This window comes from Neoarius graeffei, chromosome 11 (assembly GCF_027579695.1).
Source record: "Neoarius graeffei isolate fNeoGra1 chromosome 11, fNeoGra1.pri, whole genome shotgun sequence".
In the NCBI taxonomy this organism is placed as follows: Eukaryota; Metazoa; Chordata; class Actinopteri; order Siluriformes; family Ariidae; genus Neoarius; species Neoarius graeffei.
In genome coordinates, this window is record NC_083579.1 from 28,381,230 (window position 1) to 28,453,318 (window position 72,089).

Here is a 72,089-nt window from a genome sequence, read left to right on the forward strand (position 1 = left end):
GCCTTCCCTGTACTTCTCCATTAACATTCTTAAAGCAAAAATTGCATCTGGCGTGCTCTTCCTTGGCATAAACCTGTATTGCTGTTCACAGATTGCTACCTCTCTTCTCAATCTTGCCTCCAATACCCTTTTCCATAACTTCATGGTGTGGCTCATCAATTTTATCCCTCTGTAATTACTGCAGCTCTGTACATCTCCCTTATTCTTGTATATTGGGACTAGCGCACACTTTCTCCATTCATTTGGCATTTTCTCATTCTCTAGGATCTTATTAAACAATCTCGTTAGGAACTCCACAGCCGTCTCACCCAAACATCTCCAAGCCTCAATTGGGATACCATCTGGTCCGACTGCTTTCCCAGTCTTTATTCTTTTCATGGCTGCCCTCACCTCATCCTTACTAACCAAATCTACTTCCTGATTTGCTGTCTCTAATGAATCTGACCTTTTCTCTCTTGGATTCTCCTCATTTAATAAATCCTCAAAGTACTCTTTCCACCTTCTTAATACACTCTCTTTGTTTGTCAGCACATTTACATTTACATCTTTCATGCCGCCTTTCACCTGGGCGGCACGGTGGTGTAGTGGTTAGCACTGTCACCTCACAGCAAGAAGGTCCGGGTTTGAACCCCGTGGCCGGCGAGGGCCTTTCTGTGTGGAGTTTGCATGTTCGGGTGCTCCGGTTTCCCCCACAGTCCAAAGACATGCAGGTTAGGTTAACTGGTGACTCTAAATTGACCGTAGGTGTGAATGGTTGTCTGTGTGTCAGCCCTGTGATGACCTGGCGACTTGTCCAGGGTGTACCCCGCCTTTCACCCATAGTTAGCTGGGATAGGCTCCAGCTTGCCTGCGACCCTGTTGAACAGGATAAAGCGGCTAGAGATAATGAGATGAGATGACGCTTACCTGCTGTACATCCCTCGCTTCCCTGTTTCTCTGCCTAGCTAGTCTGTACAGGTCTTTCTGTCCTTCTTTGGTCTCCAGTCTTTCATACAACTCCTGGTATGCATCTGCTTTTGGCTTTGCTACTGCTCTTTTCGCCTTCTGTCTCATCTCTGTTAGGGTTTTGCTGGGATTCGAACTCGGGTCACTGATGTGATAATCCAGCAAACCCCCACTAGGCCACCAGGGGGATGACTCAAGTGCAGAGGCGTGAGGCGAAAGTAGAGTATAAAAAACAGTTTATTTACAATATGTACAGTCCACAGCAAAAACAAAAGAATAATCCAAAAGCTCAGAGGATAAGAAAAAATAAAAATATCCAAAGGTACAATGTCCAAAAAGAGAAAAGACAAAAAATGCTAATGCCCAGAAGATTCAAAATGTAAAGTGCAAAGTCCAAAAAAACAAAATACCAAAAAACACTAGGAGATAAACAAGGTACACGGGACAGAGGTAACTTAGCCAAGAGCAGCATAGCATAAAGACTCCGTGACAAGAGGACGGACCTGAGGGGGTATAAGTACACAAACTAATTAAGGAACAGGGCGGGGCAGGAAACAGGCAGTCAAGACAAAACACAGAACACAGTGGCGACCTCTAGAGGCCAAAACAAACATGACAAGAAAAAGGGAATAACAGCGGCCTCTAGAGGCCAAAACAGTCCCAGTCTTAACAATCTCTCTGTATAACCGCCTGCTTTCCTCATCTCTCTGATTGTCCCAATTCTTTTTTGCTAGCCTCTTCTCTTTTATAATTTCCTGCACTTCTTTGTTCCACCACCATGTCTCCTTGTCTTCCTTCCCAATGACCACCCTAGCACCTTCCTTGATGCCTCTCTTACTAGTATAGCAGTAGTATCCCAATCTTCTGGCAGACTTCCAGTACCACTCAATGCTCGTCTCATTTCTTCCCTAAACTCCTTCTGATAATCAATCTCTTTTAGTTTCCACCACTTAATCTTCAGCTCCACTGTTTCATGCTTCCTCTTTTTCACTTTCAAGCTTATCCTGCACAAGACCACTTGATGTTGTCTAGCTACACTCTCCCCTGCCATCACTTGACAGTCAGCAATCTCCTTCAGGTTACCCCTTCTGCAGAGTATGTAGTCCACCTGTGTAGATCTTCCTCCACTCTTAAACGTCACCTTGTGCTGCTCTTTCTTCTCAAAGTATGTATTGACTATTGCCAAATTCATCCTCTTTGAAAAATCAACCACCATTTGCCCTTCCACATTTCTCTCTCTTACATTATATCTGCCCATCACATCCTCATCTCCTCTGTTTCCCTCACCAACATGTCCATTGAAATCTGCTCCTATCAGCATGTGCTCCTCCCTCAGTATACTTTCTACCACTTCATCCATCTTTTTCTAGAAAGACTCTTTCTTTTCATTCTCACATCCAACCTGTGGGGCATATGCACACAACATTGATTACCACTCCTTGAATCTCCAACTTCATGCCCATCACTCTGACACCCTCTTCACATCAATCACACTGTTAACCAACTCTCCCCTCAAAACAATACCAACACCATTTCTCTTTCCATCGACTCCATAATAAAACAACTTGCATCCACCTCCAATGTTCTTGGCCTTGCTTCCCTTCCATCTCGTCTCCTGCACACACAAAATGTCCAACTTCCTTCTTTCCATCATACCTGCTAACTCTCTCGCTCTGCCAGTCAATGTTCCCACATTCAGTGTTCCTACCCTTAATTCTAAGCTCCTTCCCTTCCATCTTTTACGCTCTCTCCTAACACGCCTCCCTCCTCTCTTTCTCCTTCTCTGTTTTGGCACAACAGTAGCATACTTTCCACCAGCACTCTGTTGACCAACAGTACCGGAGGCAGTCGTTGTTAACCCGGGCCCCAACCGATCCGGTATGGTATTTCTCTTTTCAATCCACATGTGAGGTTTGGCACAGTTTTATGCCAGATGCCCTTCCTGACGCAACCATCTCCATTTATCCGGGCTTGGGACCAGCACCAAGAGTATGCTTATGCACCCCCAGTGGCTGGATTATGTGAAAAAATTAGTACATCCCACGAATTTTTTTCCCCCAACATTTGAACAAGCAAACATTTCACCCTCTTTAATACAGTACAGATAAAGGTGATATACTCCAAAAAATATCATAAAATTGGCAGTTTGTTCTCATTTTCATAACTGAAATAAACAAAAAATAAATTTGTCACAAGCAAAAAGTAAGTAAACCCTGACATTTATCACACTTTCAAGTCCATAAAATTAGAATCAGCTTTTCCAGATTAGGTACCATTGATTAGAACCTCCTGCAGGTGGATATGCAGGTGGAATCAGTCTCAGTTAAACTTGACATTGAGGGTCTGGTGTTCTCTTTGCTATTGAAGTGTGTGGCGTCATCATGCCAAGATCTAAAGAGCTCTCTAAGGCCTTCAGTGAGAGAGGAGGAAAGAAAAAAAGCTTGTGGATGCCTATGAATCTGGCAAGGGATTTAAAAAGATCTCTAAATGATTAGAAATAAATCACTCCACTGTAAGGAAACTCATCTACAAGTTGCATAAACTTCAAGCAACTGTCCCAGCAAATTCAGCCTGAAAGCAGGCTGTTTGATGCTCAAAGAAGTCGCCAAGAAACCCAAAATTTCATCACACAATCTGCGGTTAACTCTTGCAACTCTTGGTATAAAAGTGTATCCATCTACAATCAGAAAGAGATTGGACAAATTTGACCTGCTAGGGAGGCATGCCAGGAAAAAGCCTTTGCTGTCCAAAAGGAATGTTAAAGCAAGACTACAGTTTGCCAATGAACATCTTGGCAAAAACCAGGCCTTTTGGAATAAGGTGCTCTGGACAGATGAATCAAAGTTAGAATTGGTCAAATTTGTTATTATTTAGTCAAATTTTTATTATTTGTTATTATTTATTAAATTTGAACACCAGATCCTTGATGTCAGGTTTCAATTTGTTGGTCAAGTTTGACCAATGGAGGACTGACTGCCAGCAGACCCCCCCGACCCATCCAACTCAACATCACCCCAGATGTAAAACCACCACCAGGAACGGCTCTGCCCCGCAGACAGTGGGTCACGCTTAACTGTCTGCACACTAGGGTTGGCCAATCCGGTACGAACATGCACCACTGAGGGCTGCGTCCATCCACAGCATGTACTTGTGACAACCCAGAGCAGACTGCCAAGCATATTGTGCATGAGTGTCCCATCCTTCGCTCCCCACCGAGGACACACACATCAACCTGACAAACCCAAATCAGGAGACAATAATTTGGTTACAGCAGCTGCACAGTGTTGCATGATCTATGAAAGAAGAAGAAGAAAGATAGAGTTGTCTGGCCACAGTAACAGGACACATGTGTAGTACAGACCAAAGATGGCTTTTCAGGAGAAGACCCTCATACCAACTGTGAAGCATGGTGGTGGAAATGTTATTTTTTGGGGTTGCGTCACTGCCTTAGGGGCTGGGAAACTTGCATTTGTTGATTCAACTATGAATTCTGAATCATATCAAAAAGTGCTTGAAGGTAATATGAGGCCATCTGTCTGACAGTTCAAGTTGAACTGGAGGTGGATCTTTCAACAGGATAATGATCTTAAGCACACTAGGAAACCCACCAAATAATGGCTTAAAAAAAGAGAAGAATTGAGGGACATGGAATAGCTAACTCAAAGACCTGATTTGAACCCCACTGAAAAGTTGTAGGGGATTTAAAGAAAACCATCAAACATTTTACAACTAAAATAATTTTTCATGGAAGAGTGGTCAAAAAAATTTCAGCAAGCCAATGTCAGATACTGGTGGACAATTATACCAAACCCCAACAAAAAGTTGTTTCTGCTAAAGGGGGGAAATACTAGCTTCTGAGGCCAAGGGTATACTTACTTTCTCCAGAGAAGAATATTACAACCCTGATTCCAAAAAAGTTGGGACAAAGTACAAATTGTAAATAAAAACGGAATGCAATGATGTGGAAGTTTCAAAATTCCATATTTTATTCAGAATAGAACATAGATGACATATCAAATGTTTAAACTGAGAAAATGTACAGTATCATTTAAAGAGAAAAAATAGGTGATTTTAAATTTCATGACAACAACACATCTCAAAAAAGTTGGGACAAGGCCATGTTTACCACTGTGAGACATCCCGTTTTCTCTTTACAACAGTCTGTAAATGTCTGGGGACTGAGGAGACAAGTTGCTCAAGTTTAGGGATAGGAATGTTAACCCATTCTTGTCTAATGTAGGATTCTAGTTGCTCAACTGTCTTAGGTCTTTTTTGTCATATCTTCCGTTTTATGATGCGCCAAATGTTTTCTATGGGTGAAAGATCTGGACTGCAGGCTGGCCAGTTCAGTACCCGGACCCTTCTTCTACGCAGCCATGCTGCTGTAATTGATGCAGTATGTGGTTTGGCATTGTCATGTTGGAAAATGCAAGGTCTTCCCTGAAAGAGACGTCGTCTTGATGGGAGCATATGTTGCTCTAGAACCTGGATATACCTTTCAGCATTGATGGTGTCTTTCCAGATGTGTAAGCTGCCCATGCCACATGCACTAATGCAACCCCATACCATCAGTGATGCAGGCTTCTGAACTGAGCACTGATAATAACTTGGGTCGTCCTTCTCCTCTTTAGTCTGAATGACACGGTGTCCCTGATTTCCATAAAGAACTTCAAATTTTGATTCGTCTGACCACAGAACAGTTTTCCACTTTGCCACAGTCCATTTTAAATGAGCCTTGGCCCAGAGAAGACGTCTGTGCTTCTGGATCATGTTTAGATACGGCTTCTTCTTTGAACTATAGAGTTTTAGCTGGCAACGGCGGCTGGCACAGTGAATTGTGTTCACAGATAATGTTCTCTGGAAATATTCCTGAGCCAATTTTGTGATTTCCAACACAGAAGCATGCCTGCATGTGATGCAGTGCCGTCTAAGGGCCCGAAGATCATGGGCACCCAGTCTGGTTTTCCAGCCTTGACCCTTACGCACAGAGATTCTTCCAGATTCTCTGAATCTTTTGATGATATTATGCACTGTAGATGATATGTTCAAACTCTTTGCAGTTTTACACTGTTGAACTCCTTTCTGATATTGCTCCACTATTTGTCGGTGCAGAATTAGGGGGATTGGTGATCCTCTTCCCATCTTTACTTCTGAGAGCCGCTGCCACTCCAAGATGCTCTTTTTATACCCAGTCATGTTAATGACCTATTACCAATTGACCTAATGAGTTGCAATTTGGTCCTCCAGCTGTTCCTTTTTTGTACCTTTAACTTTTCCAGCCTCTTATTGCCCCTGTCCCAACTTTTTTGAGATGTGTTACTGTCATGAAATTTCAAATGACAGCAATATTTGGCATGAAATTTCAAAATGTCTCACTGTGGCAGTGGGGGCATGGTCAAGCATCGGTCTGTGACCAGAGGGCAGAGTCAGGGAAGGTAAGTGGCAGAATCACTACACCTGATGTGAATTAACCTGTGTTTGTGTGTCTTCCCAGCAACCACGCCCTATATAAGGAGAGAGAGAGCAGAGGAAGAGAGCTCTCCCAAACCAGATGACTTATGTGTGTGTGTATGCGTGTGGCTGGGAGAGCGTATGTTTGTCACTGAAAAGTGCAGAAATAAAGAGTTTTGGAAACTCAGTTCTGGCCTGCCGTACCTCTGTGCTCCACCCACCTGTTCAAAGTTCTACACTCACTTTTGACATTTGATATGTTGTCTATGTTCTATTTTGAATACAATATCAGTTTTTGAGATTTGTAAATTATTGCATTCCGTTTTTATTTACAATTTGTACTTTGTCCCAACTTTTTTGGAATCGGGTTTGTACATCTATTGATATTTTGGTTGAATACATGATCGAAAAAGGTAATTTTCCTTGTGGTTCCGTTCAAGTATATGCCCTTTATCTGTAGGCACTGTATTAAATAGGGTGAAATGTTTGCTTGTTCTAATATGTTGAAACAAATCAGCAATTTCCACGGGATGTACTTATTTTTCTCCATGACCTATATCTGTTTCCAGTTATAATTAATGTTGTGGATGTCCACAAAACAAGTGAGTCCTCTTAGCACATTTAATAACAGCTATAAACTATCCTTCCCCTCTCTCCTGAAGTTAATGCGACCCCAAATCAGAAAAAAAAAGTTGTGATGGTTTTGAAATGCAAATAAAAAAGAGAGCAGTGATTTTCTAAATTTCCTTTGACTTGTATTTCGTTGCAGACAGTACAAACCCAAGATATTTCATGTTTTGTCTGGTCAGTTTCATTTAATTCGTTAATATACTGTCAATAAACAGGTTGAATAGAGGTCAGATGTAAGTGCAGAAGAGTTTATTATAAAAGCAATGATCAGGCATACAGTCCAATATGGCAGTCAGAAATCAAGAACAGTAAACAGGCAAAGGGTCAGGTGAGGCACAAACAGGCTAAACAGGGCTAGCCAATAACAGAATCAAATACCGTACACAGAACAGGAATCAGGAAACCAGGAAAAAAACAAGGCTTGGACATGTCACTCGTAATGCAATACTTTGCAAAGTGAATGAGTCTTCAGTGTCCTTATATGAGTGTGCTGATTATGCCCTAATCTGAGGCAAGTGTGTATCATTAGTGGCGTGTGTGAGTCAGTTTGTTGCATGCACTGATATGTGGCAGGTATGACACATACATGCATTCCTGCATTTCAGGTTTGCAACACATTCCAAAAAAGTTAGGACAGGGCAAATTAGGGTGAGTAATGAGGGAAAATGATTAAATAATTATGTGATTTGAAATAGGTGATATCAGCAGGTGACTGCAATCATAATGTGGTACAAAATCTGTATCCAGGAAAGGCCTCTGAGGAGCAAAGATGGGCTGAGGATCTACAGTTCATCAACAAATGCATGAGATAATTATTGAAATGTTTAAAAACAACAAATATCTTTCCTCAAAGAAAGATATGAAGGGACTTGGATATTTCACCCCTACAGTGCATAATATCATAAAATAATTGAAGGAATCTGGAAGAACTTTGGTGTATAAAGGGCAAGAGCTCAAGCCTAAGCTGAACATCCGTGATCTCCAATTCCTCAGGCGGCACTGCATCAAGAACTGTCATTCATCTATAGCTGATAGAACCACATGGGCTTGGGATTACTTTGGCAAACCTTTGTCAAGCATTACAATACAGAGTTACATCCAAAAACGGCAGTTAAAAAATTACTGTGCAAGAACGAAGTCTGATATTAACTGTGTCCAGAAGTGTTACGTGAGTTAGGCTAACTGGTGGCTCTAAATTGACCATAGGTGTGAATGTAAGTGTGAATGGTTGTTTTTGTCTCTGTGTCAGCTCTGTGATGACCTGGCAACTTGTCCAGGGTGTACCCTGCCTCTCGCCCATAGTCAGCTGGGATAGGCTCCAACTTACCTGCGACCATGTACACAATAAGCAGCTACAGATAATGGATGGATGGATGGATGGATGGATGGATGGATGGATGGATAATGAATGAAGTGTTGAGAACATAGTCCAAATAAGCTCTTGCTTGAGTACTGCTTACTGATCAGTGCCAAGTTTCCCAAAAGCATTGCAGTACAAAGATCATCGTTAAATGGTCGAGCAAGCAGCACAATGAACACTCTCTTTCCTCGTTAAGATGCCCTTAGTGTTAAGAGGCTTTTGGGAAACCCACCCCAGAGCAAGTACACAGAAATTGCCAATATTGAGATTTAAAAACAAAACACTACTTGAACATTAATTTGGCCCTCCATTCCTTCTGGCCTGCAAATTTTTCAATGACTTTCTTTTTAAAGTCAATCATCTTAGGGGAAGCTATGGCCTAATGACTAGAGAAGCACCTTTTGGGACCAAAATGTTGTTGGTTCGCTTCCCTGGACCAGCAAAAATGGCTGAAGTGCCCTTGATCTAACCCCAGGCTGCTCTGGGTATGTTGGGTATGGGCACTCTGGATAAGAGCATCTGCTAAATGCCATTAATGTAATGTAATGTAATCTCAGAAATGAGTCTCTTACCATTGATTGCATGTCAATGCATTCACCCTTTCTCCCATCTAACTGTTCTGCAATGCTAAGCCTGTCAAAGAAACTTAATTTCAAACAGTTGTCAAGATAGCAGTGGCTACTTTCATGCCATTTACACTTTTCAGAAAGGTGTTTAAGGTCCTGTACCCCCATTGTTGTCCACAGCGTTTCAGTGCTGACACTTTGAAAAATAAAGAAACAGGGAAAGCAATAAGACATTACTTATTATTACTTATCGCCAGCGGCACGGTGGTGTAGTGGTTAGCGCTGTCGCCTCACAGCAAGAAGGTCCTGGGTTGGAGCCCCGGGGCTGGTGAGGGCCTTTCTGTGTGGAGTTTGCATGTTCTCCCCGTGTCCGCGTGGGTTTCCTCCGGGTGCTCCGGTTTCCCCCACAGTCCAAAGACATGCAGGTTAGGTTAACTGGTGACTCTAAATTGACCGTAGGTGTGAATGTGAGTGTGAATGGTTGTCAGTGTCTATGTGTCAGCCTGGTGATGACCTGGCGACTTGTCCAGGGTGTACCCCGCCTTTCGCCCATAGTCAGCTGGGATAGGCTCCAGCTTGCCTGCGACCCTGTAGAAGGATAAAGCGGCTAGAGATAATGAGATGAGATGACTTATCGCCAGCTCCATTGGTCATCAGAGTGGGAGAAGCATTGAGTCTAAGCCTGTCCTCAGTAACCTGCTTCTTCATGTTTAAATTGGGCTGGTCTGGTCCAAGCTCCTTTATTCTCTTTTTTCTTCCAGTGTACACCATGTAAAAGAATATTTCTGGAAAAAATAACAGAATTTTCTTTCTCCACAGGTCCACTTGAACTTGTCATCTTGTGAAAGCTCTGGTCTCACGAGCAGCAGTGAGGGACAGCCGCAAATATGAAGGTCCGCAGAAAACTGTCCAATCACATGAAAGGAAAACTGGAAAAACAGTTACAATCATCATTCAGACTATTTTTTATGCCATTTTGATTGGTTGAGTGAAATGCAAATAACTGCTTACAAATAATCGTCTGCTCATTAACAGTTACTACACACTTCTGTATTTTGAGTGCTATGAGATGTAAATAAAACAGTGATTGCATCAGATTTCTTTGCTATCATTTGACTTGTTGCACAAAATTTATAATCAGGATTTTTAAAATATTGAATGATAAAACGATTATTGAACTTGGTTTTCACAAAATATTGTGATTTGTTACTGTATTGCAAGCAATTATTTGCCTCTGCCTTCGGCATTGGCCAATAATTGCTTGCTCAACACTAACAAATCAGGATATTTTGTTCAACCTTGTCCAGTAATTGCTTATTGGCTGCTAATAAAAGGAGTGTCCGGGGTGCACTTTGCTGCCCCCAGGCCAAACTTGAAGCCACCAATTAAAATGCACCCTCAGGTCACCTGCTCTCCAAAAGTCTCTGTAATCACACACTCTCATTTGGCCAGCACCCACATGTTTCTTAAATGAACATTTTGTAAAATGTATCCTGTGCTCATGGAAAAGTTGGAACAGATGAACTAAGGAAATTGCTGAAATGACTAGAATTGGGTTAAGAACTGTCCAATGCATTATTAAAACCTGGAAGGATGTTGATGAACTGTCAACTTCATGAAAAAAAAAAATATGGTCGGAAAAAGATCCTGACTGGGCGTGATCAGAGATCAGTTAAATGCTTGGTGAAACTGAATCATTAAAAAAAAAATCACCAGTAGAACTCATGGCTATGTTTCATAGTGAAATTAAGAGCATTTCCACACTCACAGTGTGATGAGAACTCACAGGATTGGGACTAAACAGATGTGTGTCCATAAGAAAACCATTTGTTTATGAGACTAATCAGGAGAAAAGGCTTCAATTTGCTAGGGAGCATAAAGATTGGACTCTGGAGCAGTGGAAAAAGATCATGTGGTCTGAGGAGTCCAGATTGACCCTATTCCTGAGTGATGGGTGTGTCAGGATAAGAAGGGAAGATCATGAAGCAATGTACCCATCATGCATAGTGGCCACTGTACAAGCCCCCGGAGGCAATGTTATGATCTGGGGTTGTTTTAGTTGGTCAGGTGGAGGCTCAGCAATATTATGGGGAAATAAAATGAAGTCAGCTGATGACCTGAATGTATTGAATGAACAGGTTCACATCAGGGCGGCACGGTGGTGTAGTGGTTAGCGCTGTCGCCTCACAGCAAGAAGGTCCTGGGTTCGAGCCCCAGGGCCGGCGAGGGCCTTTCTGTGTGGAGTTTGCATGTTCTCCCCGTGTCTGCATGGGTTTCCTCCGGGTGCTCCGGTTTCCCCCACAGTCCAAAGACATGCAGGTTAGGCTAATTGGTGACTCTAAATTGACCGTAGGTGTGAATGTGAGTGTGAATGGTTGTCTGTGTATGTGTCAGCCCTGTGATGACCTGGCGACTTGTCCAGGGTGTACCCCGCCTTTCGCCCGTAGTCAGCTGGGATAGGCTCCAGCTTGCCTGCGACCCTGTAGAAGGATAAAGCGGCTAGAGATAATGAGATGAGGTTCACATCAAGGGGCGGCACGGTGGTGTAGTGGTTAGTGCTGTCGCCTCACAGCAAGAAGGTCCGGGTTTGAGCCCTGTGGCCGGCGAGGGCCTTTCTGTGCGGAGTTTGCATGTTCTCCCCGTGTCCGCGTGGGTTTCCTCTGGGTGCTCCGGTTTCCCCCACAGTCCAAAGACATGCAGGTTAGGTTAACTGGTGACTCTAAATTGACCGTAGGTGTGAGTGTGAATGGTTGTCTGTGTCTATGTGTCAGCCCTGTGATTACCTGGCGACTTGTCCAGGGTGTACCCCGCCTTTTGCCCGTAGTCAGCTGGGATAGGCTCCAGCTTGCCTGCGACCCTGTAGAACAGGATAAAGCGGCTAGAGATAATGAGATGACATGAGATGAGGTTCACATCAATGGATTTTTTTCTTCCCTGATGGCACAGGGATAAAATTATGGCTCAGATTGTGAAAGAGGTGTCCAGGCAGCATGAGGAATAATTTTCACACATGAATTGGCCACCACAGAGTCCCAACCTTAACTCCATTGAGAATCTTTGGGATGTTGGAGAAGACTTTACACAGTGGCTCGACTCTCCCATCCTCAACACAAATCTTGGTGAAAAATACAACTCTGGACTGAAATAAATATTGTGACACTGAACAAGTTTATTGAAACAATGCCATGGTGAATGCATGCTGTAATCTAAGCTAAAAACGGGCCAATTAAATATTAGAGTGTTCATGTGACTATAAAACAAATCCCTCATTAAAAAAATGTTTTCAACAAAAACAGGTGCCATAATTATTGGCACCCCTTCATTTAATACTTTTGTATAACCTCACTTTGCTAGTAAAACAGCACCAAGTCTGCTCCTGTAACATTTTATAAGGTTGGAGATACAGAAAATGGCATCTGAGATCATTCCTCTTTACACAATCTCTCCACATCATCCAGGGTCCTTGACCCTTTCTTGTGCTCTCTCCTCTTCAGCTCACCCCAGAGGTTTTCAATGGGGTTCAGGTCAGGGGACTAAGATGGCCATAGCAGAAGCCAGATTCTCTGCTCAGAGAACCATTTTTGTGTTGATTTGGACACATGCTTCAGATCATTGTCCTGCTGGAAGATTCAGTTTTAGTTTCCTGGCAGAGGCAGCCAAATTTTTCTTTAAAATATCCTATTTCATGGAGTCCATGATGCCATGTACCCAAACAAGGTTTCCAGGGCCTTTGTTGGAAAAACAGTCCAAAAATATCACAGAACTTCTACCATATTTTACAGTTGGGATTGGGTTCTTTTCATTATAAGCATTCTTCTTTTTACACTAAACCCACAGTGAGTGTTTATTGCCAAAAAAACCCTCCATTTTTGTTTTATCAGACCATAGAACACAGTTCCAAAGTTATAGTAGCATTTCACAAACTTCAGGCGGTGACATTTATGGTTAACTGCCAGAAAAGGCTTTTTTTTTTCCTGACAACCATCCAAATAATAAACTGGTCTCCTAACAAAATTGACACAGTTTTCTCGATGAGAAGTTTGGGTTCGGGGGAACCCGTTTGTCCTGCCAGAACATTTGCGGCTGGTTACACAATGGACGCGTGGGAGCGGTGGCGGGTCGTGTGCCTGGCGATTCTTCTGTGGAGGATGTTGAAGATATCTACCTATTCGGAACCATGATTACAGGACTTTTGCTGATTGGATTAGGCATTGCCCTGGTATATTGAGGAAATCAGACAATGGTGACAGCTGTTCAAAGCCCCACAAAGCTGCCCGATATGATTGGAGTGGTGGGTAAAGCTGTTGGCACTCAGACTGTGGACATTCAGAACTTTAACCACAAAATGGTTGTTATCTCGGAGCAGCTTTCAGCTTTGCAAAGAATACGTTTTTCGGAGATCAATTTGAATAGAATGGACGGAATGGACAGATATGGATGAGCGGTGTGGATGTGCAAAGACTGTGTCTGGAAAGACCAAACAATTCATATCTTATCGACATTCGGCGCCCTGAGACAGCACCGGCCTTGGTTCAGGCCATTGCTGAGGAAATATTTCCCCCTGAAGGTCACTGCCGGGAGACACTCTCATTCCTCACATTCCTCTCTAACTCTCCGCGGTCGCCATTTTTACCCCCCAGTGTGACAAGCGGGTGCGTGACCAGGCCTTCATGGCTGCAGGAGCACTGGATTACCTCCCCCCCTTACGTCCCGTGTTTAAAGTGTACTTGTGTTGTGTGCTTATGCAAAGGTTTTTTAAATGTTCCCACACTGTACTCCTGACAGGAGCATAGTGGGGGGGGGAGGGGTTCTTTTTTTTCCTTATCTCTCCTCATGTTGTGTTTCCTTTTTATCTTTATCCCTGTCTTCCTGTCCTGTCTACCCTATGTCAATTGTATGTTGTATATGTACGGACAGGTTGACGGCTAATTTCGCTGGTACATGTGACTAGTGACAATAAAGGGCATCATCATCATCATCATCAATCTGTCATCATGGAGGTGGAGTCTGACGGTGGTTTTGGAGACTTGGAAACCCCCAGATTCTACTTTTTCTTGTAATTCACCAACAGTGATCCTTGGGGATTTTTTTCCCCTCTTTTACCTTCCTCCTCACTATACATGGGGGGTAAAATAAACTTGGGTCCTTTTCCAGGAGAGTTTGTACCAGTTCCAGTCAGTGTCTACTTTGTTATTATTGCCCTAACAGTAGAAATGGACTGTAACAGCTTTCAAGGTTGGAAATGAGGAATCGTAGCCAGATGCTACAATTCAAGGTGTGGTCTTTTATTTTTAACCACACTTTTCAGTGACTACTAAACTATACATGTGCGTAGACAGCTGGGGACTACAGCTCTCTCTCTCGTTCCTGCCTGTCTGAAAGACAAACAGACACTTTAATAGACAATCAGTAATTAGACATAGGTGTACCTCATCACACGTTACCTGATGAATCAACCTGCCTCCTTGCCTTTCACAACCAATGCTCCACCACAACCTCACTGCCACATGGACATTTTCAGGTGAGTAGCTTTTTTTTTATAACCGCTCCCTGACTTATGAAGGTCACACACTTCTCCCTCATTTGGTTTGTGTGTTCTCATTTTTCCCATGTTGATGGATGACTAAGGGAATTTGGCCTCTGTGTCACCTCATATTTGTTCTCTGGTTAATCAGGAAGTCATGGATTACAGCTTGAAAGTTCCTACACACTCCAAATCAACTCAAAACTCATCTCATCTCATTATCTCTAGCCACTTTATCCTTCTACAGGGTCACAGGCAAGCTGGAGCCTATCCCAGCTGACTATGGGCGAAAGGCGGGGTACACCCTGGACAAGTTGCCAGGTCATCACAGGGCTGACACATAGACACAGACAACCATTCACACTCACATTCACACCTACGGTCAATTTAGAGTCACCAGTTAACCTAACCTGCATGTCTTTGGACTGTGGGGGAAACTGGAGCACCCGGAGGAAACCCACGCGGACACGGGGAGAACATGCAAACTCCACACAGAAAGGCCCTCGCCGGCCCCAGGGCTCGAACCCAGGACCTTCTTGCTGTGAGGCGACAGCGCTAACCACTACACCACCGTGCCGCCCTCAACTCAAAACTATACAGTTAAAATAGCTTTAATTACATTGTGTTCGCTATCATTTCTCGCCATTTCCAGGAGTGCCAATAAAAGTACAGTGGTGCTTGAAAGTTTGTAAACCCTTTAAAATTTTCTATATTTCTGCATAAATATGACCTAAAACATCATCAGGTTTTCACACGAGTCCTAAAAGTAGATAAAGAGAACCCAGTTAAACAAATGAGACAAAAAATATTATACTTGGCCATTTATTGCTCCAACATTTTTGGGAGAAACAGAAACTTCATCCAGTGACCTTCTTTTCAAGGAAACTCTCATCAGCAGAAAAAAATTATGATGTGGGAAATCGGGAGCTACTCGCAATCAAGCTAGCCCTCAAAGAATGGCACCACTGGTTGGAAGGTGCCAATCACCCATTCATAATCCTAACAGACCATAAGAACCTAGAACAGGGGTGTCAAACCTGATCCATAAAGGGCCATGTGGCTGCAGGTTTTCATTCCAGCCATGCAGCAGCACCCTGATTTGGCTTATTCAATCAACTGACACACCCACCCTTTAATCAAGGGTGGGTGTGGCTGCAAGTATTTGACTGTGTGGACAGTTCAGTTGATTGAATGAGCCAAGTCAGGTGTGCTGCTGCATGGCTGGAATGAAAACCTGCAGCCACAAGGCCCTTTATGGATCAGGTTTGACACCCCTGACCTAGAATATCTCCAGAAGGCCAAGCGGTTAAACCCTCGTCAGGCCAGATGGGCTCTCTTCTTCACAAGAGTCAATTTCACCATCTCTTTCCACCTTGGCTCCAAGAATACTAAAGCTGATGCCCTCTCACAAATCTTTGCGCCCTCTCAGCAGGAGTCTGCTGCCCATCCCATCCTGCCTTCTCAATGCTTCATCCAGTCTATCACTTGGGACCTAGACTGAGAAATCAGAAACTCTCAACCCCAACAACTTCCTGATAATCTTCTACAACCCCGATTCCAAAAAAGTTGGGAAAAAGTACAAATTGTAAATAAAAATGGAATGCAATAATTTACAAATCTCAAAAACTGATATTGTATTCACAATAGAACATAGACAACATATCAAATGTCGAAAGTGAGACATTTTGAAATTTCATACCAAATATTGGCTCATTTGAAATTTCATGACAGCAACACATCTCAAAAAAGTTGGGACAGGGGCAATAAGAGGCTGGAAAAGTTAAAGGTACAAAAAAAGGAACAGCTGGAGGACCAAATTGCAATTCATTAGGTCAATTGGCAATAGGTCATTAACATGACTGGGTATAAAAAGAGCATCTTGGAGTGGCAGCGGCTCTCAGAAGTAAAGATGGGAAGAGGATCACCAATCCCCCTAATTCTGCACCAACAAATAGTGGAGCAATATCAGAAAGGAGTTTGACAGTGTAAAATTGCAAAGAGTTTGAATATATCATCATCTACAGTGCATAATATCATCAAAAGATTCAGAGAATCTGGAAGAATCTCTGTGCGTAAGGGTCAAGGCTGGAAAACCATACTGGGTGCCCATGATCTTTGGGCTCTTAGACGGCACTGCATCACATACAGGCATGCTTCTGTATTGGAAATCACAAAATGGGCTCATGAATATTCAGGGAACATTATCTTTGAGCACAATTCACCATGCCATCCGCTGTTGCCAGCTAAAACTCTATAGTTCAAAGAAGAAGCCATATCTAAACATGATCCAGGAGCGCAGACGTCTTCTCTGGGCCAAGGCTCATTTAAAATGGACTATGGCAAAGTGGAAAACCGTTCTGTGGTCAGACGGATCAAAATTTGAAGTTCTTTATGGAAATCAGGGGCGCCGTGTCATTTGAACTAAGAGGAGAAGGACGACCCAAGTTGTTATCAGCGCTCAGTTCAGAAGCCTGCATCTCTGATGGTATGGGGTTGCATTAGTGCATGTGGCATGGGTAGCTTACACATCTGGAAAGACACCATCAATGCTGAAAGGTATATCCAGGTTCTAGAGCAACATATGCTCCCATCCAGACAACGTCTCTTTCAGGGAAGACCTTGCATTTTCCAACATGACAATGCCAAACCACATACTGCATCAATTACAGCATCAAGGCTGCGTAGAAGAAGGGTCCGGGTACTGAACTGGCCAGCCTGCAGTCCAGATCTTTCACCCATAGAAAACATTTGGCGCATCATAAAACGGAAGATACGACAAAAAAGACCCAAGACAGTTGAGCAATTAGAATCCTACATTAGGCAAGAATGGGTTAACATTCCTATCCCTAAACTTGAGCAACTTGTCTCCTCAGTCCCCAGACATTTACAGACTGTTGTAAAGAGAAAACGGGATGTCTCACAGTGGTAAACATGGCCTTGTCCCAACTTTTTTGAGATGTGTTGTTGTCATGAAATTTAAAATCACCTAATTTTTCTCTTTAAATGATACATTTTCTCAGTTTAAACATTTGATATGTCATCTATGTTCTATTCTGAATAAAATATGGAATTTTGAAACTTCCACATCATTGCATTCCGTTTTTATTTACAATATGTACTTTGTCCCAACTTTTTTGGAATCAGGGTTGTACCTGGTCTACTATATGTGCCCAAACAACTCAGAAGCAGACTCATCACATGGGCACACGCATCACCCACCACAGGACACCCGGGCAGCCATCACACCCATCAGATGCTTCTGTCATGATCCACCCCGGACTTCCACTCCGGAGATTTACTATCTCCCAGTTCAGCGCAATCCGGATCCGGGATGGGACTTCCATCTTGTCAGCCTTCACTTCCTGGTCTGCTCTGCTGTGTATAAATAGACCGTTCTCAGAAGGGGACTTTGCCAGAACGTCTTGTCTGTTTCTCATGTCGTCTCTGTGCCATTTTTTTTTTGCTTCCTGCAATTTTGCTCTCTGTTTTGTCTAGTCTTAGCCCCAGTTTTTTGCACTCACATTTTGTCAGTTTTTTCATGTCTTTTGCACTGTTTTTTGTCTCCAGTTTTTGTCAGAACTATTTTTCATGTTTTTTCATATTAGCACTTTGTCTTTGTCTACCTCGTTATTGTCTGGATTATTTTTTGCTATTTTTGTTTGTTGACTCTTTTTGGACTTTAATTAAATCATTTTTATTCATTGGATTTTCTGGTCTGTGTTCTGCTATTGGATCCGAACTCATCACATCTCGCCACCCTTAACAGTGCGTTCTGGCCAACATGGATCCAGCGGAACTTAACCATCTGAGAAAGGCTATGCAGCAGTAAGGAGCCCTTCTCAGGACCCACCAACAGGAACTCAGGCAGATCACTCAGAACCTGGCCACCCTGTCCGACTCACTCAACCTCCTAGCCACACAACTCCAGCACTCCCAAGCCATGCCTACCCCTGCCCAGCCGTCTCTTTCTTCACCTCCTGCCACCGCCGCTCTCCACGAACCAAGACTCCCTTTGCCTCAGCCCTACAGTCGTGAATCAGGTACCTGCAGATCTTTTTTGTCACAGTGTTCACTGATCTTGGAGCTCCAACCTCTGGCTTTCCCCACAGAATGCTCCCGGGTAGCCTATACCATCATGCTCTTCACTGGCAAGGCCAGGGAATGGGGGACGGCGGTCTGGGACACCGATGCTCCCTGTTGTTCTAGCTTCAATGAATTCTCTGAGAAAGTGAAGTGAAGATTTGACTGCTCTCTGTCCGGCTGGGAGGCGGCAAGAGAGCTCATGGAGCTGTGGCAGGGGTCCCGATCTACCTCGGATTATGCCATCAAGTTCCAGACATTGGCAGCGTCATGCGGTTGGAACGAGAGTGCCCTGGTTGACGAGTTCCTACATGGCTTATCCGACGCCATCAAGGATGAACTCGTCTCGCGGGAACTGCCGTCAGACCTCTCCAGCCTGACGGACCTTGCCAATCATATTGATGCACAGGTCCAACAACTGAGGAGAGAGAGGAGTCGCCACAATTTCAACCCCTCTCCACCACCCACCTCATCCATCGAATCCATGCAGGTAGATCAGGTACAGGTGTCAGCAGAGGAAGGACTGCACCAACGGAGCATGGGGGCTTATTTCTACTGCGGTCAGCAGGGACACATCTGCTGAGCCTGCCCGCTAAAAGGACCAGCCCACCAGTGAATTGAGGGGCCCTGGTGAGCAATGCTCGGAACCAGTCCCCTGCCGACCGACCATTGCTCCCCATCATCATCACGCTCAACAATCGCCATCACCATCTTCAGGCGCTCGTCACCTCAGGGGCAGACAGCAACCTGATCTGCTCCGCCACCGCCAAGGATCTCGGAATCCCGTTACTCGCCCTCGAGGTCCCTCTCACCATCCTGACACTCAATGGCACTGGCTTGACCACCATCACTTACCTCGCCACTCTGCTCACCCTAAAGATTTCAGGCAATCACTCTGAAACTATACAACTTCACGTCATGAACAACCCTCACGTTCCCGTTATTCTTGGATTACCCTGGTTGATGCAGCACAACCCTCACTTAAACTGGACTGACCATACCATCTTAGGCTGAAGTCCTTCCTGCCTGGCCTCCTGCCTGAACTCTCCTCTGCCTCCCGCCAAACCACTTCAGCCCTCAGCCAGCGAGTTTCCCAACCTTTCTCATATGCCTCTGGAATATCTGGACCTCAAGCCTGTCTTCAGTAAGACCCGAGCAGTGTCCCTTCCTCCTCATAGGCCCTATGACTGTGGTATCGACCTCCTGCCAGGGATGGCACCACCCAAGGGACGTCTCTACTCTCTTTCCCCTGCCAAGAGACAAGCCATGGAGAAATACATCACTGAGTCTCTGGCACCTGGGATCATCCGCACTTCCTCCTCTCCAACAGGAGTGGGATTCTTCTTCATGGAGAAGAAAGACAAGTTGCTCCACCCCTGCATTGACTATCGAGGTCTCAATGCCATCACAGTCAAGAACCGCTACCCACTACCACTCATGACTACAGCCTTCGAACTACTCCAGGGAGCTAAGGTGTTCACTAAATTGGACTTATGCAACGCCTATCACCTAGTTAGGATCAGGGAAGGGGATGAGTGGGAGATGGCCCTCAACACCAACACAGGCCACTATGAGTACCTCGTAGTCCCTTTTGGCCTGACTAACATGCCCGCGGTATTCCAGGCATTGGGTAATGATGTCTTGAGGGACTTAACACCTTTGTCTTTGTTTACCTGGATGATATCTTGATTTTCTCTCACTCCCTGGAGGAACATCGGGGTCACGTCCGGCAGGTTCTTCAACACCTGCTGGAGAATAAACTGTTCATTAAGGCAGAGAAGAGCAAGTTCCACCAAGGCTCAGTCTCATTCCTGGGGTTCATCACTTCACCAGCCAAGATCCAGATGGACCCCCTCAAGCTGGAGGCAGTCGCTGACTGGCCCACCCCATCTTCGAGATGAGAGCTCCAGCACTTCCTGGGGTTCGCCAACTTTTACAGGCGTTTCATCTGCAACTTCAGCACGGTGGCCAGACCTCTCTCAGCCCTGACCTTGACCAAGACTAAGTTCAAGTGGGGGGAGGAAGCAGAGAAAGCCTTTTCCAGTCTCAAGCACAGGTTTACCACAGCACCCATTCTCTCCATACCCGATTCTACCAAGCAGTTTATTGTCGAGATCGATGCCTCCGAGTCAGAGGTTGGAGCCATCCTATCCCAGAGGGCCAACGACAACAAGGTCCACCCATGCTCCTTCTTCTCCCACCGGCTATCCTCAGCCGAACGAAACTACGACATTGGCAACTGAGAACTACTGGCCGTGAAACTAACCTTGGAGGAGTGGAGGCACTGGCTCGAGGGGTCTGATCTCCCCTTCCTAGTCTGGACCAACCATAAAAACCTCAAGTCTGCCAAACATCTCAACTCTCGTCAAGCCCATTGGTCTCTCTTCTCTCGATTCAACTTCACACTCTCCTACCACCCAGGCTCCAAGAATGGCAAACCCAACGTCCTGTCCAGGATGTTCTCTTCCCACCAAGAGGAGTCCAAGCCACCCGAGACTATCCTTCTTCCATGCTGCCTGGTGGGAGCCGCTATTCTAGAAGTTGAGATGCTCGTGCAGAAGGCCCTGGAGCAGGACCCCGGTGAAGGTAACTCCAACAATATTCCTCGTAACCATCTATTTGTTCCTTGCCATGTGTCAACTCAGGTGCTGCAGTGGGGTTACGGTTCCAAGCTGGCCTGTCATCCGGGAGCCACCTGAACCCTGGCTCTCATCCAGCAGCGTTTTTGATGGCCATCCATCAAGGAGGATGTCCAGGAGTTCGTGGCAGCCTGTGACACATGCTCCCAGAATAAGACAGCCAATCACCAATGCTGGCTTATTAAGACCCCTTCCTATGCTGCATTGACCTTGGTCTCACATTGCCCTGGACTTCATCACAGGACTCCCCAACTCAGGTGGCAATACATGCATCCTCACTGTCATTGACCGTTTTTCAAAGACTGTTCATTTCATTCTTCTGCCCAAGCTCCCCTCAGCCAAAGAGACCGCAGAACTACTTGTCCACCATGTTTTCCACCTACATGGTCTGCCTACCGACATTGTTTCTGACCAGGGTCCTCAGTTCACTGCACAGTTCTGGAGAGCCTTCTGCAAACTCATCGGGGCCACCTGTAGTCTCTCCTCAGGCTTCCACCCACAGACCAATGGCCAAGCAGAATGGGCTAACCAAGCTTTGGAGGTTGCACTCAGGTGCATGGCATCCAGGGATGCCAGTTCTTGGAGCAAGTATCTACCTTGGATCGAATATGCACATAACACTCTCCCTTCCTCTGCCACAGGTCTCTCTCCATTCCAGTGCTCACTAGGGTATCAACCACCACTGTTTCCCAGCCAGGAGGAGGAGGTCTCCGTACTATCAGCCCAGACCTTTATACACTGCTGCAGGAGAATGTGGGCATTGGCCTAGAGAAGACTCATTCACTCCACACTCGCATCCAAGAAGCAGGCTGATAAACGTTGCTCCAAGGCACCCACCTACCGAGTGGGTCAACAAGTTATGCTCTCCACATGCCATCTGCCACTTAGGGCCATTTCTCGCAAGCTGGTACCCAGGTTCCTTGGACTCTTCCTCATCAAGAAGGTAATCAACCCATGTTCCATTAGACTGGCATTACCACTCATCATGCGACGTGTTCACCCCACCTTTCATATGGTATATCACAGCTTAAACCTCTGGTTTCTAGTCTTTTGCCAGGTCTCAGCCATCAAAGAGTGGTTCTCTCACAGCCAGGCAATATGGGAGGAGGTCCACCAGCGTATTGAGACTATCAATGCCAAGTACAAGAAGTATGCTGATAAGCACCGTGCAGAAACTCCAACCTATAACCCAGGTGACAGAGTTTGGGTAGCTACTAAAAAACTTCAGGGAACCCAACTCCTGCAGAAAGTTCCAGCCATATTTTATTGGGCCTTTTAAAGTGCTGAAACACATAAATGAAGTCTCGTACAGACTAGAACTCCCTCCTCATAGCAGGGTGTCACCTACATCCCATGTGTCCTACCTCAAACCTGCCATCCTGGGATCTCTCCTGGAGAACTCACCTAGACAAGAACACCCAGCTCTTGACTTGGAGGGTGAACCCATCTACCAGATAAACAAGATCCTCAACTCTAGATGTCAAAGAGGGCAGATTGAATACCTGGTAGACTGGGTGGGTTACGGACCCGAAGAACAGAGCTGGGTTCCAGCCAAAGACATCCTAGATCCACTGCTGAAGCAAGAATTCCATGCTCTATGCCCAGACAAACCTGCACCCAGAGGTAGGGGGGTGTCCTTGAAAGACTATAGCTCCCAGTGGGAGCTCCTCGGGGGGCTCTGTCAGTAAACCCACTGAAACTGTCCAAACTACAAACATGGACACCGTGGACTACACTCCCAAGAAGTCACAGTGCCCTCTGTCTCCCGATTATTGAACTCAGCTGTCACTCATCATTCCAATTTGTCCCCCTGCCTATATAAACCCTTCTCTCACACCACTCCATTGTGAAGTATCATTCTGCCTATATCCGTTCATAACAAGCCTTGTTGTTTTCTGACTGACTCTCATTCTTCTGACATTTGCTTGTCTATTTTCTGTTTTCTCTCTTTGCCTTTCCCTCTTAAAGCTGTTTGCTGATCCCCTGACCCTCACTAGTTCTATGACTCTGATTCTTGTCTCTTGTTTTGGCTCTGTTACTGTTTGCTCCTCGTCACTCTTCTGCACATACATCCAAAAGTGCCTGCACCATGACACCTTCCAAAGATATGCTTTCGCATATCTACATATACATGCAGAATTTGTAAGTGAATGTGGGTAAAAATAAATAAATTAATTAAAATAAAGAAATAAATAAATACTACATTTAAAAATCCTCATGTATTAACTGATAAAGTGAATGTCCTCTTTTCATGTTCATTACTTATTCAATTAACTATACCATTTTGCTTAAAAACATCATTACTCTGCCATATTTACTACTAGCGAGAATTTGACATGTCGACTCAGTTTATTTATGGAGCGTTTTTAACAACAGACATTGTCACAAAGCAGCTTGACAGAAAATCAAAGACTTTAAACATGAGATAATTTTATCCCTAATTTATCCCCAATGAGCAAGCCAGACTTGCTGCCTAACCAATTATGATTCTAGAGTCAGTGGTAGTCTAACCAAGCATAAGGAAAGAAATCAGACCAACTCAGTTCAATACAGTATATCCAATTCATGTTGGCAAATTAGCAACTTTGCAACTCGCCTCAACATGCTTTGATGCAGTTCATGGAGGAGGCAAAGGAGATGCGCTATTTTGTACAGTGGTGCTTGAAAGTTTGTGAACCCTTTAGAATTTTCTATATTTCTGCATAAACATGACCTAAAACATCATCAGGTTTTCACACAAGTCCTAAAAGTAGATAAAGAGAACCCAGTTAAACAAATGAGACAAAAAATATTAGACTTGGTCATTATTTATTGAGGAAAATGATCCAATATTACATATCTGTGACTGGCAAAAGTATGTGAACCTTTGCTTTCAGTCTCTGGTGTGACCTGCTTGTGTAGTAATAACTGCAACTAAGCTTTTCTGGTAACTGTTGATTAGTCATGCACACCAGCTTGGGGGAATTTTAGCCCATTCCTCTGTACAGAACAGCTTCAACTATGGGATGTCGGTGGGTTTCCTCACATGAACTGCTCACTTCAGGTCCTTCCACAACATTTCGATTAGATTAAGGTCAGGACTTTGACTTGACCAAAACATTAACTTTATTCTTCTTTCACCATTCTTTGGTAGAACGACTTGTGTGCTTAGGGTCATTGTCTTGCTGCATGACCCACCTTCTCTTGAGATTCAGTTCATGCACAGATGTCCTGACATTTTCCTTTTAGAATTCACTGGTATAATTCAGAATTTATTGTTCCATTAATGATGGCAAGCCGTCCTGGCCCAGATGCAGCAAAACAGGCCCAAACCATGATACCACCACCACCACCACCATGTTTCACAGATGGGATAAGGTTCTTATGCTGGAGTGCAGCATTTTCCTTTCTCCAAACATAATGCTTGTCATTTAAAGCAAAATGTTGTATTTTGGTCTCATCTGTCCACAAAACATTTTTCCAAAAGCTTTTTGGCTTGTCCACATGATCTTTAGCAAACTGTAGATGAGCAGCAATGTTCTATTTGGAGAGCAGTGGCTTTCTCCTTGCAATCCTGCCATGCACATCATTGTTGTTCAGTGTTCTCCTGATGGTGGACTCATGAACATTAACATTAGCCAATGTGAGAGAGGCCTTCAGTTACTTAAACATTACCCTGGGGTCCTTTGTGACCTCGCCGACTATTACACGCCTTGCTCTTGGAGTGATTTTTGTTGGTTGACCACTCCTGGGGAGGGTAACAATGGTCTTGAATTTCCTCCATTTGTACACAATCTGTCTGACTGTGGATTGGTGGAGTCCAAACTCTTTGGAGATGGTTTTGTAACCTTTTCCAGCCTGATGAGCATCAACAATGCTTTTTCTGAGGTCCTCAGAAATCCCCTTTGTTCGTGCCATGATACACTTCCACAAACATCTGTTGTGAAGATCAAACTTTGATAGATCCCTGTTCTTTCAATAAAACAGGGTGCCCACTCACACCTGATTGTCATCCCATGGATTGAAAACACCTGACTCTAATTTCACTTTCAAATTAACTGCTAATCCTAGAGGTTTACATACTTTTGCCACTTACAGATATGTAATATTGGATCATTTTCCTCAATAAATAAGTGACCAAGTATAATATTTTTGTCTATGTTTAACTGGGTTCTCTTTATCTACTTTTAGGACTTGTGTGAAAATCTGATGATGTTTTAGGGTTATGCAGAAATATAGAAAATTCTAAAGGGTTCACAAACTTTCAAGCACCACTGTATGAGACATTTTGATGAGGTAAATACATGCTACACAGCAAGCTTATAGTGTTAACTACAAGTTCATTGTGTAGCATGAGACGGTCTCTGCAAATGATTTTGATTATTCATAGATTTTTCTGCATTGACAAATGTGATTGGCTACTAAGCTGAAGATGACATATCATATACAGTTATTGGCTGGAAGAGAGAAGAAGAAGACTTTGAAGGTCTAAATTAAAAAATATAAGGAGTAAAAAAGTCATGTTTTTCTTTGAAGTATAATTAAGTATGAGTTCAAGTACTTGATTTCAGTAATACTCAAAGCATAAAACAGTAAAACATTTAAGTATTAGAAAAAGGGAAAATACAAATATTAATAATTAATTTATAAATATTTCCCATCCCTATACTAAATATATTTGAATGAAATTCCATGAAAATGCTTTATTTGTGAATTTTTTTTTTTTAAGCAAAGATCAAGTCAGGTCAGGAGCAAATGCAAAGGTAAAAACAGTCAGCACATAGCTATGTGCCATTGTGAAACCATGAGTAATGGATCAGATCTCAGCATCTTGCAGTGGAACTGCAATAAAATGTTTCCATCTTTATTACATTTAATTTTTCCCACTTTTCATAGTCGAAAATTGTTTTTGTCACTTGTAAGCTTAAAGGGCCATTTGTAAAACCTAGCACAAACATTTTGTGATACTATACTTTTTTCATGCTACTTTTGCACTTTTTAATTATTTTTTATGAAGCATAATTGCATGACCTCTTCAATTGTATGATGCATCAGTTTGCCCCTGCATTTTAATCTTTGTTTATGATGTCCATTTTCATGGCTCTATTCATCCATAATTTCAAATGCCAAGCCTGCTTTTGGCAGATGGAGGGTGCTATAATCGATTTGCATAGAAGCAAGGTGATGAATCTGTACCAGTCTGTCCTTCATCTTTGGCCTTATGTGTTCTGGGTCCGTACAGTGCATGTGTGTGTGTGTGTGTGTGTGTGTGTGTGTTATTCTTTTCCATCCCTAGAGAAAACGTGAAAAGGGCACTGAATGTCAGCGGAGAGTTACGAGGCTCTCTTGATTGACAGGTCGCCTGCTTGGTTGGTCACTGTGTGAAATATGAATACAGTTATCACTGAAAGTTATCCCAGTCCCTCCATCTGGTGGTATTTTCCCAGGTAAATGTATTACTTAAACTATATGTCACATATATGTTAGAATTACATCAGATTGCATCAGAGTTGTGCAGTGTCTGCACTTGGTGAGATATTTGCATCATTTAGCAATCTTTCAGTGGGAAATGCTCTCACATGTTTTGCCATATGCTTTTACCATAGGCTCTCAATGGCCACTGGTAATTGAAAGGACTCATTTGTTATTATATTTTGATATGAATCAAAATGGATGACCTTCTGCCTTTTCTGGAAATTAAAGCAGCAGGGAGTAGCTGTACATTAAAGGTGTGGGGAGCCTGACTGAGTGGCATTACTCACCCGCCAGTGTGCTGCTGCAGAGCAGCCTGGACTTTAATAAAGCTCTGGCTCTGACATGCTCTCCATCACTCCTAATAGAGATATTGTCATAGGCTGCCATTTCCCAACTCTGCAGGCCCCCATGGGCGAATGGATGGGGTGGAGTCAAGGCTCTCATCCGTCCTCATTGTGGCCTGTAACATAAACACAGAGCCTGATAACCACCACAGTGCCTCACTTCCAGCTCTGGGTACATCATAGCAGTGATTGGCTTGCTATCATTTTGGAAAAAATGTGCAATCTTTTTGCTTTAGCACTTATTTAGTGAAGAGTTTTGGTGAAAGGATATGTTAGACAGCTCAGGTTACCTGAGGTAAAAAGCAGAATATGAGCCTCATTGTCATCTCTTAACACACTCATTAGAGAAATAATCATGATACAGGCTTTGCTCTTCTTTGGTATAATGATGATATGATGGCGCGGGAACATCATGAACATTTTGACAGCCACTATCAGATTATTAACTGAATTGATCAGAATTAATATCCATGACACTATTTTGTGGGATGGCACGGTGGTGTAGTGGTTAGCACTGTCGCCTCACGACAAGAAGGTCCTGGGGTCGAGCCCAGCAGCTGGCGAGGGCCTTTCTGTGTGGAGTTTGTTCTCCCCGTGTCTGCGTGGGTTTCCTCCAGGTGGTCTGGTTTCCCCCACAGTCCAAAGACATGCAGGTTAGGTTAATTGGTGGCTCTAAATTGACCATAGGTGTGAATGGTTGTTTGACTCTGTGTCAGCCCTGCGATAACCTGGCGACTTGTCCAGGGCGTACCCTGCCTCTCACCCATAGTCAGCTGGGATAGGATCCAGCCTGCCTGCGACCCTGTAGAACAGGATAAGTGACTACAGATAATGGATGGATGGACACTATTTTGCACATAGCTATCCGACAACTTCATCAAAGCATGACATTCATTGAGTGAGGAATTTACATTACAGGCATTTAGCAGACACTCTTATCCAGAGCCGCGTAGAACATACCCAGAGCAGTCTAGGGAGCAGTTGGGGATTACATGTAGGTGCCTTTCTCAAGGACACTTCAGCCATTCCTGCTGGTCCAGGGAATCAAACCGAAAACCTTTAGGTCCCAAAACTGCTTCTCTAACCTAGTGGGTGGCTTCCCCTCCCACTAGATAGCAAAGTTTTAAACATTTTTAGGCAGACTGACTGTTTTTATGACTGTGTTTGTTAAACTGGATCCTAACACAACAAGCTCTTTGCAAAAGGTTAGCCTAGGCAAGATTAAAAAGATAAAAAAATTCAGCCACAGTGACAACTGATGGGTTTTCCCAGGCACATTTTTTATACCCCTTTCTGAATGTAAGCCCAACTTATGGTCATGCTAAAAACCTATTTGCCCATCCTAAGTATTTACAACTGCTGAATCTTCTGAACAGTTTTTCAATCCTATAACATATCAGGTCTGGGAACAGAGATGGTTGATTTTAATTATTTTACCTTCTCAAGTTGTTGTGTGACACACCAATGTTTTATTTTCCATGAAAAAAACAAGAGAGGAGTGCAACTTTTGCACTCAACTAATATATTCATTCATTCATTCATTCATTCATGTAACTAATTATTAGTTGGTTGTAAAACTGTTTGCATCTCCCATTGTTTTTCTCTGCATGTCATTCATTTTATATAAGTAGTCATTTACATATATGACCTTTCATTTTGATTATGAAGTTTTTAAAATATGATTGAACACTTTTGAACTTTATACAGATTTAAGGTACAAAATTATATTTTAAACCCTCAGAAGCCTCACAGATTGGTGGATTGGAGAGAATTAGAAATACAAAGCCTTTAGTCCAGATGTGACAAAACGGCATCAGACAAGGATTTGCCTCCAAGAAACCAATAATCCCAAATCTACTGGGAAATCAACATGGAAGGATTGTGGGTGAGAAGCTTCTTATCACTGACCAGAACATTTAATTTTTTCATCTCTAATCTACCATCCTGCTCCTGATTTCTTTTTACACTGCTAATTGTTTTCTCTTTTATATTCATCTGCATGACAAAGCCTATCCCAGAAACACTGTGCTAAGGGTGGGAATACACCCTGAATAGAAGGCCAGTCCATCACAGGGCATCAACACATTAAAATACTCAGGTAAATAGTCCACCTGGTAGTTTGTATTTAGAAGGTGGGAGGAAGCTGAAGAGTCAGGAAGAAACCTATATGGACAGAAACACAAAGATGTACTCTATATAATATATATAATCTAAATAATGAACTCTGCACAGACATTAACCCAAGCCCAGGTTCAAACCAGGGACCCTGGAACAGTGATCTTCAGTAGTCGCTTTATCCTGCTCATGGTCATGATAGATCCAGATATAGTGTTGTACAGTGCTCAGCGTAAATGAGTACACCCCCTTTGAAAAGTAACATTTTAAACAATATCTCAATGAACGCAAACAATTTCCAAAATGTTGACAAGACAAAGTTTAATATAACATCTGTTTAACTTACAAGCCCGATTCCAAAAAAGTTGGGACAAAGTACAAATTGTAAATAAAAATGGAATGCAATGATGTGGAAGTTTCAAAATTCCATATTTTATTCAGAATAGAACATAGATGACATATCAAATGTTTAAACTGAGAAAATGTATCATTTAAAGAGAAAAATTAGGTGATTTTAAATTTCATGACAACAACACATCTCAAAAAAGTTGGGACAAGGCCGTGTTTACCACTGTGAGACATCCCGTTTTCTCTTTACAACAGTCTGTAAATGTCTGGGGACTGAGGAGACAAGTTGCTCAAGTTTAGGGATAGGAATGTTAACCCATTCTTGCCTAATGTAGGATTCTAATTGCTCAACTGTCTTGGGTCTTTTTTGTCATATCTTCCGTTTTATGATGCACCAAATGTTTTCGATGGGTGAAAGATCTGGACTGCAGGCTGGCCAGTTCAGTACCCAGACCCTTCTTCTACGCAGCCATGATGCTGAAATTGATGCAGTATGTGGTTTGGCATTGTCATGTTGGAAAATGCAAGGTCTTCCCTGAAAGAGACGTCGTCTGGATGGGAACATATGTTGCTCTAGAACCTGGATATACTTTTCAGCATTGATGGTGTCTTTCCAGATGTGTAAGCTGCCCATGCCACATGCACTAATGCAACCCCATACCATCAGAGATGCAGGCTTCTGAATTGAGCACTGATAACAACTTGGGTCATCCTTCTCCTCTTTAGTCCGAATGACACGGCATCCCTGATTTCCATAAAGAACTTCAAATTTTGATTCGTCTGACCACAGAACAGTTTTCCACTTTGTCACAGTCCATTTTAAATGAGCCTTGGCCCAGAGAAGACGTCTGCGCTTCTGGATCATGTTTAGATACGGCTTCTTCTTTGAACTATAGAGTTTTAGCTGGCAACAGCGGATGGTACGGTGAATTGTGTTCATAGATAAAGTTCTCTGGAAATATTCCTGAGTCCATTTTGTGATTTCCAATACAGAAGCATGCCTGTATGTGATGCAGTGCCGTCTAAGGGCCCGAAGATCATGGGCACCCAGTATGGTTTTCCAGCCTTGACCCTTACGCACAGAGATTCTTCCAGATTCTCTGAATCTTTTGATATTATGCACTGTAGATGATGATATGTTCAAACTCTTTGCAATTTTACACTGTTGAACTCCTTTCTGATATTGCTCCACTGTTTGTCGGTGCAGAATTAGGGGGATTGGTGATCCTCTTCCCATCTTTACTTCTGAGAGCCGCTGCCACTCCAAGATGCTCTTTTTATACCCAGTCATGTTAATGACCTATTGCCAATTGACCTAATGAGTTGCAATTTGGTCCTCCAGCTGTTCCTTTTTTGTACCTTTTAACTTTTCCAGCCTCTTATTGCCCTGTCCCAACTTTTTTGAGATGCGTTGCTGTCATGAAATTTCAAATGAGCCAATATTTGGCATGAAATTTCAAAATGTCCCACTTTCAACATTTGATATGTTGTCTATGTTCTATTGTGAATACAATATCAGTTTTTGAGATTTGTAAATTATTGCATTCCATTTTTATTTACAATTTGTACTTTGTCCCAACTTTTTTTGGAATCGGGGTTGTATAACGTGAAAGTAAGGTTAATAATATAAACTTAGATTACACATTTTTCAGTTTTACTCAAATTAGAGTGGTGCAAAAATGAGTACACCCCACAAAAAAACTACTACATCTAGTACTTTGTATGGCCTCCATGATTTTTAATGACAGCACCAAGTCTTCTAGGCATGGAATGAACAAGTTGGCAACATTTTGCAACATCAATCTTTTTCCATTCTTCAACAATGACCTCTTTTAGTGACTGGATGCTGGATGGAGAGTGATGCTCAATTTTCTCTTCAGATTTCCCCAAAGAAAATAATTTCTTTACACCACAAAGGTGAAAGCTACAAGAAGACCAGCAAAGCTTTACTCATCAGTCAGAATACTGTAGCAAAAGTGGTACAAAAATTTAAGAAAGATGGAACTGCAACCATCTCACAGAGACATCCAGGTCATCCACGGAAGTTAATACCTCGACAGGAGTGTCTTCTGATGAGAAGGGTTGAAGAAAATCGGCATGCAAGTTCACTGCAGTTATCTAAAGAAGTAGAAAGCCAAACTGTGGTGACTATTTCCCGTGACACAATACGGCGTACACTGCAGAAGGATGGCATGCATGGATGCCATCCATGAAAGAAGCCTCTCCTAAAGCCCAGGCATAAAAAAGCCCGCCTAGAGTTTGCCAGGGCCCATGCTGACAAACATGAAGACTACTGGGAGTCTATACTCTGGAGTGATGAGACCAAGATAAATGTTTTTGGAACTGATGGCTTCAAAACTGTATGGCGTCGCAAAGGTAAGGAATACAAAGAAAAATACATGGTGCCTACAGTGAAACATGGTGGTGGCAGTGTCCTTATGTGGGGCTGCATGAGTGCTGCTGGTGTCGGGGAGCTGCATTTCATTGATGGCATCATGAATTCACAGATGTATTGCTCTATACTGAAAGAGAAGATGCTACCATCACTCCGTGCCCTTGGTCGTCGCGCACTTTTCCAACATGACTAAACACACATCTAAGGCCACTGTTGGATTTCTGAAGAAGAACAGGATGAAAGTGATTCAGTGGCCAAGTATGTCTCCTGATCTGAACCCAATCGAACACCTATGGGGGATTCTGAAGAGACAAGTTGAGCATCACTCTCCACACTTAAATGATTTTGGCTTGATCTCCTTGGGATACAGATTTACAGTTAATTATAACTTACAATTTGGACAGTTTATAATTTATGTAGTCAGTATACAGTAGATGTGGCCAAACAATACACAGGACTGGTATAGTGTACTCTATACCAGCATACAAGTATTCACACTCCTTGGACTCACTTCAACATTTTTCATAGTTACTACCTGGAAATAAACCAGATTTAAAGGGGATTATAGAGGCCTTACACTGGGATCACATATTTTTGTTTATCACGCAGGTTCTGCCATATTGCCGGGCAAACAAAGAAACATAGCCATGAACGTTATTAAAGAAAATCAAGATGACTGCAGTCAGTACAAGCTCCCTGAAATGATTAAAACTTTATTATACCAGCAGACCATGTTACATCCAAAAGCGGAAACCTACAGACATTACAGATCCTTTTAATTTACCCACAAATGTATTTATTTATTTTGCTGTCTGTTCTGGGTGTGAGTGCACTCAGTGCTCACTTGTGTGTGCATGCATCTGTTCACTGCTTTCGATGGATTAAGTGTGATGAGGAATTCTGCTGTGCTTGAGTGTACAAGTGACAAAAATAAAGTCTTCTTCTTCTTAATTTACCCACAAATGTATTTAGTCCACTTGAAAAGTATTTTGCAAACCAGCTACCGGATTTGGGACACTACAACATCCTGAACAATTTAGTATTTGGGACTTTTAAATGCACTGAAGATGCTAAAGACAGGAAAAAAAAAGTACAGATGCCTACTAATATTTTGAGGCAGGTTTCGTGCATGCCGGAATGTTATGGGAAATTCCTGATAAAGAAAGGTACCTTATTATGACAAAGGTAAGCTCAAACATGGACTTCTAATAGTAATAAACAAGCTAGGGCTTAGGTCTAGCATACTGTATTTTATGGTGTTTAGCCTCATCTACATTATCAGTACATAACACATTTTCTGCTAGTCAAGCCAAGCATTAGGTCTAATAAAATATATTGTGTCTAATAAAATATACCATGACCATACAATCTGTTAAAAGCTTAACTATCTAGACCAAAGTTCTGTCCATGTTACGCCAACTTACGAACTTATTAAATGTTAACTTGAGTCAGCTGAGGCTAGATCTACATCTATGGGATGTTTATAACTGAATGGCCTTGAGCTAGCAAAAGTGTGAGGAGAAATAACAGGTGCACAGAGCTTTCACACTAACTTGGTATAAAATGTTCTCCACACACGGGAATGCTTTACTGGCATCCAGTCTTCCTGTTTAACTTCAGTTTGCCATTTTTCTCATCCTTCTGGGTTCACTGAGAAGCAATGAAAAGTTAAGCCAGGTTTATCTCCATGTCTGTTATTACATCCAAAAGCACTACAGGTCTCTAGCATTGTTCTTTTAGATCAGTGGTCACCACTGTAGGTGCAGTAGGCTTATCAAATCAGTCTCATGTAAAAAGGGATCAGTCTCATAAATTCATTAATCATTAATTCAAGTGTCTAATAGTTCATAGCTAAACTATTAAAATCAATGGAATAACTTACAGTAGTGGTGATATTGCTGTAGTTTTAGTGAGTATTGTAGCTCAAATGTAATATGTTTACTCTAGATTTATAACATTCATATAACCACCAAATGAGCGAAGGCAATCAGAATACTTGTTTGGCAGAGGTTGGCACTCAGTGAATGTTGTAGCAACAGACAGGACTCAGTTTATTCTAAAGATACCATTTATTGAAATAGCTGACATGAATTAGCAAACTAATACTGATCAGATATACCAACAATAGCAGCCAAGGAATAATTCAATATAAATGGTGATACAATGTATACAAATAAGAATCAATAGTGTATATGATGATAAGGCACTAATGGTGATCAGAAATAATAAGCTATATGCAAGTTTACAGTGTAGGGGCGAGTGGATGTTAAAATGTGAGAGGGAGATCACATGTTTGTGTGTCTGTGTGAGAGTGTGTGTATGAGTAGGTGTGTGTGAGAGTGTGTGTGTAAGTGTGTGTGTGTGTGTGTGTGTGTATGGAATGCAAATGGAATGCACAAGCCTTGTGCTAGGCCTCGCCTAGAGGGGGATGGTCAACAAGGAAAGCACGTGATGGAGAGAGACAAAGGATCTGTAGTTTTAACTAGTCCAGCTAGGCCTTAAACCCAACTTCTACTCAACCCTTAGCTACTCCTGGAATCCCAATGCTGAGGAGTGGAGTACGACGGAGGGAGTTAGAGAGAGAGAGAGAGAGAGAGAGAGAGAGAGAGCATGCATGATCTAACTAAATACAGATAGTAAACAAAGTAAATCAAACAACACGTGGTCTAAAACTGACTTTCATGTGAATCAAATTGCATACATTAAACCATGAATGAATTCAAATAAACAACACTCTTTACATTAACTAGCCACAACTAAGACTAACAATTGCCCAGATGCCAGCCTTATTTGAGATCGCTCTTGTTTGGTGACTGAAAGTGCGCCATCTGTTATCCAAAGACAGCATGGAGTGCAGGTTCAGGGAGAAAACAGTTCTGTTCCTTTCACTTTTACAGCACGTCAGCTGAAGAGCTTCGGTGTCCCGTCAGTCATCCGGTGATCTGGAAGGAATCTTCTTTGTAGTTCATCGATGTTGAGCAAGGGAAAAGGGATCCGGTTGCCTTTTCTCTTTAAAATACTGTGTGGGCTGCAGTAACTAACTGGTTCAGTTATTATTACAACTATATGAAGATCAACTACATTGAACTTTGGCTAAAGGTCTGGTATCAATTGCTTGTTCTTTGTTCTTCTGTAGCACAGATGCAATGATGTCTCTCTTTCATGCGTGGAAACCCACCGCCAGAGAGAAAGAATTTTGATTCCGCTGCTGGTTTAAAGCACAGCTGTGACGTCACTGTATTTGGTATCCAGTATCATCTCTGTATCCAATACCATTATAGGGAGTCAGAAGAATGGGTGGAGATAGAACATGGCATCAAGTAGAAGAAACCTTTATTTGTCACATGCACACTTCAAGCACAGTGAAATTCATCCTCTGTATTTAACCCATCTGAAGCAGTGAACACACACACACTCAGAGCAGTGGGCAGCCACACCAGAGCGCCCGGGGAGCAGTCAGGACTCAGGTACCTTGCTCAAGGGCACCTCAGCCCAAGGCTGCTCCACGTCAACCTAACTGCATGTCTTTGGATTGCGGGGGAAACCGGAGCACCCAGAGGAAACCCATGCAGACACTTGGATAACATGTAAACTCCACACAGAAAGACCCTTGCCGGCCGCTGGGTTCGAACCCGGAACGTCCTTGCAGTGAGGTGACTGTGCTAACCACTACACCACCATGCTGTACAGGGATTGGTGTGTTCAATACTGTACAGTGAAAGGGGGGAGATGGTTACTATGGCTACGGCATGGCAGCCCCCCCTACACCACCCTGTTGATTGCGATCGACTGGTAGAGCTTTGAGACTGTACCAGTCAATTGTGAAAATAATAGGAAAAATAAAAACATTCAATCTCCTGATGCCTGATAAATATTCAGTTTTGCAAGTACCCCCCTTTCATGAACCAGTTGTAGTATTTTTCATAGTAGCATGAAAGCAATCACTGAGATCAGATAAAAATACTTTTAATTGACCAGTGAGATAAGTCAGAGAAGTGGTTGTCACCTGTTGAACATATCAACACATGAATTGCTTGCTAGGTACTAACTAGCTATCATGGCAGAGGCTCCACAAAAGAAGGCAAAAACCTACAATTTTCATTCAGAATGGGAAGAATTGATTTTTACTTTAATGAAAGACAAATGTATATGTTTGTTATGCCACCAAACACAAGCACTGTCTAAAAGAGGAAATCTGGAGTGGCACCACAACACCAACCACCTGAAATTCAAAGACAGCTATCCACCAAAGAGCACAATCTGTGCTAGAAAAGTTATGGAGCTTAAATCGGAGTTGAAAGCCCAGCAGCCGCTCTTCACTAATCCTGCTGTCCAATGTAAGGCTGCTACTGAAGCATCATTTTGTGTAAGTCACTTCTTGGCTAAACACAAGAAGTCTTTTACAGATGGTGAGTTATTCAAGGAGGCAATGGCTATTATCATAGACATAGTTTTCAATGACTTCAAAAGCAAAGATGACATCAAAACAGCACTCCACGATGTCCCGCTTAGCCCTGCTACAGTGACAAGAAGGGTTGAACTACTGTCAGAGGACATTGTTCAACAAGTGTTGAAGGACATGTCACTTTGTGAATATTTTTCATTGCAATTGGATGAAACATTGGCTGTAGCTCAGCTTGTTATATTTGTCAGAATGGTTTTCCAGGATTCTACAACAAAGGAGGACTTTCTCATTCTTTCACACTTAAATGACCAAACAAGGGGTGATGAAATTTACAGTGAATTTAAAAAAACATGCTTGTGAAAGTTCCATTGCCATTCATAAACTGGTGGCATTACTACTAATGGGCCACCAGCAATGCGCAGTGTGCGTGCTGGTTTTATAGCACTATGCTGCAGTGATCCTGATTTTCCTGACTTCATGAATTATCACTGCATAATTCACCATCAAGCCTTGGTTGGGATGGTCGTGGACTTCTCTCACATTATGACACTGGTGATCAAACCGATAAACTTGATTAGAGAAAAAGCTCTTCAACATTGCTTATTTAAGGCATTATTGGATGAGCTCGATGCCGCTTACAGAGACCTACTTCTCCATGCTGATGTTCTGTAGTTGAGTCGCAGCAAAGTGCTACAGTGATTTGTTGACTTGCTGCCAGAGATAAAGACTTTTCTGTCAACAAGAAATGAGGAGCACGAAGGACTCTCAGATGATGTGCAGCTACTTGACCTGAGATTTCTGATAGACCTAACAGCAAAACTGAATGCACTCAACACTGAGATCCAGAGAAAAGATAGACAACTATCCAACATGATAAGTTCAGTGTTTTGGTGAGTTAGACATCATGGAAGATATTGCTACATTCCTCTCAAACCCATTTCAGCCCATAGCAGCCAAATTCCATCAAGTATTTGCTTTGCCAAGTGGAGTTGACATGGAGATAATTGATTTGCAAAATGACAGAACTGAAAGCCAGATCAAGCGACAGTGACTTTTGGAGACTTGTAAGCACAGTAAACAATTTGTGACCAGGGTGTGATGGGTAACATCTCTGCAGACCCATCACACCCTGGTCACAAATTGTTTAAACTTCTCCCCTCTGGGAGACGCTATAGAACACTGTATGCAAAAACAACCAGACACACTGCAAAAAATGATATCTTAGCAAGTAAAAATATCTTGAAAATAGTTGAAATGATCTAACATTTCCTATTAGAAGAATACAAGACACCAATTCTGAGATTATTAAGCCTATTTCTAGATTGCAACCAACTTGTTCTAAGATGTCTTATCAAGTAAAACTATCTGTCCATGCAGCAAGATAATTTCACTTGTATTAAGTAATTTTGTCCTCAAATTCAGTTTTCAAATTTTTGCAGTGCACAAAAACAGTTTTTTCCCTCAGGCTGTCTCTGTGATGAACAGCTAAAACCAGACTCAAATATCAGTAACATCAACTGTGAAATATCTGCACACTCATACTGTCATTCTGTGCACACTGTATATTTATATTTACTAATTCATCCTTGCACTATGCTGTCTATACATATAGTCAAGTCAAGTCAACTTTATTGTCAAATATGCTATACATGCTCGACATACAGCACAGATGAAATTTCAGTCCTCTCTGACCCACGGTGCAAACGGGCAATGCAATAAATAAAAATAGAATAACTGAAAAACAATATAAACAGTATAAACACTCTAGATAAGAACTAGACATAGACTAAACACTCATATACAGTATATATAATATATACACACACATAAATTGGAGCAAATAAACAGTCAAGGGCACTTGAGGTATAGCAGGTAAACATGAAATAAGCAGTATAAACAAGAAACTAATAGCTGTTAAGGTGAGGTAGTGTGGAATAGTGCAAATGAGCAAGGTAAAGTGAAATGAGCAGTCCCTGAGTTCAGTGTGTTAATGAATGTTGAGAGTACAGTATGTGTGTGTGTGTATGTGTGTGTGTGTTGGGGGGGACTGTGAGAGTGGCATGTCAGATGCTGAAGGGGGGGGCAGGGGGGTGTGCAGGCAAAATCTGTGGCAGGGGGCAGAGGGGGGAGGAGGGGCAGAATAGGGAGGGAGTTGAGCCTCCTGACCGCCTGGTGAAAGAAACTGTCCTTGAGCCTGCTGGTTTTGGCCCGGAGACTCCGCAGTCTCCTCCCCGACACCAGCAGACTGAAGAGGCTGTGAGATGGGTGGGTGGGGTCACTTGCAATCCTGATGGCTTTGTGGGTGAGGCGGGAGTTATAGATACCCATTAGAGAAGGGAGAGAGACACCAATGATCCTCTCAGCTGCTATCATGATGCGCTGCAGAGTCTTGCAGCAGGACATGGTGCAGGCGCCGTAGTACACGGTGATGCTGCTGGTCAGGATGTTCTCGATGGTGCCTCTGTAGAATGTGTGTGTAGCGGTTCAGTGTTGGTGGGTGGAGCACAGAGGATGGCAGGACAGAGATCAGGTTCAACAATCGCTTTTATTGCTACACTTTTCAATATAACATTCCTTTCACACAGACACACACATGACTGGCGTCTTGTTCGGGGATGAGCTCCCCTCTGCTCTCTGCTCTCCCTCTTTAAATAGGGCATGGTCACTGGGAAGACACACAAACACAGGTTAATTGATGTCAGGTGTAGTGATTCTGCCACTTACCTTCCCTGATTCTGCCCTCCTGTCACAGACCGGCGCTTGACCACGCCCCCGCTGCCACAGTGTGCATGATGGGGGCCGGGACTTTTGCTCTCCTCAGTTTGCGGAGGAAGTACAGATGCTGTTAGGCTTTTTTTGGCCAGTGATGCGGTGTTGTTGCTCCAGGACAGGTCTTCAGAAATGTGCACACCCAGAAACTTGGTGCTGCTCACCCTGTCCACTGCAGCACCATCGATAGATAGTGGAGCATGCTGGATGTGTGCTCTCCTGAAGTCCACAACAATCTCCTTCATCTTCACCACGTTCAGGCGGAAATTGTTGTCCTTGCACCACTTGGCCAAGCGGCTCACCTCACTCCTGTAGATTGTCTCATCGCCATTGTTGATGAGACCCACCACAGTCGTGCCATCCGCAAACTTAATGAAGAGATTAGAGCTGGATGTTGGTGTGCAGTCGTGGTTAGGCAGAGTGAAGAGGAGGGGGCTCAGCACACATCCTTGGGGGGCCCCCATGTTCAATGTGATGGTGCTGGAGGAGTTGCTGCCAACCCGTACAGCCTGTGGTCTCCCCGTCAGGAAGTCCAGCAGCCAGTTGCACAGGGAGGTGTTGAGTTCCAGCTGGTCCAGTTTATGAATGAGCTGCTGAGGAATGATTGTGTTGAATGCTGAGCTAAAGTCTATGAACAGCATTCTGACATATGAGTCTTTTGTCTCCAGGTGGGTGAGGGCTGAGTGGAGGGCAGTGGAGATGGCGTCATCGGTCGAACGGTTGGACTGATATGCAAACTGGAAAGAGTCCATGGCGGGGGGGAGGGCAGACTTGATATGCCGCATGACTAGCCGCTCGAAGCACTTCATGAGGATGGGAGTGAGTGCAACAGGGCGGTAGTCATTGAAGCAGGAGGGAGACGGCTTCTTCAGGACTGGGATGATGGTGGTGGCTTTGAGGCACGAGGGGACAACAGCCTGGCTCAGCGAGATGTTGAAGATGTCTGTAAAGACATCTGTGAGCTCCTCGGCACAGTCTCTCAGGACACGACCAGGAATGTTATCAGGACCCAGGGCTTTCCGTGCATTTGTTGTCCTGAGAGCTCTCCTCATGCTGTCTGGGGACAGCATCAACACCTGGTCGCCGGGAGGTGGTGGGGTCTTCTGTGCCGTGGTGCTGTTGTCTGCCTCAAAGCGAGCGAAGAAGTTGTTCAACTGATTCAGCAGAGACGTGGAGTTGTCACAGGTCTGAGGCGAGGGCTTGTAGTCTGTGATGGTCTGAATCCCCTGCCACAGGTTCCTGGTGTCTCTGCTGTCATTGAAATAGTCAGCAATTTTCCTGGAAAACTGTCTCTTGGCTACCCTGATGCCTCGTGACAGGTTGGCCCTAGCTGTCCTCAGGCCCACCTTGTCCCCAGCTCTGAAGGCAGTGTTCTGAGCCCTCAGGAGCCTGTTGACTTCCCCTGTCAGCCATGGTTTCTGATTGGCCTGAATGGAGATGGTTCTGGTGACTGTAACATCATCCATGCACTTCCTCATGTAGGCAGTTACGGTCTCCATGTACTCTTGGAGATCTGTGGTGTTGTTGTAGGTGGCCGCCTGTCTGAACATGCTCCAGTCAGTGGTGTGTGAATATATATATATATATATATATATATATATATATATATATATATATATACACTGTATATACAGTGGTGCTTGAAAGTTTGTGAACCCTTTAGAGTTTTCTATATTTTTGCTTAAATATGACCTAAAACAACATCAGATTTTCACACAAGTCGTAAAAGTAGATAAAGAGAACCCAGTTAAACAAATGATACAAAATATTATACTTGGTCATTTATTTATTGAGGAAAATGATCCAATATTACATATCTGTGAGTGGCAAAAGTATGTGAACCTCTAGGATTAACAGTTAATTTGAAAATGAAATTAGAGTCAGGTGTTTTCAAATCAATGGGATGACAATCAGGTGTGAGTGGGCACCTTGTTTTATTGAAAGAACAGGGATCTATCAAAGTCTGATCTTCACAACACATGGTTGTGGAAGTGTATCATGGCACGAACAAAGGAGATTCCTGAGGACCTCAGAAAAAGCATTGTTGATGCTCATCAGGCTGGAAAAGGTTACAAAACCATCTCTAAAGAGTTTGGACTCCACCAATACACAGTCAGACAGATTGTGTACAAATGGAGGAAATTCAAGACCATTGTTACCCTCCCCAGGAGTGGTTGACCAACAAAGATCACTCCAAGACCAAGGCATGTAATAGTCGGCAAGGTCACAAAGGACCACAGGGTTACTTGTAAGCAACTGAAGGCCTCTCTCACATTGGTTAATGTTCCTGAGTCCACCATCAGGAGAACACTGAACAACAATGGTGTGCATGGCAGGGTTGCAAGGAGAAAGCCACCACTCTCCAAAAGTAACATTGCTGCTCGTCTTCAGTTTGCTAAAGATCACGTGGACAAGCCAGAAGTCTATTAGAAAAATGTTTTGTGGACAGATGAGACCAAAATAGAACTTTTTGGTTTAAATGAGAAGCGTTATGTTTGGAGAAAGGAAAACACTGCATTCCAGCATAAGAACCTTATCCCATCTGTGAAACATGATGGTGGTAGTATCATGGTTTGGGCCTGTTTTGCTGCATCTGGGCCAGGACAGCTTGCCATCATTGATGGAACAATGAATTCTGAATTATACCAGCAAATTCTAAAGGAAAATGTCAGGACATCTGTCCATGAACTGAATCTCAAGAGAAGGTGGGTCATGCAGCAAGACAACGACCCTAAGCACACAAGTCGTTCTACCAAAGAATGGTTAAAGAAGAATAAAGTTAATGTTTTGGAATGGCCAAATCAAAGTCCTGACCTTAATCCAATCGAAATGTTGTGGAAGGACCTGAAGCCAGCAGTTCATGTGAGGAAACCCACCAACATCCCTGAGTTGAAGCTGTTCTGTACAGAGAAATGGGCTAAAATTCATCCAAGCCGGTGTACAGGACTGATCAACAGTTACCGTAAATGTTTAGTTGCAGTTATTGCTGCATAAGGGGGTCACACCAGATACTGAAAGCAAAGGTTCACATACTTTTGCCACTCACAGATATGTAATATTGAATCATTTTTCTCAATACATAAGTGACCAAGTATAATATTTTTGTCTCATTTGTTTAACTGGGTTCTCTTTATCTACTTTTAGGACTTGTGTGAAAATCTGATGATGTTTTAGGTCATATTTATGCAGAAATATAGACAATTCTAAAGGGTTCACAAACTTTCAAGCACCACTGTGTGTGTGTATATATATATATATATATATATATATATATATATATATATATATCCTTCTACATGTACATAGCTTTTTGTTTTTGTCTATGCTTTTTATCTCTTTGTACCAGGGCTTTGAACCGGTTCAAGGAACGAAAACGAAAACCGGGAACTTTTTCTATTTCACATGGAACAGAAACAAAACCAGAAACTTTATTATTTTTTATGTTCTGGAACAGAAACGCTTATTAAAAATAATGGTAACCGGTTAATACCGGTTTTTATTTCGTTCCTCAAAGTTTCCGTAGCCTACAAATAAAAAAGCCATTCTTCTCCTGCGCAAGTTTCTATGACCCGCTGGGGTTCACTTCCTGTGTGACGTTCGCTGACTGAATGGAGAGAGCGGGAAGGTGGACTACTATCACGTCTCCATTACTGAGTGTCTGAGCAAAGAAGAGCCTGAACGATGCAACCTCCCTATTGGCTGTTTGTAAAAATGTATCAATTGTTGCCCTTCCCACGGGAATCATCGCGGGCTCGAGAGACGAGACCTGACAAGTTAGTTCATTGGTAGCAGAACAAAATGTCTGGACACAAATCGGGTTTTCAGAAAAGGAAAGAAAATAAACGGAGGATTGAAAATACAAAAAAGGAGGCAGAAAATGCAAAATGAGTTTTAAGGTAGGACAAATGGTTACTTTTTAAGGCAGCCCGCTGTGGCTGCAGGCTTTCAGTTGTGTCATTGAATGGTTACTTTTCTGAGGCAGCCCGCCGTGGCTGCCTGCAGGCTTATTTATTATAGCCCATTTAGTTAAAATAGTTGATATAAAATGTTTATAGTTATAGTTATGTGATGGTTGTCCTGATTTAGACTGGTGTGTTTTTTTTGGGGGGGGGTTGCGCGATGTTGCACCCGGGTCCAGATTAGGGCAGAACCGGCCCTGGCTACATTTTAGGTGTAGTTTGTTTTATGTATGTATGTACTTGCATAGATGTGTACTTGGTCTTCCAATATGGCGCCTAACAAAATCTCGCGGCACGGTGACGTCATGCGGTAGCCCTCTATAGGGCCTGACTAGCCTTTGGTAACACACTAAATGAATTATCTTTCATTTTTGGCACTTTTTCTGTTTGTGTAGATGGGAAGACATACTGAGAATCCAAATCGCCAACATTTGAAATAATAATTGTTTTGAATTATTTCTTGTCTTATTTAATGAAGGTTGTAATAGAATTAACCTACATTTGGCTTAAGCTGGATGAGACAGAGACATAACTTTTTATAGACATTTGTTAAACCGCTGACAGGGAACGTAATTAACTGTTCTGGGAATGAAATTTTTTTGTTCTAACCGGTTCGAGAACGTCTATTTAATGGTGGAACCCAAAACCGGAAACGTTAAAATTCTGTTTCTGTTCGGAATGAACCAATAGGAAAAAAATTCTGGTTCAAAGCCCTGGTTTGTACTAAGAGAGCTAATTGAAACCAGAGTCAAATTCCTCATGTGTGTTCACATACCTGGCAAATAAAGTTATTATTATTATTATTATTATTATTATTATTATTATTATTGCATGTGCACTAAAAGTGAGTGCCACACTTACCTATGTGAAATGGCATTTTCACAGATGAAAATAATCAAATCAAAGAATAGAAGCCACCTTACTGACAGGTACCTCACAGACTGCCTCAGACCGGGTGTCTGTAGCTATGAGCCAAACTATAAAGCACTCCCTGTCATGGTCCTACCTGTGGGCTTCTCTCTTCAGGTAACATCTCCACTCAGCATTACCGGCCATGCCCGCACTCACTTCCTCTTATTATCTTTCAGTGACTGTCATTGGCTGTTGCTGATCACCTGCTCTCCCCCTCTGTGTATTTAAGCTGCAGTTCTCCCTAGCTCCTGTGTCAGATTGTCTGCAACTCTCAGCCTGATAACCTGCTCTGTGTTCTTACTACTCTGACTCCTGAAGATTTCCTGTTCTGTCTGACTCTGTCTGCTCTCCAGCCCCGGTAACCTGATCTGCCTTCTGTTCTGTCAACTCTGCCTCTTGCCTGCCCCTCCTGTACCTTTGCCTGATCTCCAGCTTGCTCAGCCCTACAGCCACACCTCTCTGACTACGCCTGGTTCCATCTCATCTCTGCTGCTAAGCAGGGTTGGGCCTGGTCAGTACTTGGATGGGAGACCTCAGACGTCACCACCAGCCATCCCTGCCTCTCAGTTCTCCTGCCACTGGACTTCACCCACACACATTCTTCCAACTCCCCTTTCCCCTATTATTAATAAATTGTGGTTTGAGCGCATTTGATCTCCTCTCCTGTCTGTTCCTTGACAGAAGGATCTGACCAGCATGGAGTCAGCACCCGAACCCTCTGCCCTAGACCAGCTGGAGCGCACTGAAGGGGATGTCTGCCAATGTTACAGCCCTGATCCAGCATGGCCATCAGCAACAACAACTGGACCAAGCACTCCAGCTGCTCACCACCCTAGCACCCCCTGGGCCTCCGGGAGGCGCTCCTGCTGCACTCGATGCCCTGGAACCCAAGGTCGGCAGTCTGGAGCGCTTTGACAGTGACCCCTCCCAAGTCTGTGCTTTCCTGACCAGCTGCCGGTTGATCTTCGACCTACAGCCCAGAACCTTCGCGTTGGAGGCAGCGAAGGTGGCCTTCGTCACTCATCTGACTGGCCGCGCCCATCTGTGGGGGACTGCTGAGCATGAACGCTGGACACCGGCGTGTGCCTCCTTCTCCCTGTTTGCTGCGGAGATGATTAAGGTCTTCGACCCGGGCTCGTCATCAGTAGAGGCATCCGGAGGACTGATAAGTATTCACCAAGGCAGACGTACAGTGGCTGACTACTTGATCGATTTCCGGACCTTGGCCCGGCGCAGCAAGTGGAACATGCAGGCACTGGCGGACGCCTTTCTGCACAGCCTGGCTGACTACATGAAGGACGAATTGGTCTCGTACGAGCAACCGTCGACACTCAACGAGGCCATCGCCCTGGCCGTCTGCATTGACCACCCGGTCCAGACCCGTCAACGAGAGAGGGCCCGCCAGACTCAGCCAGTCATCACCGCACGGAGAAGCCAGAGCTCACCGGACATAGGAGGGGCCCGGTTGGGTTCAATGATCCTCCAATCCTCCACCAGCCAGAAACCTATGTTCCAAGTTTGCCTTCGTCTGTTGGATTCCACCCACACCCTGGCCACCCTGGTTGACTCTGGCGCCGAGGCTAACATCATGGACACTGAGCTTGCACGCCAGTTGGGCCTGCGAAGCCACCACCTATCCTCTCCCGTTCCAGCCAGGGTGCTGGATGGCCATCTCCTTGGCACCATCACCCGCCTCACTGCCCCTGTCCTGATGACTCTGTCAGGCAACCACCACGAAACCATCCAATTTCACCTGCTCCATTCCCCCGGCTAACCTCTCATCCTGGGCTATCCATGGCTCCACCAGCACAGTCCTCACCTCGACTGGGCCACTGGAGAGATAAGAGAATGGGGCAAGGACTGCCATCAGACCTGCTTACGAGCCGCCATCCTAAACACCCATACTCCACCTGCCAGCTCTGCCCCCAACCTCACTAATGTCCCAGCGTGTTATCACAGCCTTCGGGAGGTATTCAGTAAAACCAAGGCCACTTCCTTGCCTCCTCACCGGCCCTACGACTGCGCCATTCATCTCTTCCCAGGCACTGCACCACCCAAGGGTCGTCTCCACTCTCTGTCTGCCCCGGAAAGGAAGGCTATGGAGACCTACATCAGTGACTCTCTGGCTGCCAGCCTTATCCGTCCATCCTCTTCTCCCGCCGGTGCTGGGTTCTTCTTCGTGGAAAAGAAGGATGGATCCCTGCACCCCTGCATCAATTACAGGGGTCTCAACGACATCACCATCAAGAACTGATACCCTCTCCCACTGCTTACCTCCGCTTTTGAGCTGCTCCAGGGAGCCACGGTCTTCACCAAACTCAATCTCCGGAATGCCTACCACCTGGTTCGGATAAAGGAGGGAGACGAGTGGAAGACCGCGTTCAACACCCCCACCGGTCACTATGAATACCGGGTGATGCCGTTTGGCCTTACCAACGTGCCAGCGGTATTCCAGGCTCTGGTGAATGATGTCCTGCGAGATATGTTGAACAAGTTCGTGTTCATTTACCTCGACGACATCCTGATCTTCTCTAAAACCCTGTCTGAACACACCCAGCATGTCCAGCAAGTGCTCCATCGTCTCCTGGAAAACTCCCTCTTCGTCAAGGCAGAGAAGTGTGAGTTTCACGCCAAGTCTGTGGGGTTCCTGGGGTACATCGTGGCAGAAGGGAGCATCCAGAAAGACCCTGCCAAAGTCTCTGCAGTTACTTCATGGCCAGTACCAGAAAGCAGGAAGCAGCTTCAGCAGTTCCTGGGCTTCGCAAATTTCTACAGGAAATTCATTTGTAATTACAGCACCATTGCATCACCCCTCACTGCCTTGACAAGCACCAAACAGTCCTTCACCTGGACTTCGGCTGCCAACGAAGCCTTTGGCCTCAAGGCTCAGTTCACCACTGCTCCCGTCCTCCGGCTGCCTGATGAGGAGCGGCAATTCATCGTTGAGGTGGACGCCTCGGATGTGGGAGTCGGGGCAGTGCTCTCGCAGAGGTCTGTGGATGACAACAAGCTCCACCCTTGTGCGTTCTTCTCCCGCCGGCTGTTGCCAGCCGAACGCAATTACAACGTAGGCAATCAGGAACTGCTGGCGGTCAAGCTCACCCTGGAGGAATGGTGCCACTGGCTGGAGGGATGCGTAGTCCCATTCCTGGTCTGGACAGACCATAAGAATCTTGAATACATCCACACCGCCAAACGACTCAACCCCAGACAGGCCCGCTGGGCTCTCTTTTTCACTCGATTCAATTTCATCCTTTCGTACCAGCCCGGATCTCGCAACACCAAGCCTGACGCGCTCTCCCGCCAGTTCCAGAAGGGTGATGCCCCCTCCAAGGACCCGGCTCCCATCCTGCCTGACCCCTGTATTGTTGCTGTGCTGACCTGGGACATCGAAGAATGAGTGCGGGAAGCCCTCCGTGACCAACCCAGCCCCAGTGCATGCCCCGCAAGTCACCTCTTCGTTCCTGCAGACCTGTGATCCCAGGTTATACAATGGGGACACGACTCCCATCTAGCCTGCCACCCTGGTTCCACTCGCACCTACCACCTGCTCCCCCAATGGTTCTGGTGGCCTACTATGGGTAGCCATATGGATAAGCCAGTGCATGAGAGCCTGCTGATCCCAGCTGCTCCTCCTCCTCCTTGTCTCATCGACAGTGGCCTGGTCTACTCTGTCCGGCAACTGCTGAAGTCACAACGCAGAGGCAGGAGCCTCCAATACCTGGTGGATTGGGAGGGCTATGGCCCTGAGGAGAGGATGTGGGTTCCCGCTGGAAGGATTCTGGATCCGGCCCTCATCGCCGACTTCCATCGGCTACACCCCGACCAGCCCTCCATCCGATGGGGCCAACGTAGGGGTTCTCACCGTGCGGATCTACTTCCGGACCCTGCCCCTGCTCCAGCGCCTGAGCCTGACACCGAACCGAATCCTGGGCAGGGGTCCTTGGATGATGATTCTTCTGACGGTGAAGAGGGTGCAGAGGATATGGACACTGACCGGTCTGAGGAGTTCTAAACCTCCACTGGTATTCCCCCTCCTCCCGCCTGTCTTTGGTGATCTGTGGCTAGGGACTTCTGGAGCCGTCCCTTGAAGGGGGGGTTCTGTCATGGTCCTACCTGTGGGCTTCTCTCTTCAGGTAACATCTCCACTCAGCATTACTGGCCACGCCCGCACTCACTTCCTCTTATTATCTTTCAGTTACTGTCATTGGCTGTTGCCAATCACCTACTCTCCCCCATGTGTATTTAAGCTGCAGTTCTCCCTAGCTCCTGTGTCAGATTGTCTGCAACTCTCAGCCTGATAACCTGCTCTGTGTTCCTACTACTCTGACTCCTGAAGATTTCCTGTTCTGTCTGACTCTGTCTGCTCTCCAGCCCCGGTAACCTGATCTGCCTTCTGTTCTGTTGACTCTGCCTCTTGCCTGCCCCTCCTGTACCTTCACCTGATCTCCAGCTTGCTCAGCCCTACAGCCACACCTCTCTGACTACGCCTGGTCCCGTCTCATCTCTGCTGCTAAGCAGGGTCAGGCCTGGTCAGTACTTGGATGGGAGACCTCAGATGTCACCACCAGCCATCCCTGCCTCTCAGTTCTCCTGCCACTGGACTTCACACATTCTTCCAATTCCCCTATTATTAATAAACTGTGGTTTGAGCACATTTGATCTCCTCTCCTGTCTGTTCCTTGACACTCCCTCACAGTATTCAATCATAGCCATCACACTAACTTGTGAACATTATGGCAAAAATTTTGCCTTCTGATGACATTGTAAAAGTGATCCTGAATAAGATGGGACACAGAAGTGCAATTAGTTTCATTCACTGGGAATTTTGTTGGCATAGGTTACATTGCAGTTCTGCTTTCTTTAATGTTCAAAGGTAGCTTAAATGTAGTAACTGATGTGAGGCAAGTTGATAAGCATCACACTTAACTGTTATCAATGGATCTGGTTACTATAAACTGTGTTGATATTTTTAGGTCCACCATGAACCAGATAATCTGCCTAATTCCAATATGAATTATACCAATAGAAAATAGGCCACATGCCTTTATTCTTTGTATTGGTATGACTTAAATACAAAATTGATGGCATGAAATGCAATTCTTAAAACAAGATGGCTATGACCTGTTTGATATGCTCGTAACAGTATTTTCTTGGTTGTATCAAAGTTGGACCAAAGTATATTGTGTAATTCAAATAGTTTGCCAAAAAAAAGACCTCAAGTTGGAAGTATTTTGGCTGTCTTTTTCTCTCAACACTTCAAAAGGTAGATCTTATTTTTCACCAGGGCCAAAGTCAGGGATCATGGGCTTAAAAAGGTTGGTGATCACTGTTTTAGATGTAACTTCTACAAGTTTATATGTAGATGTTCACTGAATTGGGCTTATAATCACTCATATACACTTGTGCCAGTCATTGTCAAATACAAAGCTTGCCCAGCAACATGGCCGCATAACAAATTCACAGTTATGATGACATCATGTGAAAGGTCTTGATATGGCATTAAAATAGCCTATAATATTAAAATGGGGGTGATCTCAATATACAACCACAATTCCAAAAAAGTTGGGACACTGTGTAAAATATAAATAAAAACAGAATGTGAAGATTTGCAAATCATGAAATCCATACTGTACATTTCATTGAAAATAGTACAAAGACAAAATATCAAATGTTGAAACTGAGAAATTTAATTGTTTTTTGAAAAATATATGATCATTTTTAATTTGATGTCAGCAATAGATTTCAGAAAAGTTGAAACAGGGGCAACAAAAGACTGAAAAAAAATGTATAATGTCAAACAAACTAAATTGGTGACTTGCATGGGCGTCGCCACCATTGAATGTGAAGGGGACATGTCCCCTCACATTTCATAATTCTTCGTTTGGACCCCCCCACATTTAACATAAAATATGAGTTCACCCAGTGCCGTTTCTATTGCTTTGTGAAAGAATCCATTCCACTTGATCGATAAGAGAATACACAGACCACTGAAAATCCACTCCGGGTTTTCCGGGCGTTCCCTACAACAGCTCACCGCGAGCAGAGAAATGTTGGTGCAGCTGCTGGAAAGTGGAGGAGGTGACGTCAGCCACATTGCAACCTCACAATGTCTAGCTTTTGCTAAAACCTTATTCTTTTTGCCCTCAAAATTAACCCTAGGACACGTTAAATTAATGGTCAACTAAACAGTGAAATAAGCTTAGCCTAATGGGGTATTCTTGGTTGATGATGAATTGTTTGCAGTATTTGCTCCTCCCCAGACACAATGGACATAAGGACATTCTTTACAAAGAAGCGGAAAGTCAGTCAAAATTTCCCCACAGGACAGGTTTTTTTTGTCCCAATGGAAATGTTAGTGCAGTAAGCTGGCTAGTCAATGTTAGGAGATGTATCAGCTAGCTTAACGTTAGCTATCATTTAATTCAAACCCAGTAGGCCTGCCTTACTGTAATGCCAAGAATGAGGTCAAGTCTGCTCTGATGATATTTATTGATTCCTTGTTTTGTCTGGTCTTTGGCAGTTTTCTGGAAAGTAAGATGGGAAATCAGTGTATGGGGAAGGAATAGTAGAGAGGAAAGCGATGGAGAGAGATGGATGTTATTCCAGGTGGATTGTGAAGGAAAGGGGGATAAAAGTTATGAAGTGGTAGAAATTGTGGTGGCACCAATATAAGAAGGAGTTATATATATATAAATCTATTTGTTATACTAATCTGTAAATGCTACTGTAGTACCACCATTGCATGTAGGTTGACAAAACTGCACTTGTTCATTGTGTGAAGTTATCTTTTATGTGTCATTGCTTGACCCAGTGTAATTTTGTGTTATGAAGACTGCATGATGCCATGCCATTTTTGTTATGAGTATCACTAAATTGGAAAAAAGTAAAATGCACCCACTAAAGTCACTGTTGGTGGTGAACAAAATTGCACCTGTTCATTGTGTGAAGTTATTTTTTATGTGTCACCGTTGCTTGACACAGTGTGATTTTGTGTTATGAAGTTTGCATGATGCCATGTCATGCCTGGTCATTATGTGAAATTATGAATATTCTTATTTTTAAACATACAGTTGAGTGTCACTATTGCTTGGCCCAGTGGCATGTTGTGTTACATCTAAAACTAAATAGAAAACACAAAATAAAAAGTAAAATGCACCCATAAAGTCATTGTTGGTGATAAATTGTGTCACATTCATCTCATTATCTTAGGCGTAGCGGTGGGTTTAAAAACAGGCTGATGAATATATGGACTAGTTGAATGAGGACTTATTGTTGAGTCTCTAAAATAGTCATTGAATTAAGTGACTTTTGTAGGTAAAATTAGGTGTTTAACAACCTGTTAAAAATACACCAGAATGCAGGAAATGGCATCTAATTAATTAAAAATTTTCTGGGGGAGGACCCCCCCGCCAATGTGTCCCCCCCACATTAAAAATGCTTCTGACGCCCCTGGTGACTTGGCAACAGGTCAGAAGCATGATTGGGTATAAAAAGAGCATCCCAGAGAGGCTGAGCCTCTCAGAAATAAAGAAGGGGAGGGGTTCACCACTCTGTGAAAGACTGCGTGAGCAAACAGTGCAACAATTTAAGAATAACATTCCTCAAATATAAAATTGCAAATAATTTGGGGATCACATCATCGATGGGACATCATATCATTAAAAGAATCAGAGAATCTGGAGAAATCTCTGTATGATCTTCAGGCCCTCAGGCGACACTGCATTAAAAGCAGACACATGTCAAGTCAAGTCAAGTTTATTTTTATAGTGCTTTTAACAATAGACATTGTTGCAAAGCAGCTTTACAGAATTTAAATGACTTTAAACATGAGCTAATTTTATCCCTAATCTATCCCCAATAAGCAAGCCTGTGGCGATGGTGGCAAGGAAAAACTTCCTCAGACGACATGAGGAAGAAACCTTGAGAGGAACCAGACTCAAAAGGGAACCCATCCTCATTTGGGTGATAACAGACAATGTGATTATAACATTTTTAACAGTTTTAACATGAAGTCAGTTTCATTGATGTAACTCTTCATTGATGGAAACTTGAGTGCAAAACTGTTCATGACAACTGCAGTCCTAAAGTGAGCAAGTCAACCATAGTCCTCAGCCATAAAAGCATTACTGTAAGTGTTCAGAGCATCTTCCAAGTGTGATTTTCAACTATCCATATGGGGTCGTCCTCCAGAGAAGCAATGTGAAGAGACTCCCGCCAGATGTAGGACATCAGGATGGATCAGGCAGGTCCGAGGAGCAGAGGAGGTCAGCAACTTGATCTCAGGATTGACATGTAACTCAGAGGGACAGACGGGGGGGGGGGGGGGAGGAAACACAGGTTGTGAGGTATGCCCAATGTCACCTGATAAAGTAAGAACAGTATACATTTTGCTCTGAGTGCAAGCAGGGACTCCAGCAAAACTAACTATGACAGCATAACTAAAAGGGGAGAGCCAGAAAGTAACACAGGCATGACCGCACCCTGGGACATAAGCAGCCACTACACCATCAACAAACTCGAGTGAGCAAGTGAGTGGGGGACTGGCAGCATCCATACATCCCAGTTTACCAAAACACTCTATGTCTGAGGACCCTCCAGATCTACTCCTTTCCCTCATAAACACTATTGACAAAAAGCTTGACTAAACAGATATGTTTTCAGCCTAAACTTAAATGCTGAGACTGTGTCTGAGTCCTGAACACTACTTGGAAGGCTGTTCCATAACTGTGGGGCTTTGTAAGAAAAGGCTCTGCCCCCTGATGTAGCCTTCATTATACAAGGTACCAGCAGATAGCCTGCACCGTTTGACCTAAGTAGGTGTGGCGGGTCATAAAGCACCAAAAACGTGTCTGTAGTGGAAATCACCATTTGGGCTCAGGAACACCAGAAAAAACATTGTCTGTGAAAACAGTTCATTACTGCATCTACAAATGCAAGTTAAAACCATATATAAACAATACCCAGAAACACTACCACCTTCACTGGGCCTGAGCTCTTTTACAAAGGACTGAAGTGAAGTGGAAAATTGTCCCGAGGTCTGATGAATCAAAAGTAGAAATTATTTTTAGAAATCATGAAGACCACATCCTCCAGGCTAAAGATCAGAGGAACCATCTGGCTTGTTATCAGTGCACAGTTCAAACACCAACATCTGTGATGGTATGAGGGTGCTTTAGTGCACATAACATGGGTAGCTTGTACGTGTGGGAAGGGATCATTAATGCTGAATGACATATACACATTTCAGAGTAATATACTGCCATCCAGACAAATTCTTTTTCAGGGAAGGCCTTCCTTCTTTCAGCAAGACAACGCCAAACTGCTTTCTGCACATATTACAACTGCACGGCTGTGTAGTAAGAGAGTCCGGGTGTTAAACTGGCCTGCCTGCAGTCCAGACCTGTCTCCCATTTAAAATATTTGATGCATTATGAAGCACGAAATATGACAAAGGAGACCCCGAACTGTAGAGGTGATGCAACACAATGCTAAACATGCCCGCCCAACTTTTTTTGAAATGTGTTGCTGACATCAAATTCAAAATGAGCATATATGTAGCGAGACCCTGATGTGGGTGGAGCACAGAAGCATGTCAGGCGGTTGTTTACATTTGAAATATTTTCTTTATTGCTGCTTTTCAGCATAGGACTCAAAAACTCTCACTCTCTTACACACACACACAGGCTAGTATCGAGCCCTCGGCACCGAACTCCCCATCTCACTCTCCTCTTATAGGGCACGGTCACTGGAGGAGACACACAAACACACGTTAATTGACAACAGGTGTAGTGACATGACCACTCACCTTCCCTGACTCTGCCCTCCATTCACAGACTGACACTTGGCCACACCCCCACTGCCACATACCCCCACCACCTGACTCAGGCCAGGGAGCTGTCTGGCCTGAAGCTGACTCCCCCCTTGATGGGACAGGAAGTCCACCACCACCATCTGCGGCCCCAGCCTGTGGACCACCTCGAATTTAAATGGCTGGAGGGCAAGACATCAACGGGTGATCCATGCGTTGGCATCCTTCATGCGGTGGAGCCACTGGAGGGGCGCGTGGTCCAAACAGAGAGTGAAAGGGCGTCCCAGTAGGTAGTACTGGAGGGCGAGGACTGCCCACTTGATGGCTAAGCACTCTCTATCGTGCTGTACCTGCCTTTTCGCATAGACAGCTTCTGGCCAAGGTACTGCACAGGACGTTCCTCCCCCTCCACCTTCTGGGACAGAACGGCCCCCAGCCCTCTGTCTGATGTGTCCGTCTGTAAAATAAAGGGGAGAGAAAAGTCAGGGGAGTGTAACAGTGGCCCCCCACACAGTGCAGCCTTTACCTTAGAGAAAGCCTGTTGGCATTGCTCTGTCCACTGGACCAGATCTGGTTCTCCCTTTTTAGTGAGATCAGTCAGCAGGCTGGTGACATCCGAATAATTAGGTATGAACCTACAATAGTAGCCAGCCAGCCCCAGGAACTGTCTCACCCCCTTTTTGGTCTTGGGCCTTGGGCAGGCCGCAATCGCTGCCATCTTATTAATTTGGGGACGCACCTGCCCATGACCTAAGTGGAAACCCAGATACCATACTTCCACCCGCCCAATTGCACACTTCTTTAGGTTAGCCATGAGACCCGCCTGCCTCAGCGATTTTAGGATGGCCCTAAGGTGTTCGAGGTGCCGCGGCCAGTCATTGCTGTATACGATAATATCGTCGAGGTACGCGGGTGCATAGGTGGTGTGGGGGTGGAGGACCCTGTCCATAAGCCACTGGAACGTAGCGGGTGCCCCAAACAACCCAAAAGGCAGTGTGACAAACTGGTTTAAGCCAAACAATGTGGAAAAGGTCGTTTTCTCTCGGGACAGAGGAGTCAAGGGGATCTGCCAATATCCCTCCATTAAATCCAGTGTCGAATAAAAATAAGCGGTGCCTAATTGATCGAGCAGCTTGTCAATGCGAGGCATTGGGTATGCATCAAATTTAGACACTGCGTTGACTTCCTATAGTTCACACAGAACTGGACTGACCCATCGGTCTTGGGGACCAGGACCACTGGATTGCTCCAGTCACTGTGGGACTCCTCGATTATGCCCATTTTGAACATGACCTCGAGTTCATCCCGGACCACCTTTTTTTTGTGTTCGGGCAGGTGGTAAGGGCGGCTGCACACTACCACCCCTGGAGGCATCTCAATGTGGTGTTGTATGAGGTGGGTGCGGCCAGGCAGGGGCAAAAACACATAGGAAAACTCTTTCTGCAACTGGGCTACCTCCATGAGTTGGGCCGGGGAGACGTGGTCTCCACAGGGGACTGGAGTGGTGGGTGATGCCAATTTTCTTTTTCGAACCTCTGGCCCCAGCTCCACCTTCTCTGGGATTACTGACACCAACACCACAGGGACCTCCTCCTTCCAACATTTTAATAGATTGAGGTGGTAAATTTGCAATGCCCCACCCCTGTCCGTTCACCTCACCTCATAGTCTATGTCCTCGACTCACCGTGTGACCTCGAAGGGCCCTTGCCACTTGATCAATTTGGAGCTCGACATGGGCAGTAACACGAGTACTTTGTTTCCCGGTGTGAATTCCCTAAGGCGCATGCCCCTGTCATACAGTCAGACTTGACGTTCTTCCACCTGCTGCAAATTCGCCTGGGTTAAGTGCGTGAGTGTGTGGAGTTTGGCGCACAGGTTGAGAATGTATTGAATTTCGTTCTTACTAGGTGAAGGTCCCTCCTCCCAATTTTCATGTAGCACGTCCAAAATGCTACGCGGCTTATGCCCATATAATAATTCAAACAGTGAAAAACCTGTGGAGGCTTGTGGGACCTCTCCTACTGCAAATAACAGGGGCTCGAGCCACTTATCCCGATTATGTGCATCGTCGCTTATGAACTTCTGAATTATATTTTTGAGAGTCCAATTAAAACATTCCACTAAGCCATCAGTTTGTGGGTGATAGACGCTGGTATGGATAGGTTTAATCCCCAGTAGCCCATACAGCTCGTGCAGTGTGCGTGACATGAATGTAGTGCCTTGGTCTGTCAGGATTTCTTTTGGAATCCCGACTCGGGAGATAAAGCAGAAGAACGCTTCTGCTATACTGCGTGCTGAGATATTGCGGAGAGGCACTGCTTCTGGATATCGCGTTGCATAGTCCACCAGAACTAAAATAAAGCAATATCCCCGTGCTGACCGATCTAATGGCCCAACGAGATCCATCCCAATTCTTTCAAAAGGGGTCTCGATTAAAGGGAGAGGGCGCAAAGGTGCTTTTGGAGTGGCTGCAGGATTTGCTAATTGGCATTCGCGGCACGCCGCACACCACCGATGGACATCCCTGTGAATCCCTGGCCAATAGAACCAGCCCATTATTCGGGCTAGTGTTTTATCCTGCCCTAAGTGTCCAGCCATGGGATTAAAGTAAGCCGCCTGGAATATGAGTTCCCAGCGGCACTTTGGAATTAATAACTGTGTTGTCTTTTTGCCAGTTTGAGTGTCCTGCATCACTCAGTATAACCTATCCTTAATAATAGCAAAGTGGGGGAAGGCCAACATTGCATTTGGCTGGAGAATTTGACCATCGATTACTCTCACTTGGTCAAATGCATGCCACAGAGTCTTGTCTCGTGACTGCTCTAACAGGAAATCCCCAAGGGAATCCCTGAGAGAGGGAGGAGGGGCGGGGTGCTCCTCACTCCGCGTATCACCCTGATGCGGTGCTGACGTAGACAGCTCTGTGACAGCTTCTCCCGCCAATGATACTCCGGGGCTTTCCCCAGATGGATTACTAGAGGACCCACTGCTCACTATGTGCATCATTAACTCCTTAAAGCCCAGCCAATCAGTCCCCAAAATCAGCAAGTGGGTGAGATGAGGGTTAACCGCCACCTTTACACTATGCTTTTCCCCTCAAAATAGAATGTGGATGGACACCAAAGGGTAGTTGTGAACATCCCTGTGTACACACGACACCTTCACCACTTGTGCTCTCTCCAATGCCTCATCTTGCATCAGGCTTTGGTGGATTGAGGTCTGGTTACAGCCGGAATCCACCAAAGCCTGATATGTATCCCCTTGGACACTTACCGGTATACAATACGCTCCAGCTCGATCGAGGGCGGTTTCTGGCGCATCAGGGACCCAGACCATCGCGCCCACCTCCATTGTGGAGCACTGATGTTGGAGATGTCCCGGCTCCCCACAGCGCCAGCACACCAGCCCAGGCTCTCCCACTGCACTGGTGTTATGGACATCATTCACCTGGGGGGGGCAGAGACACAGAAAAGGAAGGGGAAAACAGGAGGACACCACAGGTGCACCAGGCTGGCTGGGGGGGAGCCGGCCCCCACCTCCATGGTGGGGGAATGGGGCAAGGACAGGAAGCAGAGGGAGAGGGAGAGAGAGAAGAGAGAGGAGAAGAGGAGACACGCCTTCCTGCCACCGGAACTGCCACCATGTGGTCTTCTTAATTTCCCTGAGGAAACCCTCCCAAAGGGATCAATAAAGTTTTTATCTAATCTATCGATCTATCTTTCTCTGCCAGCTCGATCGCCTGGTCCAGCGATGCCGGGTGGTGACACTGGACCCACTCTACCGTTCCTTCTGGAAGTCGTGCGATGAATTGCTCCAGTGTCACCAGGTCAATCACTCCCTTGGTGTTGTGGTCGTCTGCCCTCAGCCACCACCGGCAGGTGTCCCAGAGTTACTGCCCGAACGTGAATGGCTGGCCGACCTCCTCCAAGCGCAGCGAGCGGAAGCACTGCCGTTGTTGCTCTGGGGAGCGGCCGACATGCTGGAGGATGGCTTGTCGAAGGTCCGCATACACAAGCCAGCTGTTGGTGGGGAGCTGCAGCACGGCTAGCTGCACCTCACCCGTCAGCAGGGGGAGGAGGTGCGCCACGTGCTGGTTGACCGGCCAACCCCACGCCTCTGCTGCCTGCTTGAGGAGCATGAGGAAGGCTTCCAGGTCATCATGTGGACCCATCTTCGTTAGGGTGAGGTGGGGAGGGTCCACTCCGGTGGTGGTCGTGGGCCCCGCCAATGCGAGCAGGTGCCAGAACGCCTGGCAGTCTTCCTGTTGGGCCAGCACCAAGGCTTCGAACCATTGTTCCTGCTCCTTTCAGAGGGCGACCAGCATTTAGTACTGGTTCTGCTGGGCTGTGGCAAGGGCATGGATTAGGTCCTTGAACAGTGAGGACTCCATGGGGCTGTTCCCTTCTGGACTTGATCCCGGGTTTTGGCACCACTGTAGCGAGACCCTGATGTGGGTGGAGCACAGAAGCACAGCAGGCAGTTGTTTACATTTGAAATATTTTCTTTATTGCTGCTTTTCAGCATAGGACTCAAAAACTCTCACTCTCTCACACACACACATAGGCTAGTATCGAGCCCTCGGCACCGACCTCCCCTTCTCACTCTCCTCTTATAGGGCGCGGTCACTGGAGGAGACACACAAACACACGTTAATTGACAACAGGTGTAGTGACATGTCCACTCACCTTCCCTGACTCCGCCCTCCTTTCACAGACTGACGCTTGGCCATGCCCCCACTGCCGCAATATATTTTTCCAAATAAACACAAAATTTCTCAGTTTCAACATTTATGTTTTCTTTGTACTATTCTCAATGAAATATATGGTTTCCATGATTTGCAAATTATTGCATTCCTATTTTTATTTACAGTTTACACAATATCCCAACTTTCTTTGGAATTGGGGTTGTAAATATACCTATTCATTGAAGGCCCCAGAGTTTATTCAAGAAAAGACCTAAACAAACAATATCATGAAGACTAAGGAGCATCAAAACAAGTCTGAGACAAAAAAAAGAAAAAAAAGAGGAAGAATACCAATCAAGGTATCATTAAATTCATCAAGAAATAATGGAAGGAATATGGCACAACTGTGACTCTGACCAAACGTCAGTGATCAGGTAAAGAAGGCATCAGTCTGAGAAGCAAATACAACCCTGATTCCAAAAAAGTTGGGACAAAGTACAAATTGTAAATAAAAACGGAATGCAATAATTTACAAATCTCAAAAACTGATATTGTATTCACAATAGAACATAAACAACATATCAAATGTCAAAAGTGAGACATTTTGAAATTTCATGCCAAATATTGGCTCATTTGAAATTTCATGACAGCAACACATCTCAAAAAAGTTGGGACAGGGGCAATAAGAAGCTGGAAAAGTTAAAGGTACATAAAAGGAACAGCTGGAGGACCAAATTGCAACTCATCTCATCTCATCTCATTATCTCTAGCCGCTTTATCCTTCTACAGGGTCGCAGGCAAGCTGGAGCCTATCCCAGCTGACTATGGGCGAAAGGCGGGGTACACCCTGGACAAGTCGCCAGGTCATCGCAGGGCTCAAATTGGAACTCATTAGGTCAACTGGCAATAAGTCATTAACATGACTGGGTATAAAAAGAGCATCTTGGAGTGGCAGTGGCTCTCAGAAGTAAAGATGGGAAGAGGATCACCAATCCCCCTAATTCTGCGCCGACAAATAGTGGAGCAATATCAGAAAGAGTTTGACAGTGTAAAATTGCAAAGAGTTTGAACATATCATCATCATCATCATCATCATCATCTACAGTGCATAATATCATCAAAAGATTCAGAGAATCTGGAAGAATCTCTGTGCGTAAGGGTCAAGGCCGGAAAACCATACTGGGTGCCCGTGATCTTCGGGCCCTTAGACGGCACTGCATCACATACAGGCATGCTTCTATATTGGAAATCACAAAATTGGCTCAGGAATATTTCCAGAGAACATTATCTGTGAACACAATTCACCGTGCCATCCGCCGTTGCCAGCTAAAACTCTGTAGTTCAAAGAAGAAGCCGTATCTAAACATGATCCAGAAGCGCAGACGTCTTCTCTGGGCCAAGGCTCATTTAAAATGGACTGTGGCAAAGTGGAAAACTGTTCTGTGGTCAGACGAATCAAAATGTGAAGTTCTTTATGGAAATCAGGGACGCCATGTCATTCGGACTAAAGAGGAGAAGGACGACCCAAGTTGTTATCAGTGCTCAGTTCAGAAGCCTGCATCTCTGATGGTATGGGGTTGTATCAGTGCGTGTGGCATGGGCAGCTTACACATCTGGAAAAACGCCATCAATGCTGAAAGGTATATCCAGGTTCTAGAGCAACATATGCTCCCATCCAGATGATGTCTCTTTCAGGGAAGACCTTGCATTTTCCAACATGACAATGCCAAACCACATACTGCATCAATTACAGCATCATGGCTGCGTAGAAGAAGGGTCCAGGTACTGAACTGGCCAGCCTGCAGTCCAGATCTTTCACCCATAGAAAACATTTGGCGCATCATAAAACGGAAGATACGACAAAAAAAGACCCCAGACAGTTGAGCAACTAGAATCCTACATTAGACAAGAATAGGTTAACATTCCTATCCCTAAACTTGAGCAACTCGTCTCCTCAGTCCTCAGATGTTTACAGACTGTTGTAAAGAGAAAAGGGGATGTCTCACAGTGGTAAACATGGTCTTGTCCCAACTTTTTTGAGATGTGTTGTTGTCATGAAATTTAAAATCACCTAATTTTTCTCTTTAAATGATACATTTTCTCAGTTTAAACATTTGATATGTCATTTATGTTCTATTCTGAATAAAATATGGAATTTTGAAACTTCCACATCATTGCATTCCGTTTTTATTCACAATTTGTACTTTATCCCAACTATTTTGGAATCGGGGTTGTAAGAGACTAAGGGTAACTCTGAAGAAGATGGAGAAATCCACAGCTCAGAACAAAGAAGTCATTCACAGGACAACCAGATCCCGCATTTCTACACATTGGTGGACACTACACATCATTCCTGAGAACACTTTCTCCACAGTGAAGCATGATGGTGGTAGCATCATGTTTAGCGTTATCCTGTAGAATTCTCTATTTAATGCCAACTTAACCTAGTCACTCTTTATTTGTAAATATTTTTTTCCAAAATATCCAAATTTCCCCCACCTACTTAAATATTATGAGTAGATTCATGACATAATCCCAGGAAAGTCCATTTCAGCTCCAGGTTGTAACACTACAAAATGTGGAGAAATTTAAGGGCGGTGCATTCTTATGCAAGACACTATATTTGAAGAAAAAAAGATGACAATAAGGAACAATCCATTGACAGCAGTTCAGACATTCCCTCACCAGAAATGAAGCTATTTTCAAAACGATTTGAACAGATCACAGCTAGTTTTGGAGCATTTGCTTTGAAAAGTACATGGTCAGAGCTTGCCAGAGTTGCCCACAGCGAGAAGTGGAATAGCCAATTCCATACTGTGAGGTGATTATGGGGCTGAAGCCAAGTGGACTTCAGAGGGAAGAGCTGACATGGGCACACAACACTAGATGAACAGGCATAATGAAAGCAGTGGTTCCCTGCAGCCCATTCCAAACTCCCATCCAATTCCTCATCACTTACTGATCACTGCAATCTAGGGTCTAATGGTCCCACCAGGCTTTGGCATGCCTATGCGCTGTCTGGCTGCGATGTTCTCTGCCATGATGGACAGCTAATAGCTCTGTCATGAAGGTCTCAGAATGGGCTTGGCTTGATTTGATTCATCAATTAACCCTGGAATTCATCCCCATCAACATGGAATGGATTAGAGAACAGCTGCTCAGAGTTACTGTAACTGATTTTCAGATGGGATTAAGGGGGAAACCATACTGTACATATATTTATTTAGGAATTTTCATTCCAAGCCAGTGGAGGGAGGTACTGTACAGTATGTCTGTATTTTTGTGGATATATACAATTCCAAGCCAATCAATCAATCAATCAATCAATCAATCAATCAATCAATCACTCTCTCTCAGGTGGTGAGATACTTTGCAGGTCAAGTGGAGTTCAAATGTCACACCCCTAATGCTGGAATTAGCTTTAGTAAAACATCTCAAAGCATGTGATCACACTTCCTTTTTTTTTTTTAAGACTGTCCTTGAGTACACTTCAGCTCCTTGCAAAAGACAGCACATTGTTCAACCACTGTGCAGATCAAAATGAAACATTTCCATGTGTAATATTATGATGCAAAACAGCATGCACAACATTAATATCTAAAATGTCAGCACAGTCATAATGTCAGAGCGCACAAGCATGTCTTTCTTTTAAAATGCCATGACAGAGTTTCAGCATACAGATCATGTTGGAATGGTTTAACTGGCTGTAATGTAACATTAGCACAGAGGAAGTAGTTGTAGCAAAAAGGTAAATATTGAGGGGGGAAAAAAAAGCCCTGAAACTACATCTACTCTATATAAGAATGAAAATAGCCAGGAGGAAGAAATATGAAGTGGTTCACGATAAGCTATTATTACCCATTAAAGAGAATGAGATGGTTGGGAACACATCATTGGTTTTAATCATCAATATAAAGGAACTCGGTCGTATCCAGACTTGCGGGCAGAAACGCCTCTTTGAAAGGAAGTCTACCGTGGAAAATTTATCCCAGCTGATGAATTTCTTTCATTGCCCAAGGACATGAATCACAACTCATTTTAATTGGGTAAGTACAATAAATGGAGCTTTTGATGACATTGATATACATGGGCAATGGGATGCCTCTGAAGTGAATGAACATCCTCGGCAGAAGAAGAGGCCAGTCACAGGTGGTTCACTCGGACGTGTGGAATTAAATCCTTTGAAGTTTTATATTACGTTACAAAATTGAACATGAAAAGCTCATTTATTACCATGATTTAATCTGGCACAGAATGGATATTAAACACTGTTTAAACCACTCACACTCTCCTACTGTGCACAATTGCCTTGTTCATAAGAGGTGCTGAAGTTTCTCACACATTATTCCTAAAAAAAAAAAAAAATGTTTCACTTAATTCCACATGACTTTGACATTCCTTCTATAAAAAAAAAAATATGTCCAACATCATGTGAAATTTACACTTGCGGTATTTGGACACATGTATAAAAATATTCCACCCACACACACAAGTGCATGGTTTTAATTTTACACTTCATGTGATTAGTTGCTTTTCATACAATTCCGTTTTCTAATGATTCATATATTTTCACATGATTCCTTCTTCACTTACAGTACAAGTTTGAGTGTGGGCGGCATGGTGGTGTAGTTGTTAGCACTGTTGCCTCACAGCAAGAAGGTCCGGATTTGAGCCCCATGGCCTGCGAGGGCCTTTCTGTGCGGAGTTTGCATGTTGTCCACGTGGATTTCCTCTGGGTGCTCCGGTTTCCCCCACAGTCCAAAGACATGCAGGTTAGGTTAACTGGTGATTATAAATTGACTGTAGGTGTGAATAGTTGTTTATGTGTCAGCCCTGTGATGACCTGGCGACTTGTCCAGGGTGTACCCCGCCTTTTGCCCGTAGTCAGCTGGGATAGGTTCCAGCTTGCCTGTGACCCTGTAGAACAGGATAAAGTGGCTAGAGATAATGAAATGAGATAAAATAATAATAATAATAATAATAATAATAATAATAATAATAATAATAATAAATAAATAAATAAAACCAAGATGGGATTTATCAGAATTTATTCCTCCTTTATTACAAAATTGTAATCTAGACAAAGAAGGTGAAAAGAAATCAGAAACTGTTTAGGGTAAAAAAATAAACATAAAACCCATACAAAAAACTGGCTGCATAATTGTGCACACTCTTCCATAAATCAAGGATGTGGCTATGTTCAGAATCAATGAATCACATTCAGTCTCCTCTTAAATAGTAGTTAGTAGACGCCTGAGATTAATTAAAGTGGCTCTGATTGACCTCAGATAAAGTTTGGCTGTTCCTGTAAAATTATTCTGATATCATCTTGACTGCATCACACTCCATAAACCATGGTCTGCAAAGAGCTTTCAAAACATGAACAGGATCACATCATTGAAAGGTATCAAACAGGGCAGGGGTACAAAAAGTATCTGAAGCATTAAACATCCCCTGGAGTACATTACAGTCATCAACAAATGAAGGAAATACTATCCATCCATCATCTGTAGCTGCTTATCCTGTTCTACAGGGTTGCAGACAAGCTGGAGCCTATCCCAGCTGACTATGGGCGAGAGGCAGGGGTACACCCTGGACAAATCGCCAGGTTATCGCAGGGCGGACACAGAGACAAACAACCATTCACACTCACACCTATGGTCAATTTAGAGCCTAACCTGCATGCCTTTGGACTGTGGGGGAAACCGGAGCACCCGGAGGAAACCCACGCAGACATGGGGATAACATACAAACTCTACACAGAAAGGCCCTCATTGGCCGCTGGGCTTGAACCCAGGACCTTCTTGCTGTGAGGTGACAGTGCTAACCACTACACCACCATGCTGCCCCCTGGAGGAAATACTACTGCATCTCAAACAATTAGAATATCATGAAAAAGTTCAATATTTTCCATCAGTGATTTTAAAAAACTGAATATTTTAACATATTATAGACTCATTACATGTAACTAAAATGTTTCTAGCATGTTTCTCTTTTAATTTTGATAATTATGGCCTACAGCACAAAAAAGTCTCAAAATATGAGCATATTTCATTTCAAGTTTGAGTAAAACAGTATAAATACCATGTATCTCTCAGCCTAGTTCAGTACACACAACCACAATCATGGGAAAGACTGCTGACTTGACAGTTGTCCAGCAGACAATCATTGACACCTTCCACAAGGAGGGTAAGCCATAGAAGATAATTGCTGGAAAGGCTGAATAGAAAAGGTGCACAAGCAACAGGATTGACCACAGCCTTGAGAGGACTCTCAAGGAAAGTTGGTTCAAGAACTTGGAAAAGCTTCACAAGGAGTGGACTGAGGCTGCTGTCAGTACATCAAGAGTCACCACACACAGACGTCTTCAGGAAAGGGGATACAACTGTCACATTCCTCATATCAAGCCCTTCCTGAACCAGAGAATATCAGAAGTGTCTTACCTGGGCTAAGGAAAGAAAGAACTGGACTGTTGCTCAGTGATAGAAAGTCCTTTTTTGAGATTAAAGTAAATTTTGCATTTCATTTGGAAATCAAGGTCCTAGTCTGGAGGAAGAGTGGAGAGGCACAGAATCCAAGGTATTTGAAGTCCAGTTTGAAGTTTCCGGAGTCTGTGATGATTTGGTGTGCCATGTCATCTGCTGGTGTTGGTCCACTGTATTTTATCAAGTCCAAAGTCCACACAGCAGTCTACCAGGAGATTTTAGAGCACTGCATGCTTCCATCTGCTGACAAGCTTTATGGAGATGCTGATTTCCTTTTCCAGCAGGACTTAGCACCTGTCACCTGCCCACAATGCCAAAACTTCTACCAAATGGCTTGCTGAGCCTAATATTACTGTGCTTGATTGGCCAGCCAACTTGCCTAATCTGAAACCCAGAAAGAATCTATGAGGTATTGTCAAGAGGAAGATGAGAAACACCCGACCCAAAAATACAGATGAGCTAAAGGCCACTATCAAAGCAACCTGGGCTTCAATAACACCTCAGCAGTGCCACAGGTTGATTACCTCCATGCCACACTGCATTGATGCAGTAATTCATGGTAAAGGAGCCCCAACCAAGTACTAGGTGTGTAAATTAACATACTTTTCAGAAGTTGGACATTTCTGTATTGCAAATCCTTTTTTGATTGAGCTTAGGAAATATTCAAATTTGAGATACTGGATTTCTGATTTTCATGAGCTATAAGCCACAATAATCAAAATTAAAACCAAAAAAAGGCTTGAAACATTTCATTTTATATGTAATGAATACAGAATCTATGAAAGTTTACCTTTTCAAATTAAATTATGAAAAAAAAACCTTTTAACAATATTCTACTGCACAGTGGTGCACTGTTGCCTCACAGCAAGAAGGTTCTGGGTTTGAGCCCAGTGGCCGATGGGGGCTTTTCTGTGTGGAGTTTGCATGTTCTTTGGGTTTCCTCCGGGTGCTCTGGTTTCCCCCATAGTCCAAAGACATGCAGGAAGGTTAACATGGGACAGCCTTGGGCTGAAGTGCCCAAGCGTGGTGGCGCACACATACTCAGCAGCTTTGCTCTCGTATGATGAACTAAATTTTGTTGTACATTTGTGCAGGGACAATAAAGGCATTCTTCTTCTTCTATTAAAATACACTAGTATGGCTCAACAGTGACTCAACCAAGATCAGGATGTTCCTGCAAGTTTGATGAGAAGACAAGGAGAAAACTGCTCAGGGAGGCCACCACAAGGCCTACAGCAACATTAAAAGAGTGGCAAGATTTCCTGGAAAGTACTGGTTGTTCCCTACATGTAACAACAATCAGTCATCTTTTTCATATGTTTGGGTTTTGGGGTAGGATAGCAAGATGAAAGTCTTTACTCACAAAGAAAAACATCCAAGCTCTGCAAAATGGTATATCCACTCTCCCACAACCATGTGGAAAAATCTATGATGGTCTGATGAGACCAAGGTTGAGCTATTTGACCATAATTCCAACAGGTATGTTTGGTGCAAAAATAACACAGCACATCAAAAGTACACCATACCCACAGTGAAGAATGGTAGAGGCATCATGCTTTGGGCCTGCTTTTCTTCAGCTGGAACTGGAGTTTTGTCAAGTTGAATGGAATCATGAATAGCTCCAAATATCAGTCTATTTTGACACAAAACCTTCAAGCATCTTCTAAGAAACTGAAGATGAAGAGGAATTTCACCTTTCAGCATGACAATGGCCCAAAGCATACATCTAAACACAGTGGCTTCATCAAAAGTGGGTCAATGTTCTGGAATGGCCCAGCCAGAGCTCAGATCTTAATCCAATTGAAAATCTGTGGGGTGACCTGAAGAGAGCTGGGCACAAGAGTTGCCCTCGCAATTTGACAGATCTGGTAAATTTTTGCAAGGAGGAGTGGGCAAACATTACCAAATCCAGATATGCCAAACTGATAGATTGTTACTCAAAATGACTGAGTGCTGTAATAAAATCAAAAGTGGCTTCAACAAAGTATTAGTTAAGCGGTGTGCACACTAATGCAACTATGTTTTTGTATGATTTTCTTGTTTTCCTTTTTTCACTAAACAGTTTCTGATTTGCTTTCACCTTCTTTGTATAGATTGAAATTTTGCAATAAAGGTGGAATAAGTTCTGACAGGATTTATCTTGGTTTTATTTATTTAATTTGGTCACAAAAAACTTGCCATTTTAGCAGGGGTGTGTAGACTTTTTATATCCATTGTATAACATTTATTTTCACAATTTATTTTCCACATATAAATTTTACCATAATTCATTTACTTTTAGATGATTTATTTTTCACATATGGCTTTTCAGACATTTTCAAATGAAACATTTTTCAAAGAAGCCCTGTGATGACCTGGCAACTTGTCCAGGGTGTACCCTGCCTTTCGCCTGTAGTCAGCTGGGATAGGCTCCAGCTTGCCTGCGACCCTGTAGAACAGGATAAAGCGGCTAGAGATAATGAGAATGAGATGAGACATTTTTCAAAGATGATTTTTAAAATAATCCATTCATTTCACATGATTCATTAATTTCAAACCTGAGTTTTCATATGATTCATTCATTTTCACATTTTTTGTCACATACAGGTTTTCACATGATATTTTTTCAAATGATTTGTTACACTGTTCATTTATGTTCACATGGTGCATATATTTTCAAATGATTCATTTTTTCCTCATTCTCACATAATTATTTTTAATATGGGTTTTCATACAATTCATTTATTTTCACAATATATTTGTCACATGATGTTTGTAATGATTTCTTCACTTTCATATGATTAAACCCCTGATTCCCAAAAGGTTGGGACACTGTCCATCCATTATCCATAACCACTTATCCTGTGCAGGGTCGCAGGCAAGCTGGAGCCTATCCCAGCTGACTATGGGCGAGTGGCGGGGTACACCCTAGACAGGTCACCAGATCATCACAGGGCTGACACATAGAGACAAACAACAATTCACACTCACACCTACAGTCAATTTAGAGCCACCACTGAACCTAACCTGCATGTCTTTGGACTGTGAGGGAAACCAGAATACCCAGAGGAAACCCATGCAGACACAGGGAAAACATGCAAACTCCACACAGAAAGGTCCCCTGTCAGCCATTGGGCTCAAACCCAGAACATTCTTGTTGTGAGGGGCCAGTGCTAACCACTACACCACCGTGCCACTGTTGGAATACTGTGTAAAATGTAAATAAAAACAGAATGCAATGATTTGCAAATCTTTTTTGACTTATAAATCAGTTGAATACAACACATAGACAATATATTTAAACTGAAACTTTATTGGCTTTTTTCTTTGTAAATATACACTCATTCTGTATTTGATACTTGCAACTGGTTCCAAAACAAGTTGGAACAGGGGCATGTTTACCACTGTGTTATGTCACCTTTTCTTTTAGCAATACTCAGTAAGCATTTGGGAACTGAGGACACTAATTGTTGAAGTTTTGAACATCAAATTCTTTCCCATTCTTGTTTGATATATGACTTCAGTTGCTCAATAGTTCAGGGTCTCTGTTGTTGTATTTTGTTCTTCATAATGCACCACACATTTTCAAGGGGAGGCAGTCAAGCCAGTTTAGCACCTTCACTCTTTTATGACAACGCCACACTGTTGTATCATGTGCAGAATGTGGCTTCACATTATCTTGCTGGAATTAGCAGGGACGTCCCTGAAAAAGACACCGTCTAGATGGCAGCATATGTTACTCCAAAATGTGTATGCACCTTTCAGCATTAATGGAGCATTCACAGATGTGTAAGTTACCCCTGCCATGGGCACTAACACACCCTATAGCATCACAGATGCTGGCTTTTGAATTTTGTCCTAGTAACAGGCTAGATGGTCCTTTTCTTCTTTAGCCCAGATGACAGGATGTCCATAATTTTGAAAAACAATTTGAAATGTGAACTCATCAGACCACTGCACACTTTTCCACTTTGTGTCAGTCTGTCTCAGATGAGCTCAGGCCCAGAGAATTCAGTGGTTTTTCTGGATATTGTTGATATTTGGTTTGCATTTTAGATGCAGCAATGAACTGTGTTTACTGACAACGGTTTTCTGAAGTGGTCCAGAACACATGTAGTAATATCCTTTATACAGTCATGTCAGTTTTTAATGCAGTGCTGCCTGAGGGATCGAGGGTCACAGGCATTCAATATTGTTTTTTGGCCTTGCCCCTTATGAGCAGAGATTTCTCTGGATTCTCTGAATCTTTTGATGATATTATGGATTGTTGATGGTAAATATCTTGCAATTGCAAAAAGTTGTTCTTAAACTTTTGGACTATTTACCCACTGTCAGGATGCAGGCACTTACAAATGTATGTGCAGGGGAGAGTGGGGAACGCAGACTGGCAAACAAATCCAAAATGAGAGACAAAGTTGAAGTTGAGGGACAGGCAGGGTCGATCGATTGGCAGACAGAGCAATAAGGGCTAGACTAAAGAGTAACGAGAATAAGACAATAACGAAGGTCGAGACCACGATAAGGCAGGCAGAATAGGGTTGGTAAGACACTGAACGATACTTCACATCAAGTGAGTGTGGGAGAGGTGTTTATATAGCATGGGCTGATTAACCAGGAAATGAGTGACAGGTGTAATTAATAGACAGGCGATAGAGAGTGCTGTGGTTCTTGGGTGTTGTAGTTCAGATCAGCCATGTTTGTAGTCTGACTGGAAGTGGCACTCTCTATCGTGTTATTGACACCCACACAGTTTTTCACAAAGTGGTGAACCTCACCCAATCCTTGCTTGTGAACAACTGAGCCTTTCCAATTACCCACTAACCTGTTTATTTGCAAAAAGTTTTGTAAATCATTGCATTCTGGTTTTATTTAGATTTTACACAATATCTAAACATTATTGATTATTCATGATTTTTGGGAAATGATTCATTTTCCTTCATATGATTCATTTTTTTTTCACTGATTTGTGTTCACATGATTCATTTTTCACATGTGATCACATGATTGTTCACATGATGTTACATATTTACTTGAACTCAGCTGTTCAGTTTTAGGGTGTGACATAGTCAAATGCCCCTTCACATATATGTTTAGCCATTTAGGCGAATATTTACACATTTAAAGGAAGACAACCCTTAACAGAAATAAAGAAAAAAAACCACATGGAATTCACAACATGAAATTGATGCAATTTTTTCCAGAAGAAGAAAAAAAAACCCTTAATCTGTGTTTGAGGAAGCAGTTCAGTGTATATACTAATCCCTACAATAACATGAATGGCAGTGAGCATTGCTCAACAGAGGGGGAAGGACTAGTGAGATAAATTAGGCTGTGTGTTAGAATTAATTAGCATGATGCACAATCCACAAAGGAAAAGAAACTTCTGGTTTTCATCAGCTTTGTGATGAAAAGTGCAATCATTTAAAGCGCACAAGATTAAATAGCAATACATATGTTTCAATACTTCAGGAACAAAACACTTGGTGGGTGTGCTGTAATTGGAATATAATCAAGGATGTCATGGGGTGATGCAGCGCAATGACAAGAGGAGTTACTGTTACCAAACTAAAGTTGATTAGTTTCCAATAACAGCATGTGCTGAAGAGGTTTATTCCTCTAATACCACAACAGTTTGACAAATATTATAACTTTTTATTTGATAAAGAATGGCACACAGTGGTATTTTGGATCTATTTATAGTTAATGTTCTGGAACATCTGTGAAAAAAAAAATCCCTGTTTTAAACAGTCGCTTCCTCACCAGCCTCTCTATTTTCTCTCTTGAAGTTAAGGACAAAAAAATGTATGAAATGCTGTAACACTGGAGACTCTCTCCATGAATGTGAATTAAATATTTCCTCATGAGAGGAACCCCATCAGTCACAATAGTAACCGTAAACAATATTTTAAGTTATAAGGCATTAAAAATGTTCCTGAAAGTTGGATCATTACATTTCAAGCAAATACTGATGTTAGTTAGTTAGTTAGTTACGTCACATGGAAAACCAACATATAATAAAAAAACAATAATAAAATGTCTCAATGAAATATAGTGTCTTGCAAAAGTATTCATCCCCTTGGTGTTTATCCTGTTTTGTTGCATTACAAGCTGTTATTAAAATGGATTTGGGGGGGGGGGGGGGGGGATTAGCACTATTTGATTTACACAACTTGCCTACCACTTTAAAGGTGCAAATTGTTTTCTTATTGTGACAAAAATAAGACATATAGTGACTTACATCAGGGGCAGAGCCTTTTCTTACAAAGCCCCACAGTTATGGAACAGCCTTCCAAGTAGTGTTCAGGACTCAGATATAGTCTCAGCATTTAAGTCTAGGCTGAAAATATATCTGTTTAGTCAAGCCTTTTGTTAATGGTGTTCATGAGGTAAAGGTGTAGATCTGGAGGGTCCTCAGACATAAGGCCAATTTATGCTGACAACCCAGTCCTCGCAGATAGCGTCGCAGACAGTGTCTGCGTAGCCCCCCCCCCCCTTCGCAGACACTCTGCGCGCACCTCCCAAAAATTATGACCACCGCAGAAGCCTCGCAGACAGCGTCGCAGACAAGAGTGCTCTGATTAGTCCACTCTACATCTGCTGTACACGCACTTCCACTTCCCTACTTTCCCAGTTTGGTTTGTTTTCACGACCACCATTTTTAAAAACACGAGTGAAGATGGAGCAGCACGAAGAGTGGTTGATCGAGGAAGTGAGGAAGTACGTACATCTATACGACTCCAGTTCTAGTCATTATAAGTAACCGGAGGATAAACACTCCACTAACCACACCCACCAACTACTCCTAGCGATTTTGCGACTTCACGCCCCCTTGCGTTGTGGCGGTGAATATCATCGCGCACGCCTATTACTCCCCGCTCAACAATAAATTACAACTGTCTGCAAAAAGCTATCTGTGAAAGCCTTGTCGCAAGAGCATGCAGAGGCCTATAGAGTGTTTTGGTAAACTGGGATGTATGGATGCTGTCAGTCCCCCACTCACTTGCTCACTTGAGTTTGTTGACAGTGTAGTGGCTGCTGCTTTATGTCCCGAGGCTCCCTCAGGATTGTGTTACCTTCTGGCTCTCCCCTTTTAGTTATGCTGTCATAGTTAGTTTTGCCGGAGTCCCTGTCTGTACTCAGTGCAAAATGTATACTGTTCCTACTTATTCAGCTGACATTGGGCATACCTAATAATCTGTGTTTTCTCTATTCCCCCCCCAAAAAAAAAATCTGT